Here is a 72,089-nt window from a genome sequence, read left to right as displayed (position 1 = left end):
ATTGTAAATACATGCTAATTTAATGAATAAGTAGGTAAAGATTTGATAAAACCACACAATTAAACACAATATAAATTATAAAATAATGGTTTATCAACGACCCGCTACTTAAAACTCCCGGTTATTATGTGTTGATTGTGATATCTTTAGGATTATAATTTGATTGATGATCAATGGTTGGGTTTGGACAATACTTGCAACGTCAACCCTATTTTTAGTGTGAAAATCCAAACCTATGCTTTTGGTCATCGTCACAGAGACATGTGTTACACGTATCAGAAAATGCTGGGGGCGATTTCTGGGCTGTTTTTGGCCCAGTTCCAAGCCCGAAAACACGGATTAGAGGCTGCAGAGTGGAGGAATCATTCATACAACTTTCATTCTCATAATTTTAGGTTTTAGATGTAGTTTTCTAGAGAGAGAAGCTCTCTCCTCTGTCTAGGTTTTAAGTTTCTTAGTTTTAATTCTTCTCAATTTCAGATTTCTATCTTAGTTTAATTTAGTTTCTCTTCCACTTTTAATTGCTCTAGCATTCTAGTTTATTTATTTCCTTTGTTGATAACTTTATGTTGCTAATTTAGTTTATGAATTCTCATGTTAGATTTGATTTTCCTTTTTAATGCAATTTGAGGTATTTCATGTTTATTGCTTTTTCCTTTATTTGTTATCATTGATGCTTGCAATTGTTGGTTTTAGATTTTACATTCTCTATTATTTTTCTATGCTTTTATTTTGCGCCCACTAAGTGTTTCATGAAATGCTTGGTTGGATTTAAATTAGCTTTTTATGTTCTTAGTTAAGATTGAGTAATTAGAGACTCTTGAGTTGTCAAGGTCTCTTGTTGATTGGTGATTGAGACTTGCTAGTTAGCTTAAGCTTCACTAAATCTAGTCTTGATAGGACTTGTGAACTTAAGTTAACTTTACTCACTTGACTTTCTTTCATTGTTAGAGGTTAACTAAGTGAATGTAAAAGGCAATTACCATCACAATTGACATTGGTAATGAGGATAGGAATTCCGATTATCAATCCTTGCTAAGACTTTTCTTAATTATTATTTTATTTCCTTGTTATTTACATTACTTGTTCCTTATTTCAAACCCAAAAAAATATAATCTCATAACCAATTATAAGTACACTTCCCTGTAATTCCTTGAGAGACGACCCAAGGTTTAATACTTCGGTTTATTTTTATTGGGTTTGCTTTAGTGACAAACAAATTAAATTTGATTGAGGTTTAATTGCCGGTTTAGATCTATACTTACAACACGCTTATTTTTGTGAAATTCTTTACCGACGATTTTTCTCCCATCAATTTTTGGCGTCGTTGCCGGGGAATTGCAAATGTGTGCATTATTATTGGTTGTTGTACATACTTGCTTTTTGCTTATTTGTTAGTTTTTGTTAGTTTTAGGACTTTATTACTTATTCTTATTAGCTTTTGTTTTTACTTTTTACTAAGAATTCTCACCCTTTTGGCTATAAGTTTAGTTCAAATTGTGTTGTAGGAAGTAGAGATTACAATGAAGGCTTGCATCAAGGATGGGAGGAGCCACAAGGATTTGATCAACCCTCTTGGCAACAACCTCCACCAACATACTATGAGCGAGAGCCATTCCAAGATGCACGTCAATCCAATAACTATGGTAGAACCCCTTGTAGTTTCCAACAAGCCCCAGTCCCACCATATGCCTATGAACCCCCTCCTCAATATAGCTTTGAACCACCATACTCACAAGCCCCTTTCCTCCATTCACCTCCATATGACCCTAACCCTTATCCACCACACCAACTACCATATGAACCATATGAACCATACCCAGAACCACCACCTCAATATACACCATCTCCATACCCTTATCAAGAAGAATCACCTCCGTATTATGAGCCTTTTCTCCCAACAAATAAACCCTCTTATCCATCCCAAACTCCCATAGATGATACCTTTAGTGCCATTCGCCAAGGGCAAAGAGAGCTTCAAACCACACTTACCTCTACTCTCACCAGTCTCACCTCTAGTCTCCAAGCTCTTATATCCCATGTGGATCTATCATTTATCCCCAATACTCAACCCTTAAGCTCTGGTGCACTTACTTTTTACCCATATCCATCAATCCAAGAGCAACATGATCCCAATTACGCTATTGACATGGAACAAGAGAGAAGGGATCGTCTTGGGGATGTAATGGATCGGGTTCACGCATTCATATTTCAAGAGAAGTAAGAGGAGGCCCAAAAAGTGGAGGTAGGAGAGACCCTTGAAGATGAAGGAGTAGTTGAAGAATTAGGGGAAATTGAAGAAAGTTGTCAAGAGGTGGAAGTTATCAAGGAGGAGTTAGATTTTGTACTAGAGCAAGTGGAGAAAACCAAAATTATCGAAGAAGAGGAAGTGGTTGAGGACTTAGGAGATGCGGAACCTCCATGGGAATCTCAAGTCATAGAGCCTCCTTCCAAAACGTTTGAATTTAATGTTGAGGAGGGTGTACAACCTCCAAGGCATGTCATGGTTGAAGACTTGGATGAGGTTGATCATGAGATGGATTCAATAATTGATGAGTTTTTATCAACAATGGAATCCTCCCCCATTGGACTTAAAGAAGAGGTCAATGTTGCAAACGCTTGTCAAGAGATGGAGATCATCAAAGAGGAGCCCAAGAGAGTGAAGCATACATTGGCAAGGCCGCCACTGGAGATATCTCCCCCTAAGCTATTACCATCCAACACAACATTCAAGTGGGTAAAATTCTTATCCTTAAACTCTACTTTCCCACTTGAATATGATCTGCTTGAAACAGATAGACAACTTAGAGCTATCTGTGGTTTTAAGAGTAAAAAGGAGATGGTTAGTGGTTGGCAACACCATCCTAGGTTCGTTATGGTTGGAAGCTCAATGTCTAATTACAAGGGTTGGTATAATTCTCAATTGATTGGGTCTAGGAGGATGTTTGGGTGCTTAAATGACAATTCCAAGGCTAAACCACCCGGATGGAATCATGATGATCAACTTGAAGACGGGTGTAGGAACAAGATTTGGGATCCGGGCATACAAAAGGATCAACTTTGGGAGCTCAAAGCTTGTGGAGAACTTCATCAAGGCTTGGTGAATTTATTTGGAGATGTTAAAGCTTATTGGAAGTCCAAGCACTGGTGGGAGTTTCAAGATGAGTTCAAGCACAAGCCACCATGACAAGGAGCTCACCAAATGTCCAACTTAAGGACTTCAACTAAAAGTTCTAGGTGGGAGACACCCCACCATGGTAAATTCTTTCTAATTTCCCCTTTTATTTAGTAATAAGTTAAATTTTTATTTTTGTTTTTAGATATGTTTATTTCGTTTAATTCATGGTTTAGTTGTCTAAAAAAAATCTGCGATCGACGCGCACGCGTCACATGCAGGTTCGCAATATTAATAAAATGAACAGAGAGTTGCGATGGAGACGCGCGGGAGGGATGCATAGCGCACAAGCCGCCCCACGCGTATGCGTGCCTCCCGCGTACGCGAGCCTCCCGCGTACGCGTCCCCTGCAAAAATTTCACCCCACGCCTAAGCGTCAGCGACGCGTACGCGTGGGGATGAAAGTCGGTGTAAAGAGTGAATTGAATAGAGAGTTGTGTGGTCATGGTGCTGGAGTCGCGCAGGTAGTCATGCGTATGCGTGACCGACGCTCACGCGTCAGAATACATTTTTCGCCACCCACGCGCACGGGTGGGTGACGCTTACGCGTCGCATGGCCGTTTTCGTTTTAACACGCACGCGTGACCTGCGCACGCGCGTCGCATTCTGTTTTTCATTTCTTTCTTCTTTCTTCTCTCATTTCTTATTCTTTCTTCCTCCTTCTTACTTTCTTCTTTTTCATTTCTTTAACTTCTCATCCTTATTCTCTTTCATTCTCTTTTACATATTGCATTTGCATACTTTCCTTCATTGCATTTTAATTTTGTTCATGTTTTTATTTTCTTTTCTAAATTCACTATTTTTCATTGGTGTTGTATTTTCTACCCCACTGTTGACTATTTCTTCCATTATTCTGATGCTTAATGACTTGTTTTACATTTTTGGGTGCTATTATTTATAGGTTAATGCTAATATTTCTGCCACTTGTATTCCATTTGCATTGATATGCACTTATGTTGTCTTTCATTACCCAATCCTTCTCCCCATTGTGGCAAATTTTGCACTATTGATATGTCATCTGCTTCTATTATTTTCTCGCTTACATGTTGTAGCTACCATGTAGCTGAGAACTTTATTATTTGGCAATAGCCCAGATATATTTTAATTCTTTTCATACCTTAGTTTGCGGGTTATTTTTCTTCCCTTCCTCTTCTTTTAGGATAGCCACCGAGAAGGGAAAGGAAAAGATTCTCAAAGGGACAACCGACAAGTCCATCTGCACAATCTTTGGAGAAAAGCATCAGTGTAGCAACCCGTCCACTTGCACATCTCAGCATGCACCGAGGACGGTGCAATCTTTAAGTGTGGGGAGGTCGATACCGACTTCCGTGGGTTAGTTATTTTCTTCTCAACACCAATGTTTAATTTTATTTGTTAAATTAGTTGTTGCATTTGCATGTTTGATTGCATTTTTGTTTGATTTTGTGTATATTTTACCACTACTTGGTTTAAGTAATATTTTCTTTTCCAAGAAACTATTTTATAGCATTTCACTAATTTGAATTAAAATTTTTGTTAAACTTGTTTGAAGAATTTTATTTTGGAACATGGTTTTAGAGCTCGAACACACAAAACCTGTGAGATTTTTTTAGCTTATTTGATTGGTTGCATTTTAGCAATCAATACTTTGTTTTTGGGGTGTGTTATTCTCTCTAAAATTGTGATCTTTGTCTTGCTTAATTCTATATTTCCATTGTTTGTTGTATGCATGCACTTATATGATTGAGGCCTTGTTTCACTGAGCTTACATACCCATATGGCCTTAACCTTTTCATTATCCTTTGTAAACCAATGTTAAGCCTTTTAATCCCATTTGTTCTTTACTTTAGCACATCATTAACTCTAAGCGTAAAACAATAATTTTCTTAATTTGAATTCTTGGTTAGCTTAGACTAGTGAGAGTGTTCATGATTTAAGTGTGGGGAAGTTGGGTTTGGAAACATTTGGTTTGAGAATTGGGTGTTGTATATTCTTGTAAAAATGTGCAAAACAATAGTTAAGCATATATTCTTGCATTCAATATCTTAATCGTATGCATTGAAAAAAAATAAATAAAAAAAGAGGAGAAAAAGAAAAGAAAAAAAAGAGCAAATAATAAAAGGGGGCAAAGTGCCCCAAAGTAAATTGTGATAGCAATGCATATGTACTATACTCAAAATCGGATGCATGAATATGTAGTAAACATAGTAAATGGGTAGTTAGATTTTGTATTGTGATTACATGGATTGTCTTAAGTTAGGTGGAAAATTTAAGTTAACTAATGATTCAAATTTTAGTCCACTTGACCAAATACAATCCTACCTTGACCCTAACCCCATTACAACCCTTAAAAGACCTCTTGATATGTGTATCTGTACATTGATTCTTTGTTGATTGGTAAAAGAAGAGCAAGCTTTAGAAAGCAAGATTAGTAGAGAACCGAGAGAATCGACCCTTAGACACTAGAGTGATTAGAGTGTATATACTTCCAGTGAGGGTTCGATACTAAATTCTTTGTTCCCGGCTTTCATGAGCTACCTTCTTCTTGCAAGTCTAATTGTACTTCATTTTTATGATTTGAATTAGTGAAATTCAGTTCATATTCGTTCTTGAAAGGTTTATCTATTTTTAACCAAGTAGGTAGAATCATTTTTGCATGTAGTTGTATTCATATAGATAGGTTGCATTTAATAAGTCTTACCATTCCTCTTCACTCTTTTATAGTTTCTCTTGAGTTTAACAAGAGGACATGCTAATGTTTAAGTGTGGGGAGATTGATAAACCTTATTTTTAGGGTTTATCTTGTGCTTAATTTAGTGGATTTTATCCACTAAACTCACACTTATTCATATAATTCGTATGTTTTACATTTTCCTTCCTAATTTTGTGCTATAATTGAAAACATGCTTCTTTGGCCTTAAATTTGCTAATTTTAATCCTCTCTTATTACCATTCGATGCTGTGATATATTTGTTAAGTGTTTTCAGGATTTACAGGGCAGGAATGGCTTAGAGGATGGAAAGGAAGCATGCAAAAGTAGAAGGAATACAAGAAATTGAAGGAATTGTTAAGCTGTCAAGTCTGACCTCTTCGTACTAAATCGATCATAACTTGAGCTATAGAGGTCCGAATGAAGCAGTTCTAGTTGCATTGGAAAGCTAACATCCAGGACTTCAAAATAATAGGCAATTAGCTATAGTTTCCATGCCGTTAGGTGATGCGCATGCGTGCATCACGCGTACGCGTAACCTTGCAAAAGTTCAGCAGGCCACATGCTGCACGTATCAGAAAATGCTGCGGGCAATTTTTGGGCTGTTTTTGGCCCAGTTCCAAGCCCGAAAACACATATTAGAGGATGCAGAGTGGAGGAATCATTCATACAACTTTCATTCTCATAATTTTAGGTTTTAGATGTAGTTTTCTAGAGAGAGAGGCTCTCTCCTCTCTCTAGGTTTTAGGTTTCCTAGTTTTAATTCTTCTCAATTTTAGATTTCTATCTTAGTTTAATTTAGTTTCTCTTTCACTTTTAATTGCTCTAGCATTCTAGTTTATTTATTTCCTTTGTTGACTTTATGTTGCCAATTTAGTTTATGAATTCTCATGTTAGATTTAATTTCCCTTTTTAATGCAATTTGAGGTATTTCATGTTTATTGCTTGTTCCTTTATTTGTTATCATTGATGCTTGCAATTGTTGGTTTTAGATTTTACATTCTCTATTGTTTTTATGTGCTTTTATTTTGCGCCCACCAAGTGTTTGATGAAATGCTTGGTTGGATTTTAAATTAGATTTTTATGTTCTTAGCTAAGATTGAGTAATTAGAGACTCTTGAGTTGTCAAGATCTCTTGTTGATTGGTGATTGAGACTTGCTAGTTGGCTTAAACTTCACTAAATCTAGTCTTGATTAGGACTTGTGAACTTAAGTTAACTTTACTCACTTGACTTTCCTTCATTGTTAGAGGTTAACTAAGTGAATGTAAAAGGCAATTACCATCACAATTGACATTGGTAATGAGGATAGGAATTCCGATTATCAATCCTTGCTAAGACTTTTCTTAATTATTATTTTATTTCCTTGTTATTTACATTACTTGTTCCTTATTTCAAAACCCAAAAAGATACAATCTCATAACCAATTATAAGTACACTTCCCTGCAATTCCTTGAGAGATGACCCGAGGTTTAATACTTCGGTTTATTTTTATTGGGTTTGCTTTAGTGACAAACAACTTAAATTTGATTGAGGTTTAATTGTCAGTTTAGATCTATACTTACAACGTGCTTATTTTTGTGAAATTTTTTACCGATGATTTTTTCCCCCATCAGGCGTTCAACACCCATAAGGGAGGCAGTCCTGGCGTTCAATGCCCTTAAGAAAACTTTTTAAGTTTGATGTTGCAGAGCAAGCTTTGGGATTATATTATCATCGAAGGCACTAAAGGAAGGTGAATCATCTTCATGAAAGATCAGCAGCCACCATAACTGAGGTGGTTAAGTTTCATTATCCCTTCCTTGATCTTATTTCCTATTTTATATTCTAGCTTTTGCATGATCACTCTTAGGAATAATTTGCTTTAGTAGTTTATTTTCGAAATTTCTATGGGTATAAGATATCCTATGTATCCCTCATCAAGCTTAAAGGAAAAAAATTCTTTTTCAAAAAGAAGTAGTAAGATGCACAAGGTCTCGAGTTATATCATGAGTTATTCCAATTATTTTGATGTGGTGGCCTTGCATTTATTTTCTGAATGTATAAATTAACTATGCATAATTAAAGTTGAGCATATTGAATCTTGAAGAACAATGCATTTAGAGAAGTATTATTGATTCTCTGAAAAATAAAAAAGATTGATTCTTGAAGCAAAAGAAACAGCAGAAAAAGCATAAAAAACACAGAAAGAAAAAGAAATAAAAGAAATAAAAGAAAAAGAAAAATCAAAATAAAAAGCAAAAGAAAGAAAGAAAAAGAAAAAGGGTCCAAGACTTTGAGCATCAATGGTTAGGAGGGTCAAAATTGGCCTAAAAAAATATTAAATGAGCTGCTTCCCCTAACTATATGCTTGTGGTGTAAAGGTTTCAAGTAAAAAACTTGAGACTGAGCTTTTAAAGTCGTGATCCAAAGCAAAAAGGGTACGCTTAAGAACTCTGGGCACCACTGTCTGGGAATTCTAGCAAAGCTGAATTACAATCCTAATGGGTTCACCCAGTTAAGTGCCTATGGCGTTTATGTATCCGGTGGTAATACCGGAAAACAAAACTCTTAGAGTCACGGCTAGGATAAAAAATAAGTTGTGTTCAAGAATCAAGAAAAGCTAAACTAGGAGAATCACGAATATTATCCAGATTCTAGTTCCAAAGGATGCCAATACTTCTGAGCTTCAAGGGAAAGTAAGGTGCAAAAATTGTTTAGAAGTAAAAGGCTAAAAGTCCCATTCAGATATTTGGAACTAAGCTTCATTAACAACTTTGAGACTTAGTGTATTTTTCTCTTCTTCTTATCCTATCTTGTTTCTCTTTGGTTGCTTGGGTACAAGCAACAGTTTAAGTTTGGTGTTCTGATGAGTGGATATTTTATATGCTTTTTGGTATTGTTTTCTTAGTGTTTTTAATTACATTTCATCAATTTTTTGTATGTTTAAGTGCAAAAATCACTTTCTGGATGCTACTTTGAGTTTTAGTATTTTTCTTGTGATTTCAGATGAGTTCTGGGTGAAAACTACAAGTTTTGGCAAAGTCAGATTCAGAGGCAAAGAAAGGCTAGCAGATGCTGTCAGATCCTGACCTCCATGCACTCCAACGAGTATATCTTGAGCTACATAGGTACAAATGATGCGTTCTCAACAAAGTTGGAAAGCTAACTTCCAGGACTTTCCAGAAATATATAATAATTTATACTTTACTCTGGAAATAATCGCCCAAAATGGGCGTTGAACGCCCAAGATGGACCAAATCCGGCGTTCAACGCTGCAAGAGGAGTCCCAGCATATGAATTCACCCCAAGCTCAGCCCAAACACTCACCAGGTGGGCCCAAGAAGTGGATTTTCATACCAGGAGTCCAGTCTATCTTAGTTTTGTAATCCTTAGTTCTTAGATTAGTATATATAGACAAGAGTTCACCCTTGTTAGAGACTCTTGACCCTTTACACGTTTCATATTTTTTTCCTGTAAATCATGAGCAACTAAACCTCCTAGGTTAAGGATAGGAGCTCTGCTCATTCATATGAATTAATATCATTAATTTTCTACTTTAATACATGTCTGATTTCATTCTATGATGTATTGTCGTTCTTAATCTTTATGGATTGGGGTGGAACTAGTGTATGATCCCTGTTCTACATGAGTTCTTGCTAGTCCTTGGCGGGATAGTGTTGAGCAGCAGCTTGAGAATGCATCACAGGTTCCAACAGGTTATCTGAGCTAATTGGGATATGTGACATAAAATCTCATTAGTAGTGGGTAACTTAGGTTTCTTTGGCGCTAAGGCTAGAATCCTGAGTTTTATTCTCCGATCCGGAAGATCTGACCTTGTTTGTAGCATTTTGAATAGGATCGTCAGAGATTGAACTGCTAGAGCTTCACACTCGTTCGGATCAATTGACCATTGGCGTGGCGGTTGATGTGGATCAGAGGAGATTAATGACCATTGGCGTGGCGTTGATCACTTACAGCCTTGCCATTGAATGAATCACTCATTGTTAAAGTAGTCAGTAAGAGGTATTATTCCAGAAGAACAAGCATCTCCGAGGCCTTAACTGATTCCTCATCATTGTTTCTACATCAAGTTGGTATTATTTTCGTTCTTATTTTGTTTTATGCGTTTCTACAACAACCACTCTTTTCTGATCGCCTGACTAAAATTTACAAGATAACTTCTACTTGCCCAATCCGACAATTCTCATGGGATTCGACCCTCACTCACCTGAGGTATTACTTGGATGACCTAGTGCACTTGCCGGTTCAGTTGTGCGAAGTTCTAATTTCGCGCACCAGTTCACCAATACTATTATCTCACTATAATAGAAGTGATTCTTATAGATTTACTAATATTATATATGTTGTAGCTTATACCCATAGAAAAATAGAAAAAAAAGATAGAGTTTATATATTATTATAGTGTGTTTGTTGCCTAAGGTTTTGTCCTCTATTTATACATGCAACAAGTTTAAATATTTAAACTTCATTAAATCTCAATTTATTTTGAGGAGTTAAATTCTTTAATGTTAAAAAATTTAACCACTCATATTAATAGACATCCATTCTTATCATAACACCAATTATATTTTTAAAACAATTCATAAAATAGCTTATATCACGTCATAATTTACATTATTAAACAAAATTTTGATAACTAGCCCATTAAAAGTACGGGCTTAATCCCTATTTTCTAATAATAAATAAATTTATTACAAAAGAATTCAATTTTACTTACATCTTATCAATAGTGAAGGCCTTTGTAATTATTTTTAATAAATCGTCTATTAAAAAAATTCAATTTGCTCGAACTGTTAGTAACAAGAATTATCGATAGTAATGGTGTTGTAAAAAAAATAATTAAAAAATAATTAAAAAATAATGTATATTTACTAACGTCAGATTGCCAATAATAAAAAAATTCATTTAAAAAAATTGTATTTATAGGCGAAAGATTGTCAGTAATAATTAATTTTTTTAATAAAGCAGCATAATTATATATTAAAAAACTAGGTAACATAATTATATATGACACATCTTTAGACTAAAATAAAAAAATATATTTTTTAATCAATCATATAATTATTTTGTTAAGTAACATAATTATATATTACAAAACTTAGTAACATAATTATATATTAAAAAACTAGGTAACATAATTATATATTACACATTTTTTAGACCAAAATAAAAAAAATATTTTTTAATCAATCATATAATTATTTTGTTAAGTAACATAATTATATATTACAAAACTTATCAATATTAAATTATTTTAGAAAAAAATTTATATAACTAAAATTAAAATTTTAAAAAAAATTTATAAAAATATTTATATTTAAATAATATGTAAACAAATATAATTAAAATTAGTTCATTTACGATATTGAAAATTCTTAATATGTAAAATAATGAGAAATAATCGGTGAAGAAACTAATTAGTGTACAACATTTGATTTGAAAGACTATCACTATAAGAAAAACATTGAATATCGTCGAATTTGTCGGCAAATTTAGCGAGGGACGTTATCGATAGATTTAGCGGTAGATTTTTCGATGATCCATCCCCAAAAAATTTACGGTGAGATTCTATAATCCGTCCCTAATTCTGATGGTAAAAAAGAGTGCTAAAATTTATTTTATAAGCTTTAATTTTACCGTCAAATTTACCTTAAAAAATTTCCGACGGTAATATGAATTAGTGAAACGTGGCGTTTTAGACAACGACCAGCACATTATCGTCAGATTTATCCGCCGATATATCCGACGGTAAAATTGAGCTAAATTCGAATTTAGAAACCCTCCCCCTCACTTCTGCAACTTTTCTGCCCCTCTCCTCTCTTTTTGTCCACCGGTAGCAGTGCCTCCTCTCCATAGCAAACAAGTCCTATTCCTGCATTGTCCTAGCTGAGCCACCAGAGATCTAAACGTCGCTGTTAGATTCCATCGCTGTCGCTGTTGCCTTGTGGGTCGCCGTCGTTGTTGTCCATCGTCGTTCCTCCTCCATGTTAGTGTGACTCTTTCCCATTCTTCAATTTGTCAATTTTTTGTTTAGAAAATCCTAACACTATACTACTCCATTAATGACAGAGGTGAAAGAAGCTTGATGCTGCCACCGCACCATGGGCGCTGCTACTGCACTTCTATCGCAACTCAACAACCAGATTTAGATATTTTATTATTTTTATTTTTTTATGTAATTTTATATGTATTTTATTAATTTTATATTTGATTTTTTGTTATAAAATATAATTTAGTTTGAAATATTAATTTTTTTGAAAATTTTTGTTTTAAATTTTGTGTTTAAATTCTATTTAATTTTTTTAATTTACTGATTAGAGGATGTAGCTTAAATTAATTATTAGGGTATGTAGTTTATATATATATATATATATATATATATATATATATATATACTCAAGAGTGTTTGCGTGGTTGGAAGATTTTATTTAGTGAATGAGTTTTTTTCAATATCATTAAATTTATGTCTTTTATTTTTGTTATGTCTATTGTTAATTTGGTGAAATTAGAATTAGGTTTTAATTAATTGCAATGTTGATTTTTTCTTATTTCTTCTGAATTAGATTTTGAATTAGTTTTACCTTGTGAATTTAATCAGTTATCTTTTTTATTAGGATGGTGTTATTTTCTTTGAGATCAAATGAAGTTCGCTTCTTTCGTAGTTTGTGCAGTCATATTTCAGGTTAGTTTTCTATCTCTGAATTTAATGAATTGCTTAAGTTTTATGACAGACTTACTTTTTCTAAAATAGAGTTTTAGGACGGAAGCGGGAGAAGGTTGCCTAGCGACACATTCTTGAAATCTTTGTTTGCTGAAAAATTGCGGAGTAATAAAGAGAAACTCTACCGAATTTTCGTTAACATCCTTATTTGGTTTGTAAAAAAACTGAAAATTATATTTGCAGAAAACTTCGAATTATAGATAAAATTTTGCCGAAATTTCTAAGAAATCTAAATATAATTGAATGATGAAATTAAAAACAAAAGTTTTTTGACATTAAATGATTAATAGTCATGAAATTAAAAACAAAGGTCTGACTGGTATGTAACTTGTTTTATTTTATTATTAAATTTTTTTGTCTTTGACATATAATGTCATTATTCCTTGGTTCAACATATTGTTGAATATGTTATGTGTAGTCTAAATCGTTGGATCATGATTCGACAATGACAGAGAACTTTAAGTATACTCACACCTTGAAGGAGAACAAGGAGAGATTTGTTGACAGCAGTCTACGAATTATTATATGAGTAAACGTCATGTGGTATAAAGTTTAACATGTATTCGTTTTCAATTTAATGTCATCCTAATCATACATGTGTTTCACAAGAGTTCCACACGTAGATATTAGAGGCCGCAACCCAATAATCTCAGCATACTGGAGAGGGCGGCAATAACTCCGTTGATTCAGTCGTTGATCCTGATATGATTTGGCGCGAGACCGCATCTGAATCGTACAAGAATCGCGTCTACGGGCTAGGATCGTTCTTCGCCAACAACCTCCGCACCTCCACAATGAGGGCTTTATCCACCTTTGCTACCAGCCCTGTCGATCCCAAAGACAACGTCGATCTGAGGGAGCAAGTGCAAAATCTCACCCAGAGCCTTCACCCTCAGCAGCTGCAACAGTCTGAAGAGAGGTATAACAAGACCCTCACACGGTGTTAGGCACAGATTTCCTCAGGCTGAAGCTTAGACAGGAGCTAGAGCAGATTCAGCAGATACATCAACAGATGGCGGTGTACCACGAACAAATGTGCGTTGGTGACAGCGGTGCTGCTGGAGGGACACTGACATCACTGCCTCGACGCTGCCTCAGCAGGATTAGGGGGATGACGATGACTATTAGGATCCGTATTGATTAGAGTTTTGTTATGCTCTATTTGATTGTATTTTATTTATTTGACTTTTTTTTTGTACATACAATTGATATTTAATAAAATCCTTATTTGATTTCCGTTCTTTAGAATTTGTCTATTAATTATGTTAAAAAAAATTGAATTTATTGTCAGATTTATTTGGAAAAATCCGACGATATGTTAGCGTGAAACAATATAGTATGGCCCAAAATTACCGGCAAAAAATTTCCGCCAGTAACTAAATATTCTTTGGTCAAAGAATCTACCAATAATTACCATCGGATTGAAAAATCCGACGATAGTTAATTATCAACGAGAGTTATACCCCAACGATAAATCCAATGATAACATGTTTACCGGTAGATTATTTGTATTATTCCGCTGATAAATCTGATGGGATTTACCGTTTTTCCTGTAGTGAATAAAATGAGTCACTTTGTGCAAAGTTGCCTAATTTGGTGCAAACCGCAATAATGACATGGCAAATAATACATGGACAATTAATATTACGGCATGCATGTGGTACAAACTAACACATGGATAAATAATATTGTGACACATGACATAATTGTCCACATCAACATATCATGTGTCACTAACCGACCCATTATCAAATAATTGTAAATAGTCAAATTATGATGTGACACGTGTTACTAACAGTTTAAGTCATTAAACCATATCAGTATGTCAATGACGAAAAATGAGTCAATTACTAGAGTGGTGTTGTTTTACTAATTGGTTTAATTACTCTGTTGGTTCCTACAGTTTCGCGAAATTTTCAATTAGGTCCCTATACTTTTTTTTCTTTTAATTGGATCCCTGCACTAAATTTTTTTTCAATTAGATCTCTCTTAACAGTAATTGGTTTAATTATATAGAGACCCAATTAAAAAAAAAATTAGTGCAGAGACCAAATAAAAGAAAAAAAAAGTATAGGGACCTAATTAAAAATAAAATTTGGTGCAAAGACTCAATTAAAAGGAAAAAAAGTATAAGAACCTAATTAAAAATTTCGTAAAACTATAAGGACTAATAGAGTAATTAAACCTTACTAATTTTAAAAACATAATTAATACAATTTGAATCTAAGAATTAATTTTAGTATACAATGTCAATCTCATAAACCACTTTAACACTCTACATGAACTTCATAATTTTAATAGAATACCTCACATTATAAGGAAGAGCTTTCGAAATTTTGTATATATATCTTTAGTATATTAATTACAAAAACTAATTATCTAACCATCACATATAATTAATGTTTTAAAGTACATTGTGTATATGTTGTTAGGTATCGTATCAAGATTCACAAGAACCCAAGGCAAGTTGTCTATGTCGATTGAGATCTCTAAGATATTTTGTTGAGTTGTATTCTTGTGCATCTAGTAGCTCTTCTGAGTATGTTCTCTGAAGCGACTTTCTTTGACCTTTTCTTGTAGATTCTAAGTCACACTTATCGTGACCTCTTAGTAGTGTCACAACCTATACATATACAATAACCGTCAAGTTTATAATATCTATTTATGAAACTAACATGACTTACGTAAATTAATTTCTTGCTTAATTACCTCACTCATGCAAGGCCTTAAAATAGGAGACTGATCAACACACTTCGATGCAGTGAAAACAACATGACCTACTTGGTCCTTATCATAATCATCATCAAGAGAAGGATCAACAAGTGCTTCAATATTCTTATCTTCAAGCAAAGGTTTGGCCTATAATTCATCAGATAATATCAAATTACATTGTGGTATATGTTGAATTTTGTTCTTATACTTGTAAACTTGATTTATTTTGGATTTAAAAATTTTAAGACTAATAATTTAGTTCATAAAATTGTTCTTAGTTTCTAATCATCAATCTACTAAACATTTGATCCATTTAATATTTTGCAGAAAAACAGGATTTATATTACCCACAGCACAAGGCTTTTCTGCATATCATCCAAAGCTGGACGCCCACTTATGATCTCCAGAAGTAAGACCCCAAAAGAAAATATATCAGTTTTCTCATCTACTATGCCATGCATGCAATATTCAGGTGCAAAATACCTACCAAAATTCAATGAAAAAATATATATATAAACAATATTATTAGAACATGCATGAAACTTAGCTAACTCTAATGTTACTAGCTTTTTGTTTCAGTACCCAAATGTGCCTCCAATTTTCGTTACGTTGCAGTGAGTCCACTGTTCTGGTAACCATTTTGCGAGCCCGAAATCACAAATCTGCAGAAATATTAATTAATTAGGGAGGATAGGACAAAATAATTAGACAAAGATTGCATTTGAATTTGTACCCAATTAATAAGAAATACTATATTAAAAAAATAAATACAAAATTAAAAGCCTTAAAACCCTATAGACATTCCACAACTGATCTAGCTATTTTAGAGGCAGAAATAATTAAATAATGTGCTGACAAGGTCTAGAAGTTTTAGTGCAAACTACTGTGCAATATAATTAATCTCTAGAAAAGAAGATGAAAATCCATTGGCGATTGACAAACCATGAAATGAAATTTTAATTTACCATAAATTAGTCTTTAGGTTGGTTTGATAAAATTTTATTTTTTAAAAATAGTTTATAAAAGTTAATTTTAAAAAGATAATTTTTTAAAAGTTATAACATCTATATTTGGTAAATCAAATTAAAAATGACTTTCAATAATTATAAACAACAACAAATGCATTTGGTAAATAGCTTTTAAAATTAAAAAATATTACAATAGATATTAATGTAAGAATTAGATTTAGATATTAATTAATATGTGATGTTATATTAGATTTTTAAATTTTGATAAGCATAAACTATTTTTGAAAAACTCTACGTTAGATTCTTTCAAAAATACTCCTATCTTTTAAAATATAAGCACAAATATGTGATTTTTTTTACCAAATGTAAAATGAGGAATTTATATTTTTTTTTCTAAAGGTAGTATGTTATATTTCATTAATTATTGAAAAATGAAATCCAAGAATGTCTAAAAATAGGACAACATAATAAAAGATGGAAATTTTTTAAAATAATACATTGGAGGTATTCATCCAATAGTGTATGATCAAAAGCTAAGAAGAATCTAAAAGAAGAGAGAATAATAAGTCGAATTGAATGAAAATAAGAGTTGGCTTTATGGAGACGATAACTTAAAATGGGAGTTCTTTGAATTTCACGGAGCAGCTTGACAGAGCTTGCAAGAATAGCAGACGGCGTTGAAGTAGAGCTTTCAAAGACTAATAATTGGTTGTGAACTTTCCAACAGTTCCAACATATGATGGTAAGTAATTGAGGATTTGGGTCAACATTTTTCAATGGGTTAAACATTTCCATTGCTGCAGTTCACTATGTCCAAAAATCGTGAGAACTCTTCATTAATTTCAAGGTAGTGAAATAAACAATGAGTGATTGTTTCTGTTGCTTCATGACAGCAAAGACATGTTAGCGATGTAGATGGAAAGCGGCGGTGAATCTAAACAAGCATTGGAAGACGACTATGGAGAACTTTTTAAATAAAGAGCTTAATTTTGTGAGACAAGTTCAAACTTCCATAGTTCAATCCACGATTTTTTCTGCTGCATATAAGTAGCGCAAAGTTTAAAAGGCAGATGGTGAAATAACACTTCGCAGAATTGATTGTATAGTTACACTTATTTTATGACTCTTATTTTAAGTGTTTCTATTTAGTAATAGTGACACTTATACAACTAATTTTTTAACTAAATATTTTACTGTAGTCTATATCTCTAATCCTTCTTCATTTATGTTCTATTTTTTCCCTAGACATTTGAAGATGAGAAGAGAAAAGAAGAGAAGAGAAGAGAAATGAAGCGAAACGAAGAGAAGAGAAGAGGCAAGGAAGGACCCACATTGATTTGTGGTTCTTAACATGGAGGAGGGTGATGATGCCTCCATCATTCTAGGAATGCCTTTCCTAGCCATTGGACGTGCACTCATAGATGTTCAAAAAAGATAATTAACATTAAGAGTCCATGATAAACAAATGAGCTTCAATGTCTTCAAAACCCTGCAACATCCTAGTAAGATAGATAATTGCATGAAGATTGATTTGATTGATACATTAGTGGAAGAAATCATAAAGAAGAACATCTCCTCAATAATCTTTAAGATTCTCAACCTTCGATGCCGGAAGATAATGAAGAGCCTTTAGAAGAGAAGGTCACCTTGGGTCAATCTTGGAAAGAAGTTTTCTCCTTCTCTCAAAAAGATGGTGAACGACTCCATGATGCATGGAGAAGATTCAAGGAGCTGTTAGAGAAAAATTCACAACATGATATACCCCAAGTGGATTCCAATCCTATTATTTTATGATGGAATCTCTCTAGACTACAAGGAAATGCTAGATGGATGAGATGGAGGCTCCTTAAAAAAGAGAACAATAGAGGAGGCATGGACATTAATAGAAGAGCTAGCAGTCTGCATTATGAAGAGAATTGACATGAGGCTGAAAGGCGTATGCATAAAGATGGATGGTACTGAAGTATGCTACGAAGCTTTCCAGTCTCCAACCTAGAAGCTACAACGTCAAGCTAGTAACGATAAAAGAGCGTTTTTTGTATTTGCATCCTTCTACTCCTTCCTCTCCCTCTGCATGCATATTCATCTCATTGCTCATGTTTATCTTTCTGCATCCTCTTTTATTTAAGTTTTCTTTTTTTAAAAAAAGAAGAAGTTATGCATGTATCACGTAACATAATATATGCTTAGCATTCTATGTTCCTCCATACTCTTCACCATTTTATAATATGTCTAAACCCTAAGTTTGGTGTTCACCAATCTATACATGGCCAAACTCTAAGTTTGGTATTGCATCTCAAACCAAGACTGAGGATGAAGAGAGCAACAAAGATAGATAATGAATCTGGTAGCAATTGTGTATGGTGGTTAGTACTCCTTTCTTTTAAGTTTTCTTTTGTTTTTCTTTTCCTTTCTTTTACATCATATCTATTTCTCTTACTCTGCTATCCATGCCTATTACTAAACTTGTTCTCCGAGCACTATAATCACATAAAAAAGAGTTAGTCCAATGGAGAAAATTTAAATCAGTTAAAGACCAAATCATCAGCAGTCAAGGCAAGGAGGTGTGTAACGCCTAGTAAAGGGCGTGCAATGCCCTGGGCTTTGTTGAAGAGGGCGCATAACGCCCTAATGAGGCGTGCAACGCTTGACCTAAAAATTAAAGGTGGCGTTTAACGCCACTGCTTGGCGTTAAACACCCAAGCCTAAAGATCAAGCCCAGTTACACGCCACCAAGTCCAATGCAACGTCAATGATGAATTCAACAAGACCCAACCTCAAAGATGTGATTTCCGATTGAAGATTGAAGAAAATTCTATATGATTTGATTTTGATTTGATTCTGTTTTTGAATTTGAATTATTATGAATTATCTTAATTATTCTGATTAAGATAAGATTTAGTTTTGAATTTGAATTAGAGGAAACCTTAGGATTTAAATAAGTGAAGATTCTTCACAGAGGGAACTTCCAGTTTCCTTTGCACAGTTTCTTTTCATTGTTGTTTTCCATTATCCATGGGTAACTAATCTTTTTGTCAAAGGGTTAAGAGCTCTGTTATGTTTCTATGGATTATTAATCTAAGTTTTCTTTTTATTTTATAATCAGTTTCATGATTGAGTTAGCGTTCTTTATCTTTAAAGGATTAGTAGTATCGAAAGGTATGCAAATCCTATTTTAAATATGTTTATTTTTTCGACAGAATTAACACCGAATTATGCTTGAAAACTCTTTCACATGTCTTTTTGAATTCGACTAGACATAGTGTTTCAATTAGTGTGCGATAATACATGATTTTCAATCACTCTAACTTTGAATATGTGGCATATAATTCATATTAGAACAAATTTTGAAAATTGTATTTTCTCATAAAATTCAATTAGACAGGACTAGCTTGGATACGTGACATATAATCTAATCTAAGGACTACTTTTGAATTTTATGAGAAACTGAATAGGATTTGTACTTAACCTCTTCAATTAATTGATTGACCAAGACATTGGCGGTTAGTTAATTGAGGAAAAATCGAGGAACCAAGATATTGAAAATCGGTTAATTAAGGTTGATCGTGAAAAGATCTCTGAACGCTTTAGAATAGGTAAACACAATTTGATTTTTCTAGGGCTTAAACATTTTCAAAGCCATTGGCATTCTCTATTATTATTCTCTTTCAATCAACATCACTACCTCAGAAGCACTCAACTTCTAGATTCCAAGCAATACACAACTTTGCCCTCATCAATGCTAGGTTTTATCTAATCTAATTAGAAATTTAACTCGATATTTGTGTGCTTAATCCTTTAATTCTCGTGGGAATGATATCGACTCACTGTGGTATTACTTGAATAATCTAGTGCACTTGCCAGTATCTATGAGCTTTAGTTTTTGCTCATAACATATATGAGCTCAATCTTGTATAGGACTTAATGACCGGTGTCAGCCATGAATCAGAAAGTAGAATAAGTCAAGTCGCGATCCTGCTGAAATTCAATCATTGGCACATAAGCTTGTGCTGTTAGGCAACCATGTTGAGGGATTCAGATTTATGTTTTTAATTGGTCAATCTTTCTGGATGTTATAGTATGTGATTAGGTGATAAATTAGCTCCTATATATCTCTTGGATAGACTGAAATTGTTGAGATAAAAGTTGCAATATGTTACTTGATTGATGATAAATACATGCTAAATTTTCTCCTGTGAGAGATATTATTTGATAATGAATTAATATTGTTGCTGAATTTTCTATTGTGTTGTTGACATTAACCATTGAGCTTAAAAATTAAGTTTTAGAAAGGTTGTGGGAGTTTTGAATTGCCACAAGCATTCAAAATGACAAGACTGATGCTGCTAAGATTATAACGGTTTGAAACAGTCACTAAATATAGGAAAATGTTTTTACATGAACTAGTAGCTTAGTGATGTTTTTAAACCATCACTAAAAATATTGTGACAGTTAAAAAATTCATGAAATATAAGAAAAACTGTCACAGGATTTACTAACTCAGGGACGGTTTCAAACTGTCGCGAAATACAGCATAAAAAAACACCTTGACAAGTGTTACAAATTAGTGACAATTTTTTAATTCAAAGACTGTCACGAACAATTTCCAGACACTTCTTACCAACAGTGGTCCAAAACCGTTGCTATGTCACCAGCAATGCTCAAATTCGTGATGCTTTTTTAACCGTCACAAAAAAAATTTAGCAATGGTAAAAATTGTATCATAATAGCCTATATTTAGTCTGAAGTTGTATCATAATATTTGGATTTATTCAAATCCCATTGGAATTTGTCTTTACTCCGATGGATTTTAACCGACAAAATCCTGTCTGCAACTTTTTGGAAAAATAATTCCTGAATGAGATTTTGATTCCAATTCTTGCTTTCAGTAATTAAATCTTTAACTCTTGGAACAAAATCAGAAATAGCCTGTCTGTTTGGCATTTCAGAAATCATTAAAGGATACGGAGGAGGCAGCCAAGGATCCTCAAAGGTTCAAATATTCTCTCTAGTACCCATAGCCCAATTAAGACCTTTTTCAAAAATATTTCATCCTTCCAGTATGCTCTTCCATCCCAAGAAGATAATACTCTAGTTTCTAGAGTTATAACATTACCATTTCTAAAGTACTTACCTTTTAGGATTTTGGATAATAGAAAAGTAGGATGTGTTACATGTTGCCAAAATGGTTTGCTTAATAGTGCCAAATTCTGAATTCTAAGATTTTTAAATCCAAGGTCTCCTTCTCTTCGTGGATGAGTCATAGTGTCCTAGCTAATCTAAGTCATCCACCTTTCAGAACCATTTTACCCCTACCAGAATTGAGAATGTAGATAGTGGATCTTCGAAATTAAACCATCAAGTAACTTGAAGTAAGACGATGTTTAAATAGGAACAGTTTCACTCACTGCCTTAAGCAATTGTCTACCACCCGAAGATAGAAGATTGCGCTTCCATCCTTGGATTCTTTTCCAAACCTCCTCTTTGATCATACGTAAAGAAGCCCTTTTTAATCTAGAGACTATAGAAGGCAAACTAAGATATCTGTCCTGGGCCCTAATGTGATTAATATTCACAGAGTTAGCCAGTTGTGTAGGAGTAGTAGAGGGAGTATTGTGGCTAAAAATTACAGCAAACTTATTAAGATTCACCTTCTGACCACTGATGCTTTTGTAAGAACTCAACAAATTCAGAATGTTTAAACATGTCTCAGGATTAGCCTTACAGAAAAACATTGAATCATCATTAAATAGGAGGTGATTGACCTTAGGACATTGCGTATGTACCAGAATAGCTTGAATTAATTTGTTTAATTCTGCTTTGTGCAGCAAGAAGGAGAGACCTTCTACACAGAAAATAAAAAGGTAGAGAGATAGGGGATCTTCTTATCGGATACCTCAATTTATGCTTTACAAGCATCTTTTCAAAAAGTTTTATCAAACTAAGTTTTAGTCTATTGATGAGTAAAGAGAAAAAAAATGAAATTATATATATTGTTATGGTCCAATACCCAAATTAGCTTAAAAACCTACACACCTGACCCAATATTGGGCCATACGCACTAAAATCAAGATCGTATCGCCTTTCAAAATAGGAAAGAATAAGTGGAGGTTCTTCATCAATCTATTCGCAGAAGACTATAAATATGAGGGATAGGAGTTCCCTAAGTCTTTTTGTTAACCCTAATTCTTATATCACATGAACAATTTTGACTGACTTAATTGTTAGAATACTTATATGTTCTCCCCATCCAGCTCAAAGATGATTCTTGGCCACTGGTTTCCCATTCCATTATCCATTAATGTAAATAGTTCTTGGGGTTATTAGTCAAAATCGTTCCCAAAAGATACCTCGATCTCCATTTTCGTCTCTGAAAGAATAAATTAATCAAATTCGTCCCCGAATGATTTTTTTAAAATCACGTTCGTCCCTCCATTAGTTTCTTGATGCTGTGTTTAACCTTGAATGTGAAGTGACAACTCAGCATAGTAAACGACGTCGTTTTGCATTCTTCATCTCCTGAACAAGCGTCTTCATTCATTCTTCTCGCACTTCCAGCTGATAGAGAAGCCTCACTACTATTGCACAACGATCTCGTCACCTTTATTGTCGCTGGTGAAGCCACCCCTGCACGCAATTCTTGTTGCTCCACACTCTCTCAGTCGCCTTATCCTTTTTTCACTCACACATCGAGAAAGAAGGCTGAGTCAGGAGTTGGGTTTCGTGACCCAATCTCCAGAGCTCGTTGGTTCTCTAGTCGAGGGAGCATCACTCTCCTCCCCTGCTTCTCTGCTCTGTCGTTACGTCAGTTCGGGTAGGCCTTTTTCGTTGTGATTTTTTCTGTTTCTGTTGTGTTCTAACTACAACTAAGATCATATATATAATAATTAATCTTAATAAAAAAAATTAAACTGGGAGTTTCAGGGGAGAATGACATCCATGGCTACAGGGTTAGTGGCTATGGAGTTTCAGTATTGAGGAACAGAATTAGCAAGAGAGAAGACGACTAATGAGTGCGGGTTTTTGTGTTAGAAATGTAATTCTTAGTGACGAATAGCCGACCTTGCCATTGCGGGATTGGACTTCTTACCCTCAGCAACGATTTGCAGTGAAGAAGAACGTGTGTATTCACTCTCAATGACAGCTACAGGCATCACTTATGGAAGGGATTAAGTTGTTCGTGGGTGACTAGAGTTTGATCTTGGATCAGCATCAATGGAAGAACGGCAAGCTGCAGGAGCTGATTACGAAGGATTATGGGTGTAATTAGGTTCCGGGTCGGGGGTGTTGGATGACCCATTCGCTAACAGTGTTTTGGATCCTTGTTGGCCTAGCACAGTCCAAAAAAAATAGAAATATAACTTTATTGCCACATCAGCTTCTATTAACGCTATTAGTAAGAGAAGTGACGGAAGGACTAACGTAAATAATTTTTAAATCTTTTAAGGATGATTTAGATTAATTTAATCTTTCGAAAATTAATTTGAGAATCACGTAATCTCTCAAAGACTAATTTGACCATTTACTCATAATTCTTGATGAGAATATATAATGATAATTATATGCTCAAAATATTAAAAACATATATATTGCACGGTTCAATATAACCAAAGTTTATTCAAGAAATCCATGCATACACACAAGAGAGGAGCGTACCTGTGGGTCAAAATTCTCGGTGAGCAAAATATTCTCTGCTTTAATATCTCTATGAATAATCCGTCTGTGACAATTCTCATGTAGATAGAGTAAACCATCAGCTATTCCCAAAGCAATCTTATATCTTTTACTCCAATCTAGTTTGTGTTTATTTGGACCTACAACACACAACACTTTAATTTATTTGATAAATGTCATATATAATATATATATGAGGATTAATATAAAGATAAGGAGAGATATAAACCATGAAGAAGAGATCCCAAACTTCCGAGAGGAGAAAGTGAAAAGACAAGAAGATGCATGTCTCGTTCGACACAGCATCCAATAATCTTGGCAGTATTAGGATGATCAACATGGGCAATCACACCAAGTTCTGATAGAAAACCCGCTGTCTTTTCTTCTATGCTTCCATTCGTCAATTTCTTCACTGCTATTAGTTTCCCTTCTTCAAGACAACCCTGATAAACCTCAGCAAAACCACCTCTTCCTATTAAATTTTCTACATGTATTCAAACCAAACAATAATGAAAACTTACCTACAGCCATCCCATCTGTGCATGGTTTTATGGTTATATTGCAATTAAATTTATATTATTTGAAATTATAAAAAATGTCTTTAATAAATTACTATAATTTTATTATGGGTATATACAATTAGAAAATTTTGATCAGAAATTTCTTTTCAAGGTAATACTATTTTGTAAATATTCATACTTATGATATGAAATAAGAATAGCAAAAATATTATATAATAAAATAATATTTAACTACATCAATACAAATAATAATTTTTAAATAAAGAAAAAATTTCATTTTAACATAGAAAGTATAACCTCAAGTTCAAGTTCAAAATTCAACTCATTTGGCCCAACACAAAGAAAACCTTTATTAATACTAATCAAATCCATTTATTTAATTTAAAAGAGAAAAAACAGTAAAAAGATTGACATTTTTTGCATGAATCTTGTTCCTTCGCTGTAACAATTCAAATAATGGGTCCAACAATAATGATTTGTTCATCAATGTGGGTCTCATTGTTACAGGCAACTCCAATCTCATATTTTTTATGGCATTACAGTCCCAAAAACTAAACAAATCTGGTTTTTGTAATTTCTGATTGTGAAAATAAAACTAAAGGTACAAAATAATAAATTTTTGTATCCCAATTTAAATAGATAAATAAAGAATTTTTTATTTCAGAAAACCAATGACTGGCTATATAAATGGAAGGGTAAGGATCTGAACTAACCGCTGCTAAAATTGTTGGTTGCATATTGTAATTCTGAAAGGCTAAAAGTGATCAAAGAAGACCTGAAGTTGTAGAAACCAGTATGTAGAGTAGTAGTAGTATCTTCTTTAGTGCTTTTGCTCTTCCATCGTAACTTGGAGAAACTAAGAGTGTGTAATGAAGGTAGGTGATTCTTAGTTGGTCTAATTTTCCACAATTTGAAAATTTTGCCCCATCGAGAGCGTGCTCTGCTTGAATTACTTGAACCACTTGCATTTGATTCAGATGCTTGTTGCTCTGACTCAGAGTCTAAGTCTTTAACGCCAGCTTCTAAGACACCCCTCGGAGATGTCTCATCTTCTTTCTCTTTCTCCATCTCCAATTCCCTCAAATCTAACATAATAAATCATCAGAAAACCGACTTATTATTACGTTATCACCATGAAGTAACAAGTCTATTTAATTCGAATATGAACTAGCAAGAAAATGCAATATATATAATTGACAGTCTAAACTTATCTTCTTAATTATTTTCTTAATCTTTTAATATAAAATTTTGAATCTGTATATTTTGGTGAAATAAAAAAATATATATTTAAATTTTTACTCATTTAAGTATGAAGCGAAATTTAAAGAACAAATTATTATTATTATTATTATTATTATTACTATTATTATTATATCACGTAATAAGTTATTCAATGGACGTTGTGAGTTTACAAAACTTACACATGATGTAAACAGATATCTCCTAAGAGCATGTGAAACTTTGACTCATTTGCAATTCGGTGGGATTGCATAACTAAGGTATTTTAGTAATTAAATTTAATTAAGTTGGTATAGTAATTTATTAACACAATAAAAATTAATTGACGAAAAAGGAGAAAATATACAAAAAAAATAAAAACTTAGTTAAACTTGTTTGCAAAATTAACTTGTTCCTTTAATATTATTCTTTGCAACTTTTCTTTTAACATTAATTAAAATATACAATTTGAATTTGTGAAATTATTAACTGGTATAATGTAATTATTTTTTTCGATTGATCTTACATATGATATGTTTTATTACTCTAGCTTTTTTTTTTTAAGTAATTTTAAAAATGAAAATAATAGAAGTTTTTGTGTATCCATTATTGATTACTCCATGGAATTAAAATTTTTTTTTTTTTTTTAAAAAATAGGGATCAAATTATTTCACACATATGAAGGTTTAACCAGAGAGAGAGAGAGAGAGAGAGAGAGAGAGAGAGAGAGAGAGAGAGAGAGAGAGAGAGAGAGAGAGAGAGAGAGAGAGAGAGAGAGAGAGAGAGAGAGAGAGAGAGAGAGAGAGAGAGAGAGAGAGAGAGAGAGAGAGAGAGAGAGAGAGAACCTTTAGCAGAGGTTGACCAAGATAACATTGATCCTAGCCTCCTAGGTTTAAGACTAAAAGCACCATACAATAGCATCCCCTTTCGTTTATCGGCATGGCTTTTCTTACAAGGATCCCTGCATAACACACCACAACATCAACTATTAAAAAGAGAACAACGTCCTTATCCTTGCATATATTACAATTTTGGGGATTAGATTGTGGTTTAGTAATAAATTAATTTTGTTGGAGTGCCATATTGTGCTCATAAAATAAACCCTAACATGAAATTTAAAGAAATTAGTGGAGTGAAAATTCAAAATAACTCTTGAAAAATTTACATCACATTCTAATAAAATTTCAATTAATCTAAATTTTTAAATTTTGATTTGTCATTTACATTAGTCCTTGAATTATTTCGTTAATTAATTTGTTGTAAATGGTATATTGACATAGCCTGACAAAGACCACATAGGAAGTCCCAATGAATATCTAAACCTATGGAGGAGAAGGAGAAAAAGAGTAAGTGGGTTTTGGCTTGGAATTAATGATCATGTATTTTTAGGAAGAGACTTATTTTATTAAGAGTTTAATTTTGATATACTGACACTATAAACTATTTTATATTATTGTTTAATCATATTATTTTTTTAAATAATTATTTGCATGTTGATTATTGAAAACAATTATTTTAAGATAGTGTGGTTTTGATTAATTCATTGCGCCAACTAAACATGCTATTAACAAAGATGGATCCAGGAACTAACATTGGGTTAATTGAAATTCTAAGGGATATTTTGAAATGTGACACAAGTTTTAAGGGCCATTTTTGGTTATTTGAAATGAGTGTATATTATCAATATTAAAACTCACTATAAAAATGTAGTAATTTCGAAAAAACTTTTTAGTAACAATTTTTTTATGCCAGTAGATATTATTTTGCTGCAAATTTTAAAAGATTACTACAATTGAATTGAGAGACTCAAAAATTAAAATTAAAAAAAATAAGAGTTGCTGCAATAGTTTTTTTATTTTTATTTATGACAGCAAATTATTTTGATGTGAAATCTAGATCTTTGGTAGCAAATAAAAAAAATAACCACAATGACTTTTGGTAACAAGTTCTACATGCAACAAAAAAAAAGTATTCTATTGCAGAAAAAGTGATATTTTACAGCCATTTTTTTTTCCTCAGCAAAGAGTGTTATCTTTTGTAATGACTTAAAACTAAATTGATCTAAAGTTCACTGACATAGATGCTTTAAGCATAAGCAAACAATTTAAACTTAACAAGTATAAAAACAAAGCAGGATGATCCAATTTGAGCTAGTCAATCACGCAGTAGCAAGATATTATAAATAGAAACATAGTGGAGTGAACACATATTGTAGCCCTAAGTTCGTGTTAAGAGTTAGTTAGGACAATACAACACAAAAATCCACAATGGCATACTTATATCTATTCAGGAAATTAGGAAGGAAATTTAATTGTTTAGGCATAATACTTTTGCCAACCTATAATTAATATGAACCATTTCAAGAACGTTTAGCTAGTATGAGTGTATGACCATGAATAAGTTAGTGTTTCCAGGTTATCAATTAATTAATAACATATTATAATTTTATATATTTCAAATCTGTTAAAAACTCTAAATATTAGATGTTCAAATTATATCCTTGCAAAAATCTATCAATAAGAAGAAGATGCATGCATGCAAGAACGCGATACCCCAAATAAATTAAGGAAAGAAAATATAAAAGTGTCTATACCATAAACAACAATCCGGTTGGTCATTTTCTTCCTTGTTTTCCATGAGTGCTCACAAAATTATCACAACATATGGATGGGTTTGATGCCTCCGAGAAAACAAAGATCCGTTCTTCTATGGTTTTGAATTTCAAATTGAAGTTTTGCAATTCCAAGCTCTCATTCATTATTTTGCATCCATTTCTCTCTTCTTTCTCTCTCCCTTGCATTGTTGCATGAGAGATGAGTCCATAAGGCTGAGGACAAGTGGTGAAATAAAACATGTGCAACGACTTATTCTCCAATCCATGCAATAGCAAGTTACAAATGTTTTAGATTGACGAAAAAAACTTACAACTTATCACGAATATATATTTAAGTGTCGAAATTGACCCTTGGTGTGTGTACGTGTTTTTTTCAAAAGAAAATTAGTAAGCTAAGAACAGAGACATATGACTAATAAATATGCAGAAGATTTAGCTATTAATTTTAATCACTTGAACCTTTTATTTATTTTACTTTAATTCATATGTTTCTTATTTTGTTACTCTTTATCAAAGATAATATTGCATCTAACCACTACAAGAAAAAACGTTTTTTTCGACACCAAAAATCGACGGTTATTTCTGCCGTCGATAATTTTTTCGACGGCTTGCTGTCGATATTACTAAAAAAAATAATTAAAAATAAAATATTAAAAACTGTCGATTTTTTTATGATACATTAATTTTTTTTTCTATTATCGTCATATTATAGGCGTATCAGAAGTCGAAAATAAAATCGACGAATATGGCGTCTATTTTATTATTTAAATTATCGACAAGGTTACCGTCGATAAATTTGAATGGTCTAGATCGCTCTCTAAAATGGAATAAACGGTGTAGATTTAATGTATAAAATAGACGCATCAGAAGTCGAAAATAAAATCGACGAATATGTCGTCTATTTTATTATTTAAAATATCGACAAGGTAATCGTCGATAAATTTAAACGGTCTAGATCGTTTTCTAAAATGGAATAAAAGGTGTAGATTTAATGTATAAAATAAACGCCATATGTGTTGTTTTTTTTAACTAAAATCGACAATAGTGCCGTCGATTTTTATCACTAAAAACACTTGTTCCCGCATCCACCTCCCGCGTCCAAAGTTCATAAACGCAAACTCCCCCAAATTTCCGTTCAACCCGCGTCTACCACGGTACCACCACCACCTCCTTCTCCCTCTGCCGAAGCTTCCACGGCAGGTTGTGCCCTCACCGGTGCAACTGCAGGTTCTGGTCCCTCTAGAACCCTTTCTTGCATATCTCGCACACGAAACGGTTCTTCACCACCAGCGACTTTGGCGATAAAGCTATTACTTCTGCCTCTGGATCTGCATGCTTCAATTCATCAATTCACATATATAATAACAGATTTCAAACTAGGTGTTCTTTAATTTCTTGCCTGGTCTTCTTGGTTTACTTCGCTTTCTCTTCACTACTGCTGGAATTGAATTAAGGTTTCGGTAATAGAAATATAGTTTCTGTTAATTACAAAAAGCACAACAATGTAGTTTGTATACACATATAACGTTAACATATGAATGAATTGAGAAGAAAAATTTGATATAAACTTGATCCATAGAAAGTAGAAACATTAGAACATGTGGTGAATTGTGTAGTGCCATTTCAGATGTCAAGAAGCCAAAAAGAGTCCGCCACCACTTTGAGCTAATCTCGATATCTTTTCCATCGCCTCTCATTGGCTCCCACAATTAACGGCCAGTACCTTCCTGCACAAATCAATGCACCTTATTAGTTAGCATTAGCACTAGACATGATTGATTGAGTTTATTGTTGATTTTATGGAACACTGAGATTTTGCTTGTATGGCAGATTAGTTACCATTTCCTATAGCAATTGTTGCAAATGAGGCACTTAAGTAATTTGGAGAAGTAAGCACATATTCAAATGAATAGTAATATTTTTCATCCACCGTTTTCTGTTATATATTCAGAACTCAAATTATCTTTAATTCATCATGATCATATATTTAGTTCATTCAGATAAGAAATAAAAATCAGTGAAAGAAAACCTCATGCATGTCATATATTGTTGGTCTTTGATTTGGTGCTGCATATCTATCTATGTTTGACTAAAAACAATACAACCTGCTTAAATGTACAAATTATTTTTTTGAGTGTCAAAATAAAAATAGTGTATATAAAGATTTGTAGACAATAATATGCAGCAACATCCCCTCTTCCAATGGACACACATATCTCGGATGTCTTTCTTCTCAGTTGGTATGAACCTCACCCTCACATTTTGAAACTGTAGGTATCTGTCTTTGAATGCAGAATCATGAGCCCTGAAGTCAAATTCCTACAGATTAAAGGACACTACACTATACTACAACTACTACTTTCGACAGAACAGAAAAGTACATAATATAAAAGCCTCTTGCTAGCTACTACTTTCAGGTTGATTTCTCTCCCTTTAACTATTTTGTCGGATTCAGTTGAAACTTTGCTAACTTCAATCGCTTTTCTCTTTAGATCCTTCACTTGCTCTATCACACTTCCTAGTAAAGCTGCCTTGTCCATATGCAAGATCAACTTGTTACACTTGAATTGAAATTTGAAAATTCATATATTATAAATCATATCTATAAATTTTTATAATCCGACATTGTTTAATTCACCTTCTATATACATATTCTTGATCAGAAACTTCACAAATTCATTAATTATGTTTATATTTTTCATGGTATTATTGAAACTAACTATGTCCTGTTTCAAATGGCAATACCTTATAGTTTATATAGTATTTAAGACACATTAAAATTAAAATGAGCTGTTGTACCTTATCAGATTTTGGAATTAGTTTCCTTAAACTTGTAAGCTGTGCATTGATTCGGTCCCTGCGCCGCTTCTCGGCTTGACTGTGGCTCTTGGAAGCACTAACAGCTCTGTCTCCGGCCACCATTTCGACCAGTGCCGGCCATGAATGAAACTCACCACCAAATTAATATGTCAACTGAAGGGGTAAAGGAAAAGGTTTTGTAAGAGAAAGAAAGTAGTAAATATGTCATTTGAAAATAATAAAGCAACGTGTTGTGTTGATCATGCACACCTTATATTATAAAGTGTTTTTTTGGTGCTAAGAGAGGGAAAGCTTATGAAAAAGCATAACAAAGTTGGTACCACTCCTTATTTTAGTGTAGTTCGTTGCTCTTATTTAATTTATACTCAGTATATCATCTTCATCATAATTTTCTAGTGCTGCACTTTTTGCTTTTTATGTTATTCTACTTGCTAATGCATAATTCATATCATATTAGATCAGGATAAAGAAAATATATACCAAACTAATTATTTAGTATTTATCTCTTAATATTTGGAATCTAGTTATTGAAATTTTTCTATAAGTTCTATTTTGCATTTGCAAGGACAACTTTTAAGGGTGAAAGTCAACAAAATTTACATATCTTTTGGTATACTTCTTGCTTCTACTTGTTTATATAAATTTTATACTTATAGGACATCGTTTTGATTTCCTTATTTTCAACAACATTCATTCTAATTTAATTTTGCATATATTGCTAATACATTAATTTAATTTTGAGGTATGAAACAACTCATGTTAGCACTAATCGTGCCATTGCTAATGGTCTTGCTGTGTAGTTAATTAGTTATTGTACAATAATTTTTATATTTTCATTTTTGTTTATTTAGGATGAGTTTTTAATTTCAAGTTCTTGGTTCTCTTGAAGGAACATTATGGACCCACCTCTTGCTTCTCTATGTTTATGTTCAAGTGTCGAGATGTATCGTAGTTGGTGCATTATTTTCCTTGCTAAGGTATTTTGGATATGGCTTGGATTGGAAAGAAGCTAGTATTCTAATCAGGTCAGGATTGCGAGGGACAGTTGCCTTATCACTTTCATTATCAGTCAAGGCAAGTATTCAATAACTAATGAAAGCTGCATTTTTTAGCCAAACACTTTATCTCCTTTATTGCTAATTTTCTGAATTTCTTTATGCACATACTATCTTATTATTAGCTTAATCTTTTAATTATTAAATTTTGGGTTTGTTCAGCGTTCGAGTGGCCGATCACTTGAATTGACTCCAGAGATAGGAACACTGGTATGTTCTGGGTTTAGGATTTAATTATGACTTTACAAGGACATTAGATTCATCACTCAAATACCTTTTGCTTGTGCAGTTTGTTTTCTTCACTGGTGGTATTGTATTTTTAACACTTATAGTGAATGGTTCGACAACACAGTTCGTTTTACACTGCCTTGACATGGACAAGTTAACAGTTGCAAAGGTCAGCATTCCAGATTTTCTAAGTTCAGCTTATCTTCTTGCTCTAAGGGATACAACATTCTATTATCTCATGCATTAAATGGTGCCTTAATGCTTCAATTTCTATCTTACTTGTGAAACAATATCTCCACTCTGATATAAGAATATACCTTCAGAAGTCTTGCCTAAGTTATATTTGGCCTTTGCCTAATAATTTGATTGTATAATTAGCAGAAACGTATCCTTGATTTCACAAAGTATGAAATGTTGAACAAAGCACTAGAAGCTTTTGGTGAACTTGGAGATGATGAGGAACTTGGAGAATTTTAACTGATGCAAAGTAGTCAATGCTTCTGACTTAATCTTTGTTTCAATATGAGATTTTGTTTTATTTGTAGAAGATACAAATCTAATGTCAATAGCATTAATTACCATTTTCCTATATATCTTATGGCAGTTAAGATTAATTTATACATATAATTACGTTCTTATGTTACAAATGTCTTACACCGACCGTTTTAGGGACGAGAATCTTGGATGCTATCAAGGCAATAGTGGGAGCTGAAACTAAAGCTATTTACAAGAAGGTCCCATCGAAAGACACCATAAACAGTAGTGAGTTCTCATTTGCAATTGTAGCTGTTGGTGAACCTCCTTATGTAGAGTCTTTGGGTGACAATTCTGAGCTTAAAATCCACTTTAATGGACTTGAGAATATAAATCTAAAAAGTTTAATTATTTATCTTTTCTTAAGTTTTTATGTTAGAGGATTATTTATTATTTTGATAAGTTTGTAAACCCATTATCTAATATTTAATATAATTTTATTTTTATATTTAAGAGTTTATTTGTCTTGTTATCTAATATTCTATATAAATTTTATTTCTATATTTAAAAGTTTATTTGCATTGATTGTTTATTATTTTTTAAATAGAAAAAATAATTAAAAATATAGCTATTAAAATCAACGATAGCGTTGTCACTTTTTATGTCGGTATCTAAATAATTAAATCGACGGCAGTTATGTCGATTTTATTGAATCAAATATTGACAAAAACGGTGTCGATTTTATATAATAATATCGACGGCATTGTTGTCGATTTTATTGAATCAAATATCGACAAAAATTGCGTCGATTTTATATAATAATATCGACGGCAACGTTGTCGATTTTAGTAAGAAGCTAAAAATTTCAAACTCATATGATAGATGAAAATGATGTCGATTTTATTAAATTATTATCGACGGCTAGGCAAGCCGTCGATTTCATTCGAATTCTGAAAAATCGACAAGCTTAATAGAGACCACCTCCGCCGTCCATTTTGCCATCAATTTTTAATATTATCGACAGCTTAGCCGTCGATTTTGCCGTCGATTTTAACAATGTTTCTTGTAGTGAACGAAGAAAGTTAGCATTGAGTATACATATATATGTGCGTGTGAATTTAAAAAAAAAGAAATGGTTATTATAAAATTGAGAGATAGTGCATATTTTTATATTTATTATTCGAATCAATGAGCATATTTGTATATTTATGGTATATATAATTTTCTTGTTAATTATTATAGGATATTGTATATGTTCTGTGTATGTAGACTAGTAATTCAATCGAGGTATGTAAGGTCCCACATCGATTGGGGAGGGGAACAAAACATGCCTTATAAGGATGTGGATACCTCTCCCTAGCATGACGCGTTTTGACGAGTGAGTGTGAGGGGTTTCGGCTATCATCCCTATCATCAAAGGCGAAACCGTGAGGCCTTGTGTGCCAAAGCGAATAATATCGTGCTAGTGAGTGGTCTGGACTGTTACAGATGGTATTAGAGTCGGAGCCCGGATCGATGTGCCAGCGAGGGCGCTGGGCTCCTGTAGGGGGGTGGATTGTAAGGTCCCACATCGGTTGGGCCTTGTGTGCCAAAGCGGACAATATCGTGCTAGTGGGTGGTTTGGCCTGATACAGATGTAAGACCCAGAACTTTTGAAAAGAATCCTATTTTGAGTGATTCCAAATTTATTTATTTATTAGCGATTTTATTTTAAAAAAATATTTCATTGAGAATAATTAAATCAAATTTTGGCAATTAAAATGAAAATTTTACTTAATTTTATAATTATTGAATAATTTTCTATATTTAAATTATGAGACTTAGTAGTTGTAAAAGAAAAAGAATTTTATACTATTTAGCTTAAATAATTGAGGTTTTGAAATTTAATACTTTAATTTTTATAATTAATTATATTATCTTATATTTTAAATCAGAATACTTGATTGAGAGTTAATTAGCAAATTGATAATTTAATTAATGTTTTAAAGTAATTTAAAGGGATTAAATTAGATTTTTAATGAAATACTCTATCTCCTAATTTAATTAAAATTACAACCCTAATTCCCAAATTGGGAAAAACCCTAACCCTGAAACCCTAACCTAACTACCCATTTCCCCAAACCCAGTAGCTACAGCCCCCTTTCCCAACTATGCTCGCACACCTACACGGAAGAAACAGAAGGAAAGGGAGGGGGAAAATGTTGCGAAGAGAAGGAGGAGAAGAGAAGGGGGACGGCGCCAATGGGTATCAGTGCCGCCGCGCCGTCGTTTTGTCGTTGAAGGAGAGGAAGCCTCGAACCATTGCCACGAAACGGAGGAGAGAGCGTGCGCGCAGGGGAGGAAGGAGCCGCCTAGCTCGCTGGTGTCGCGCTGCTCGGGACTGTCGCACCGCCGTCGCGAGGATGAGGGGAGGCCTCCGCTGCGAATTACAACATAGGTGAGAGAGAGGTGCCGAGAGAGAGACGCGATGGAGGTTAGAGGCCAGGGCTGCCATCACCACCGTCCTGTCCATGGAGCCTGAGCTCGCATCGCCGTCTTTGATCTTCGGCCCCGCCGCTGGAGAAGGAGGGTTCACTGGATGCTACCGTCACCAATATCGCGGAACACACACAGAGAAGAAGAAGAAATGATCCTCATCGCACTAGGTTGTTGTGTTGTGATCAGAAGCCGCTGCTGTTGCCGGCCACTGCACCTTTGGCGTTGGGAAATGCCACTACCACGGCCGAGTTCCACCGCCGGTAAGAGTTTTGAGTTTGGTTACTGGTCTTTTAATTCCGGGAAGATTATTGACACTGCATGGTTGTACAGCTGCTATTATCAGAGATTTGGGCCGCTGCCGTCACTCGTGGTAGGAGCCGGAGCTGCTGTCACTCTATTGTCTCATTCCTCTTTAGCCACAGTGAGTCATTCTAGCCTTGAAATCCTTATCGCTAGTATTCAGCTATAAGTTATTAAGAATTTTGCGATGTTCATATCTCAGGGTTGAGTTTCGGAAATGTTATGATTAAAATGAAAACTGCTGCGATGTTGTCTCGTCTCGTTTCTCGTGGTGAGACTAATTGGTTTCGTTCCTTGTTACCGTGATGCTCTATTAGCAATTATGTTCTAATTTCATTTAATATCCATTTCGCTTTAATCTCACTTTACGTCAGATAAGTCGTCGTTGCTGTGAACCTTGATTATCGCTGTTGATATTGCTTGGAATCATTGAGGTTGCTGCCGCGAGTTAGAAATAGAAAGAGGACTCTTGACGCGTTAACTTTAAAAGGGTCGACTTTGAGGTAGGGTTTTTCTAAAGAGCCATTTTATATTTTGGGATTGTTATAAATGGATACTGATGTGAGAATTATATACTTTTTAGTGATTATATAAGTCTTATGTATTGCCTGGCTGGCTTAGATGAATATAATTATATGTTTGATTGGATTATTGTTTGGTTTTGATAAATAGATTGATGTTGAACTGTTTCTTTAAAGTTTTGGAAATGAGTTTAATCGGTTGATAATGATTTGATCTTGAAATGGTTTTCTTGAGATATGAAAATGAGATGACTATTGGATTTAGCTTGTTTTTGAACTGATTTGGGCTTTGGACTGTTGAAAAGGATCGTGGAATGGTTTGGTTGGGACCCGAAGAGGTGGCAAAGTCCAAGTTTTAGGGGAGGTGCTGCCGAAATTTCTATAAAAATCATAGACTCCATTTGAAAAATTATTTAGAAAGGCTTGGATTTGAGAAATTGTATTATTTGAGTTCTTAAGAAAATAGTTATGTGTTCGAGTTTAATTTATTTAAGAAAAACTATATGTCTTGAGTTCGAATTATTAGGAAGGAATTACTTTACCATTTTGAATCACTGAAGAAAAGCATTATGTTCTAATATTGATTTTAAATATAAAAAGGGCTTATGCTTTTTGTTAGATTTAGGAATTTCGTTCAGAGGAGCTTTTAGTGATTTTAAAGGAAATTGGATTTTTGATCGAACAATTGAGTTTGTGACATTTTAGAAGAAGTCAGAGAATTGGTTTTAAGAAAGTACCTGAAAGTGGTTTTGATTTAAATGGGTTGGCTCTGTTTCAAGTGAATTGGTTTTATATTGGTTGGGACTTGTGACTTTATACGATTCGATTTTATAATAAATTCTATTTCTATTTACTTAAACCAAGAGTCTATGAATTTAAGAGTTCCAATAAATTTTTAAGAAAATGAGATATGTTGTCCTTCTCTAAAGTCTTGAGACTCTGCTGAGAAATTTCTATCACCAAACTCTATTTTTTTTGGATAACTGATTTTTGGGTCTTTCAAAAGAGATTTTTGATTTGGCCTAACTGCTGAATCGTCTGGAAATTTTAGAAGGATGTTGTGGAGATATGGCTTTTGAAAGAGGAAATTTCTTTTGAGAAAGATGGCTTATAAGTTATAAGTGATTTAAGAAATGTGGATTATTGAAGTTAAGACTGGGATGAATTGAATTCAATTTCAAAGAAAAGTGATTTGAGAAAAGTGATTTATGGCTTAAATGATGATTTTATGAGTTTTATGATGTTGGATGGTGGAAGTGCTATTATGTTATGAGCCGAAATGGCTGTATATGATAATGAATAATGGCTAACTATGAATCATGAATTTAAGTCGGATGGCTGAGATGAATGTTGATTTATGGCTGAGAATAAATGCATATATGATAAGTTATTGATATTGTGATTGTTGCACTTCACCTATCTGAGATACGAGTTTCCTTGGGCGAAAGCAGTGGCTAGCCACCACGTGCTCCAGGTGGATATTTGATACTCTGCTGACCCTATGTCGTAAGTGTGGCCGGACACTATGAAAGTTCCAGATGAGCTCGCCCCCGTGAATATACTCCAGTGAGGGTGTTGGATGTGAATTTTGATTATGATTGTGAATAACTCGAGTTGGGGATGCACGATTGATGTTTAGGCGGAAGTCAACCAATTAAGAAATCAATATAGAAATGCGTTGCGGGTATAGTTCTTAACCAGCAAAAATCCGCTCATCAATTTAGAAAGGTTGTCACAAAAATTAGAATAAAAATACTGGGAGTATGAGTCCCAGGTCGTCTCCCAATGAGTTGACAAAAAGGGTGCTATCTTATTAATCAGGAGTTTTCTAGGGAATTTTGAGTTTGGGCAATGGGCAAATAAATAGTTGTAAATTAAAGCAATGAAAATTAAAAGAGATTTATATATTCAGAAATAAAAAGCCTTAACTGGGGGAATGATTAATTGGAAGTTCTATCCTTGTTGGAATTCTCTTAAGTGTAGTATAAAGAGGTTGTTATTTTCACTTAGTTGACCCTTAATAAATAAAGAAAAGTCAAGCGATTGAGCTAACTCTTATTCGCAAATCCTAGTCCTCTCCCTTGGGAAGGTCTAGCGTTAGTAAATACAGAATTAGCCAACAACTTCCAATTTAACTAATCACTTGAGCATTCCAACTCAAGTGTCTCCTCTTAATCAACCCCCATGTCAAGTAGGGAATCTACTCCATTGACATGAATATAACGCTCATAAAAATATAAGAAAAGACATGATAAATTAAATAAAATAGGGATTGAAAATTAATTAAAGGAAAAAGTAATTCTCTGTATCAATAAATCTAGAAACAATCCAATTGTAACTCTAAACAAGAATTAAAAATGTGGAATAATAAATAGGGAGTAAGAAAACAAACTAGATTAGTAACTTCAACGGAGGTGATGACTCTTCTCAATATCCAAAAGCAAAAGCATAAAACTATAAAACTATGAATGTAAAGAAAACCTAGAGAAAGAGTAATTTCTCTCTAGATTCAGATCTAAAACTAAAAACTATGCTAATGAGAATATCTGTTGAGTCTCTACACGTTCTCTGGCTCTAGTATGTGTTTTTGGGCCAAAAACTGGGTCAAAACTCGGCCCGAAATTGCCCCCAACATTTTCTGAATTTTCTGCAGATCGCGCATGTCACGCGTACGCGTAGGTCACGCGTGCGCGTCGCTGGTCGTCTTGGCGTGTCACACGTACACGTCATCCACGCGCACGCGTCTTTGTGCAAACTCCAATTCACGCGTACGCGTCAGACATGTGCACGCGTCGGTGCAAATTTCTCCATTTCGCGCGTGCGCGTGAGCCATGCGTGCGCGTCGATGCTCGCTGGTTATCTCCTTAGTTTCTTGTGTTTCTTCGATTTTTGCAAGCTTCCTCTCCATTTTCTAAGCCATTCCTGCCCTATAAAGCCTGAAACACTTAACACACGGATCACGGCATCGAATGGTATAAAGGATAATTAAAATACACAAATTAAAGATTTATAGGAAGCAAGTTTTCAACTATAGAATAAAATTAGGAAGGAATTTGTAAAATCATTCAAATCATATGAATAAGTGAGTAAAGACTTGATAAAAACCACTCAACTGAGCACAAGATAAACCATGAAATAGTGGTTTATCAAACTCCCCACACTTAAACATTAGCATGTCCTCATGCTTAGCTTAAGGAGATAAGATAAATGAGTAGGGAAAAGTAAGACTCATGCAATGCAATGCAACCTATGTATGAATGCAACTATATGCTAAGATGATTTGGTCTACTTGGTTAAAAGTAAATAAGTTCTTCAAGACAAAAATAATTCAAATTCCACTAATTCAAATCATACAGTAAAGACAAGTAAACTTGTAAGAAGACAGCTCATGAAAGCAGGGAACATAGAATCAAGCATTGAACCCTCACTGATTGTGTATATGCACTCTAATCACTCAAGTGTATAGGGTAATCACTCTACTCTTCTCTAGTCATGCTTTCTAAACTTTGTTCTTCACCTAACCAATCAACAAATATTTAATTTACCAATACAAACATCATGAGGTCTTTTCAAGGTTGTAATGGGACTAAGGTAAAGGTGAGGGTATATATATATGGCTAAGTGAGCTATAAATTGAATCTTTGAATGGCCTAAGCTCTTATCTATACACACATACACTCTATATACTTTTAAATTCCTGCCTAGCTACCCAAAGTTCTCACTTTTTCATTTCATACTTATGCATCCACTCTTCTTTTAATTTGTATCACCTATGCATTAATCTTTTCATTAATTTAACAATTGGGATAATTTTGTCCCCTTATTTATTTATTTATTCAATATTTTTGGTTTTTTTTAAGGAAATAGAAAAAATAAAACATAACTTATCAATGCACATGGATTTTTAATTTTTTTGGTCTCACATGAGTAGGTACCCAAATTCTCAATATTTAAATGAAATAGAAACATAAGACATTCCTTATTAACCCATATTCCCACAGTTTCCCCACACTTAGTTGATACACAATCTCTATCTTAAGCTAACCAAAGATTCAATTGGGGTGTTTAATTGTTTTTCCGTTTAAGGCTAGTGATGTGGTAAATTATAGAACAAATGGGGATTAAAAGGCTCAAAGTGGCTAACAAAGGTAAATGGAAAGGTAGGCTATTTGGGATAAATGAGCTAATAATCAAATAATGGCCTCAATCATATGCATGCATATAAACACATTAAACATTGGACATATATGATAGAACAAAATAAAAATTACAATCATAGAGAAGAAAACACACAAGAATAAAATATTATGGTTAAATAATGTAACCATGTAATTAAGCTCAAATCTCACAGGTTGTGTGTTCTTAGCTATAATTCATGTTCCAAATTACAATCTTCAAACAAGTTTTAACACAAGTTTTAATTTAAATTAGTGAAAATTTTCAAAAATAGGGTCTTAAAAAGAAACTTATTATTTTTTTCAACCACATAGAACATGCATGCCAAAAATCTATTACTATGCAATATATCCTATCCTAACAAAAGAAAAAATAAACTATTGGTGTTAAGAAAAAGAAATTACCTCCGAAAGTCAGGTACTGACCGACCTCCCCACACTTAAAGCTTTGCACCGTCCTCGGTGCCATCAGTCAGGAGCAAAGGGGGGCTGGTAGCAGTATCTCCATAGTCGGGATTGTCATGGCTCCCTGTGCTAGTAGATGAAGTGGAGTCCGGAGTGTCTGAGTCTTCTTCAGGTGGGTGGTTGCCAACAATCAGCACTTTGAGGTATGTAAATCGGCGCTTGTTACGGTGCTCCCTTCATTTTGCTTGCCGGTCAAGCCGGTCCAACCTCTCTAGTATCTGAAGGAGCAGTTGATTTGTTAAAGGTGCTTGTGGTGTGGAAGGAGAAGGAATATCTCCGGCCGATTCTGCAAGCCGGCTAGTAGTTGCTGCTGGAGGTCTGATGTACTTCCCATTAGGAACAATCTGATCATCCTGTGGAATCATGGCTTTGGTGTCTCCAGCTCTATAGGAGACTCCAGCTGCTGAGACTAGATCTGAAACCAGGGCGGAGAAAGGTAGGTTACCCGCAATCTGTACGTGTCCCATGTCATGCCGGATGTGTCTTGGTAAGTTGAGGGGCTGGTCTGTAAGGATACACCAGAGGAGAACAACCATGTCTGCAGTGAAGGAGAACTCGTGAGTGCTCAGAAAGACGTAGTGGGACATAATCTATGCCCATACTCGAGCCTCCAAAGTAAGTGCTGAAGCCAATATGCCCTTAGGTTGGGATCGATGGTATCCATAGATCCATCTACTGCCAGGTTGTGCTATAACTCTGAGGACGGTGTCCCAGTAAAATTGGTATGTCTGGCGCTTGAATGAGGCTTCTTGGAATGCGTCCAATCCTTCTGGAGTAGGGGGGAGATCTAAAGCTCACTGAATGGCCTCTTCAGTTATGGGGACTTGCTTCTGACGGACATAGACAGACTGCAGGGTTGGCATGTAAAAATTGGAGTAGAATTCAACTACCCATGAGAGATTAACCTGCCGTGGCTGTCTCCGTAAGAATCCCATTGTCTACGCTCAATCCAAGTCTCTACAAAATCAACAATGTGCGTTGGGAGGATGAGAAGATGCTCATTGTTATAGTTCCGCTCAGCCAGGATGGGAAACATCTGCTCATAGTAGCGGTTAGTGAACCGCGCAGTGTCCCTTCCTGGAAAGGCTTTCTTTGTTTCATTGACCTTAATGATCCTCTTGATCCTCTTTATTGGTTGTTTGACTGCTGTTGAGGATGGTTCCGCAGCTAGTGCTCTTTTTGTTCCTTTCTTTGCCGGTGGCTTGGGAGCAGCTTTCTCTTTACCCTTCTTGGTGGCCATCCTGCAAAGGGAAAAGGAAAGTAACATGTAAAGCCAAGGTTAAAGCAAGGGAGAGCACAGTACAAGTGATAATTAATGCCAAGGTAAAGAAGGATGACGTTAACACATGGTCGCGACTACATGTGATAAGTTCATCACTGAAAATATAGCAAGTGCATATAATGGCAAGTGGATGCAAGATGTTTATTAGCATGCCGGCAAAGGCATGAGTAGCATAGATCAAGCATTAATTGCCCAATTTGATTATCAAATGTTTCAAACTAACAATCTGTTTGTATTGACAATTATATTCAATCAATAAAATATTGAAAGGGGTTGTATGAAAAATAGGCATTAGAGTAGAAGAACAGGGTAATTAAAATTGCATAATGCTATATGGGCTTTTTCACAAACACTTAGCATGCATGGTAAATATGTTATTAAAAGTATTAAATTTGAACATGCAAGCAACCCTAAGAAGTAATATTAATTGTCAAACAATGCCTCAATATATTCACAAGCAAAATATAGAGGAAAACAATCACCCAAAAAAATATCTAACACCAATTAAAAGAATTTAAAAAGAAAAAGAAAGACAAAGAAAACATAGGTAATGAAAGTAAAAAGAAAAAGAAGAAGAAAACATAAATAAAAGTAATAATTGAAAAGTAAAAAGGGAAGAAGAAAAAAACCTTGATGAAGAAGATGAAGAGGGAAAGAAGAAAGTAAAAAGTAAGAAGGAAGAAAGAAAAGAAAGAAAGAATTAAGAAGGGAGAAGAAAGAAATAGGATTGGGGAAGAAAAGATAAGAATTCCGGTGTAGATATAGTAGAACTGTGCGTCGCATACGACGCGGACGCGTGCATCACGCGTTCGCGTGAATTGCGTTATTTTCAAGCGACGCGTACGCGTGGGGGACGCGTACACGTGACCTGAATTGTGCCATTGGCACGAGAGCAGCCTCGCGCACACACAACTCTCTATTTCAATACGCACGTTGCCAAAATTTAGGGTGATGCGTGCGCGTGAGGGACGCGCACTCGTGAATGGCCTGATTTGGAAAGACGACGCGTGTGCATCAGGGATGCGTACACGTGATAGAGCTTGTGCTTCCAGCACAATTCCAGCCCCAACCATCATAACTCTCTGGCCATACACCCATTTACGTCGATTTGCAGGGGCACGCGTGCGCGTGGGTGACGCGCACGCGTGGATGGCTGATTTTTCAAGTGACGCGGACGCGTCAGGGACGCGTACACGTGGGCATGTTTGTGCCTAAGGCACGCCTCCAGCCATGCTCCCGCGTAACTCTCTATTCATTCTTCTCCTTTGTCGCATGCACATATGACGCGTACGCGTCAGCGACGCTTGCACGTCGTGTGCTTTCTCTCTTTTTTTTATGCAGAATGCAGAATGTAGCATGCAGATGAATATGCAGAAATTATGAGAAGAGTCACTAAGAAAAATAAAATAGAATAAGATAAAATAAAACTAAGACTGAAATAGAACGATCATACCATGGTGAGTTGTCTCCCACCTAGCACTTTGCTTTTACGTCCTTAAGTTGGACGGTCTTCAAGCTCATTTTGCTTCTGTTGGTGGGTCCTCCAAGAGGAAGACCTCTAGCTCTTTGTGTTCCTACATCTTCTCACCATGATAAAGCTTTAGGAAATGTCCATTGACCTTGATGAAATTAGGACTTGAAGGATGACTCAGGTGGAAGACTCCATATGGCTCTGCCTTCTCTACTCTGTAGGGTCCTTCCCATCTGGATCTCAACTTTTCTGGCATGAGTCTCAGCCTGGAGTTGTAAAGGAGAACCAGATCTCCAGGTCTGAACTCTCTTCTCTTAATATGCTTGTCATGCACAGCCTTCACCTTCTCTTTGTATAATATGGCATTGTCATAAGCTTCGAGGCGAAGGGTTTCTAGTTCTGCCAGTTGCAGCTTTCTTTCAGTGCCAGCTTTCTCAAATCCCATGTTGCACTCCTTCACAGCCCAGAAAGCTTTGTGTTCCACCTCTACTAGAAGGTGGCAAGCCTTTCCGTACACTAAGCGAAAGGGGCTCATCCCAATGGGTGTCTTGTACACTGTCCAATATGCCCAGAGCGCATCAACAAGTCTGGTGCTCCAGTCCTTCCTATGAGACTTTACTATCTTCTCCAAAATGCATTTAATCTCTCTGTTAGACACTTCTGCTTGTCCATTGGTCTAGGGATGATAAGCTGTTGCTACTTTGTAAACTATCCCATGCTTCTTCAGTAGTCTTGCTAATCTCCTGTTATAAAAGTGAGTGCCTTGATCACTCACAATTGCTCGTGGTAATCCAAAGCGACAGATAATATGATTTCTAACAAAGGGAACAACAGTGTTAGCATCATCAGTACGGGTAGAAATTGCTTCCACCCATTTAGAAACATAATCTACGGCTAACAGTATATAAAGGTAACCACTAGAGTTTGAAAATGGACCCATGAAGTCAATGCCCCAAACATAAAAAATTTCACAGAATAGCATAATCTGTTGGGGCATCTCATCCCTCTTGGATATATTACCAAACCTTTGGCATGGGGAATAAGATGTACAAAAGGCAGCAGCATCTTTAAAAAGAGTAGGCCACCAGAATCCATAGTCTAAAATTTTTCTAACTGTTCTTTGAGGACTAAAATGTCCTCCACTCTCAGAAGAGTGGCAGGCCTCTAAAATGAACTGGAATTCTGATTGGGGCACACACCTTCTAATTACCTGGTCAGCACCACACCTCCATAAATATGGATCATCCCATATATAATATTTGGACTCGCTTTTCAGCTTGTCTCTCTAATGCTTAGTAAAATTGGGAGGAAAAGTATGGCTAACTAGATAATTAGCTACATGTGCATACCAAGGAACTACTTCAGATACTGCATGCAAGCTATCAAATGGAAAAGCATCATTGATAGGAGTGGAGTCATCCTTAATGTGCTCAAGGTGACTCAAGTGGTCTGCCACTAAATTCTGGGTACCACTCCTATCCTTAATTTCTAAATCAAATTCTTGTAGCAACAGTATCCAACGTATTAGCCTTGGTTTAGACTCTTTTTTAGCTAATAAATACTTTAGAGCTGCATGGTCTGAGTACACTACCACCTTAGTACCAAGTAAATAGGCTCGGAATTTATCCAAAGCAAAAAAATAGCCAAAAGCTATTTTTCAGTGGTGGTGTAATTAGACTGAGCAGCGTCTAAGGTCTTAGATGCATAAGCAATTATGAAAGGATCCTTACCTTCGCGCTGAGCCAGCGCTGCTCCTACTACATGATTGGAGACATCACACATAATCTCAAAAGGTTGGCTCTAGTTTGGTCCTCTCACAATCGGAGCTTGAGTTAGGACAATCTTCAGCTTATCAAATGTTTGCATGCAATCTTCACTCAGCTCGAACTCAACATCTTTCTGTAGCAGTCTGGATAAAGGCAATGCTACCTTACTGAAGTCCTTAATAAATCTCCGGTAAAAACCTGCATGACCAAGGAATGAACAGACTTCCCTCACGGAGGAGGGGTAAGGTAAACTAGAAATGATATCTACCTTTGCTGGATCTACAGAAATACCAGTATTAGAGACAACATGTCCTAGAACAATCCATTGTTTTACCATAAAATGACACTTTTCAAAATTCAATACAAGGTTTGAACTAACACACCTGTCTAATACTCTATCTAAATTATCCAAGCAAAGGTTAAAGGAATCACCATATAGGTTAAAATCATCAATAAAAACTTCCATACAGCTTTCAATAAGATCTGAAAAGATACTCATCATGCATCTTTGGAAAGTAGCTGGTGCATTACATAAGCCAAAAGGCATCCTCTTATATGCATACCTTCCAAAGGGACATGCAAAAGTAGTCTTCTCCTGATCTTCAGGAGCTATATAAATTTGAAAATAGCCTGTATAACCATCTAAAAAGCAGTAATGGGATTTACCTGATAGGCGATCAAGCATCTGATCAATAAATGGCAAGGGATAATGATCCTTGCGATTAGCTTGGTTGAGACACCTGTAATCAATGCAAACTCTCCATGAATTCTGCACTCTAGTTGTCAGGAGCTCTCCATACTCATTCTTCACTGTTGTGACTCTAGACTTCTTGGGCACCACTTGTACTGGGCTAACCCATTCGCTATCTGAGATGGGATAGATGATATCAGCTTCAAGTAGCCTGGTCACTTCTTTCTTGACAACTTCTAAGATGGTGGGATTCAATCTTCTTTGGGGTTGACGGACAGGTCTTGCTCCCTCTTCTAAGAATATTCTGTGCTCACAAACTTGAGGGCTGATGCCTACTATATCCGCTAAGCTCCACCCAATTGCTTTCTTATATCTTCTCAGCACATTAAGCAGCTGCTCCTCCTATTGGGAAGTGAGTTCCCTTGCAATGATAACTGGGAGATGCTGATTATCCTCAAGGTAAGCATACTTGAGGTGGGGTGGAAGGGGTTTTAATTCCAATTTTTACTCATGGCTAGGCTCTGGATTATCTTGAGCTAATGATAATGGCAAAGTGTCCTCACTGTGTTCAGAGGGTGTCCCCACACTTGGACCTTGCTCCATGTACTTCTCTTCTACTTCCTCTTGATAAACTTCAGCTACAGTTTCATCAATGATGTCGCACTGGAAGATAGAATGATCTTTCAGAGGGTGCTTCATAGCTTCATTTAAACTGAAACTCACTGCTCTGCCATCTATCTCAAAGGAATAAGTTCCTGAGAATGCATCCAGCTTGAACTTCGAAGTCTTCAGGAATGGTCTTCCAAGCAGGATTGATGATGGTCTTCCTGAGTCAATAGGGGGCATTTCCAAGATATAGAAGTCAATGAGAAATGTGAGCCCCTTAATGCTCACTAGCACGTCTTCAGCAATTCCAACCACTCTAATAATGCTTTTATCTGCTAACACAAAACGAGCTGCCGACCTCTTTAAGGGAGGGAGCCTCAAAGCATCATATATAGACAATGGCATTATATAACACACGCTCCTAAATCACATATGCAGTCAGAAAATATTACACCTCTAATGGTACAGTTAACCATGCATGGACTTGGGTCACTACATTTTTTAGGTATACCTCCCATTAAAGCCGATATAGAACTACCTAAAGGAATAGTTTCTAATTCATTAATTTTATCTTTATGTATGTACAAATCCTTTAGAAACTTCGCATATTTAGGTACTTGTTAAATAACATCAAAAAGGAGAACAGTTACCTCAACCTTTTTGAAGATTTCTACCATTTTGGGATCGAGTTCCATCTGCTTTCTGGATTTCCTTGCAAGGTGTGGAAATGGGATAGGAATGGCACCACTTACAGCTTCTGCTTCCTTTGGTGCTCCATTCCTTTGTTGAGCTACTTCTCCTTCAACCATGTCTTGCACTTCCTCTTCCTCTTCAACATCTTCCACTTCAACTATGTCTTCAACTGGGGCGTGTTCTGGTGAGCTTGGCTCCTCATGATTCCTCTCTTGCAGTGTGGTTCCGACCTCAAAGTGATGACATTGATGCCACCCTTGGGGTTAGGTAAGGGTTGAGAAGGAATTCCACTAGAGCTTGAAGGCTGGTTGGTGGAATTAGAAAATGAATCTATCCGAGAGACGAGAGCTTGTAAAGTGGCATTCAGACCATTTAAAGTTGAGTTCAGTGTAGTCTGCATGTCTTGTCCTTGTGCAAGAGAACGAAGCATCTCATCATTTGATGAGGAAGGAGGATAAGTGATATGAGGGACCTATTGTTGGTTGTGTTGAGGTCCTTGGGACTGCCTTAGGTGAGGTGCTCTGTAAGGCTGGTTCTGATTTTGCTATTGATAGGAATGGTTCTATTGATTCCCGCTTTGCTGATTGTTATTATTATTCCACCTCTGATTTCCCTGGTTGTCTCTGCCTCCTCTGTTATAGTTGTCCCTCCAGCCATGGTTGGAATTATCTCTCCAGCCCTAGTTGGAGTTGTCCTGCCATCCTTGGTTATAGTTCCCACCTTGGTTGTAGTTGCCGCCTTGTTGATTGTATCCTTGGTTCGGGCGGTCATAGAAGTTATGAGTAGCTGTTACGGTGTTGTCCTCTTGTTGGAGCTGCGGGCATTCATCAGTGTAATGACTATAATCAGAACAATTCCACATACTCTTTCGGGGACCAACTGTTGGCTTGGTTGTGGTGGGGGAGGCTATTGTTGTTGTTGATTCAACTGTATCTGCTTCAGTAGGTTGGTCATTTCACATATAGCTTGTGTGACGGCAGTAGTCTCACTGCTAGAGGAAACCTCTGCAATAGCCTTTGAGTGGCTGTTCCTGTGCCTGTGATTCCGAGTGGACTCAGCTAAGTCGCTGATCAGTTGCCATGCTTCATCTGCGGTCTTATACTTTTTTAGGGAACCATTACTGGCACCATCCAGTGTAGTTTTATCCCTAGGCTTCATGCCTTGAGTGAAGTAACTGATCAACACCAGCTTGTCAATCATGTGGTGGGGGCATGCGTCCAGAAGATTCTTGAAATTCTCCCAGTACTCATAGAGAGTTTCAGATTCACCATGAATGATGCATGAGATCTCTTTTCTCAGTCTATCTGTAACTTCAGCTGGAAAGTATTTTTCCAAGAACTCTCTCCTGAGCATCTCCCAGTTGGTAACAGTTGCTTTAGGTTGGGAGTAGTACCACTCTCTCACCTTTCCCTCAAGAGAAAATGGGAAGGTGGTTAACAGAATAGAAGTTTCATTTGCACCATGACGCCTAATAGTAGAACAGGCTGTCTGAAAAACCCCGAGGTACTTGATAGGCTCCTGAGTAGGTAAGCCATGAAACTTGGGCATCAAATTGATTAGTTGCAGTTTTCAGTTCAAAATCTGCAGCCAGAGTTGGATGATGCACTTGATCTAGGGCTCCAGCTTCCTGGAGAGTGATCCTCCTAGGTGCTGCCATATTATCTGCACGTGAATCAACTGAATCAGTAGTAGAGGAGCTTGTTTCTCCCTCAGATGGCGGTTCAGATTTGCCCTCAGATGAGACTGGTGAATCGACAACAATCACTTCACCACCCTCAGAGGCTAACCGACGCCGAGCTCGCCTTATACGTGAAATAGTTCTTTCAATTTTAGGATCAAATGTGGCTAAGCTCAGATCAGGCAGTGAACGCGTCATTCAATGAGAGAAACATATAGCTCATGGTAATAAAAGAAAATAAAATGCACAAATAAATAAAATAAAAATATTTACACCAATTAATAATTTAGCACACAATTGCAACTCCCCGGCAACGGCACCAAAAACTGATGTTTAGGCGGAAGTCAACCAATTAAGAAATCAATATAGAAATGCGTTGTGAGTATAGTTATTAACCAGCAAAAATCCGCTCATAAATTTAGAAAGGTTTTCACAAAAATTAGAATAAAAATACTGGGAGTATGAGTCCCAAGTCGTCTCCCAACGAGTTGACAAAAAGGGTGCTATCTTATTAATCAGGAGTTTTCTGGGGAATTTTGAGTTTGGGCAATGGGCAAATAAATAGTTGTAAATTAAAGCAATGAAAATTAACAGAGATTTATATATTTAGAAATAAAAAGCCTTGACTGGGGGAATGATTAATTGGAAGTTCTATCCTTGTTGGAATTCTCTCAAGTGTAGTATAAAGAGGTTGTTATTTTCACTTAGTTAACCCTTACTAAATAAAGGAAAGTCAAGCGATTGAGCTAACTCTTATTCGCAAATCCTAGTCCTCTCCCTTGGAAAGGTCTAGTGTTAGTAAATACAGAATTAGCCAACAACTTCCAATTTAACTAATCACTTGAGCATTCCAACTCAAGTGTCTCCTCTTAATCAACCCCCCATGTCAAGTAGGGAATCTACTCCATTGACATGAATATAACGCTCATAAAAATATAAGAAGAAGACATGATAAATTAAATAAAATAGGGATTGAAAATTAATTAAAGGAAAAAGTAATTCTCTGTATCAATAAATCTAGAAACAATCCAATTGTAACTCTAAAAAAGAATTAAGAATATGGAATAATAAATAGGGAGTAAGAAAACAAACTAGATTAGTAACTTCAACGGAGGTGATGACTCTTCTCAATATCTAAAAGCAAAAGCATAAAACTATAAAACTATGAATGTAAAAAAAACATAGAGGAAGAGTAATTCTCTCTAGATTCAGATCTAAAACTAAAAACTATGCTAATGAGAATAATTGTTGAGTTTCTACATGTTTCCTGGCTCTAGTCTGTGTTTTTGGGCCGAAACTGGGTCAAAACTCGGCCCGAAATCGCCCCCAGTATTTTCTGAATTTTCTGCAGACCGCGCATGTCACGCGTACAGGTAGGTCACGTGTGCGCATCGCTAGTCGTCTTGGTGTGTCACGCGTACGCGTCATCTATGTGCACGCGTCTTTGTGCAAACTCCAATTCACGCGTACGCGTTAGGCATGCGCACGCGTCGCTGCAAATTTCTCCATATCACGCGCGCGCGTGAGCCATGCGTGCGCGTCGATGCTCGCTGGTTATCTCCTTAGTTTCTTGTGTTCCTTCCATTTTTGCAAGCTTCCTCTCCATTTTCTAAGCCATTCTTGCCCTATAAAGCCTAGAATACTTAACACACGGATCACGGCATCGAATGGTATAAAGGAGAATTAAAATACACAAATTAAAGATTTCAAGGAAGCAAGTTTTCAACCATAGAACAAAACTAGGAAGGAATTTGTAAAATCATTCAAATCATATGAATAAGTGGGTAAAGACTTGATAAAAACCACTCAAATGAGCACAAGATAAACCATGAAATAATGGTTTATCAACGATAGAGGGACAGTCCAATGGTTAGCTACCAGGACTTGTCGGGTTGGCTTTATAACTGACAGATGAGACTCATCAGCCACTAGGACAGGCATTCATCATATGCATCTATGTGATATTGTTTGAGTGTGCATATTATACTTAGTTTGCCTTTGTGATTAATTGTAGTTAACTGCTAATTATTCTACTTGAAGTAATTGTTTGTTTGTGCTTGAACCTTTCTACTTGTGTTTGCGACTGAGATTCTGTTGGACCGTGGTGATTGGTTGTTATTTGGACTGTTTGGGCCTAGGGTCGTGGTTGATCATGAGCTGGGCCGAAGGCCATGTTTGGTTGATGTTTCTGGTTTAGAAAAGTATGAAAAACTAATCTGGTTCAGCATAGATAAATCTTTTGATAGGCTTTTGAATTTTTAAGAAATGAACAGTTCCATCTTTCAGAAAAGATTTCAGATTTTTCTTTATAGTAAACCTTTGCTTTTGTAAAGATGCATAAGGCGGTTATTAATCACTGTAACAATTTTATCTCACGTATCCTATTATAGTAATTTTACAACCCTATAGTGAGAACCCTTTCGAGGATGATGTTCTCACTCCCCTACAGGTCTTTTATTTTTCAGGTTACAGATGACGAAGTTCGGAAGAGCTTATTTCTTTTCTGTTAGACGATATTTCTGTATTGTTTTAGTATTTATGTTTTCCTCGCTTTTAACTTTGCAAGTTTTGTAAGAGGGATGGGACTTTGATATGAGATGCTTGTAAATTAATATGTATATGTGTGTGTGTGTGTGTGTGTGTCTGTGTGTGTCTGTGTGTATTTCCTGTGAGTATTGTAATTTATATTGTAAGTATGAACGTATATTTTCAAAAAATTCAGTCTAAGTTTTAAACAGGCTCATATTTTAGTATTACATATTATAAGAGTCGTTGTAATACCCGAGCTATCAGAGTGGCACAACTAGAAGCGTGACATTTGATAGTTAGGGTGTTACAAGGTATAGTCCTAACTTCTTAAGTGCACTATTTGTTCGGTGTTGCTGATCTTTTTTCTTTGATCGGTGAAAATTCCAATTCGTCGGACACTACAAAATTGTTGCTTGTTTGTGGAAGTTTTTTAGTGGGAGTTATTATAAACCTCCATAATATATTTTAATGGTGACAATTTATAAAACCTCCCTAAATCATTAACAATAACCCCCACAGCCCGATCAATACTAAAAAAATTTCTACGATTGAAGCTAGTGATTGAAGAAGGCGAGCTAGATGAGGAGATCAAGAAGGCGAGCTAGCGAGTCTCTTTAAGTTTCGATTGAAGCTACGTTCAAAACTATCAGATCTCGTGGAACTGATTTTATGTTGTGTGGAGTCATTACAATGAGGATTTGTTCCTAGTTTTTTCTCGTTCTTTGATTTCTTCAATTCTTCAAATTTTTTCAAAGATATTAGATTTTGTGATAATTTGATGATATAGTTTTGGCAAAATTATACACAAATCCTTCTTCTTATATTCTAATGTACTCTTCTCTTCTGTAAATTTTTCAGGTCAAGGCAAAGGATTTGATATAGATTTAGTTAACAAGGTCTACATTCTCACTCAGTTCAACTCAGCTTCACTCAACAGGCATATTGCACGTGCTTACAACTCTAGCACTAGTGCTACCTTTGGAGATGGCTATGTTGAGGTATACTTGGCATGGATTCTGTGTTGAATAACTATACTTGTGATTACTCAAGACTAAGAATGCTTGTATTTATTTTTTCAGGTTCTTGCTGCCACTCAAACTCCAGGGGAGGCAGGTAAAAGATGGTTTCAGGGTACTGCTGATGCCGTGAGGCAGTTCCACTGGCTCTTTGAGGTATAATAATTTTATAGAAATTAGAGTAGTTACATAATCTACACTTGAACTCTTTAATCCAAGTTGTGTTGTTTAACTATGATGCTGTAGGATCCTAGAAGCAAGGATATTGAGGATGTCCTGATTCTTTCTAGGGATCATCTCTACCAAATGGACTATATGGACTTTGTTCAAGTAAGGCACCGTTTCGTCCAATCAATATTTCTTCCTTTCCTCCTTCAATACTGTTGTGCATTCAAATTTGACATGTTTTGACTCATCTTCATATCCAGAATCATCGCGAGAGTGGTGCAAATATTATTCTTTCTTGTCTCCCCATGGATGACAGGTAGGTTGGGTTAATGGTTTTCCAATCTGTTTCTAGTATACATAATCACATGATGTATATCTTGAAATCACTTTGTCATCTTTCTCTGAATGAGAAACTAGCTCTTTTATCAGTTTAAATGAATAAATGATTCAACAATGTTTGTCACATATTATTGTTTAAAACTCTCTTCATATGTGATAGCCATGCCTCTAATTTTGGTCTAATGAAGATAGATGATAAAGGCAAGATTCTCAGATTTAGTGAAAAGTCCAAAGGAGAAGACCTAAAAGCAATGATAATAACTCATGTTTGTGCTGCTTCTTACATATTAGGAGTTTCAAGAATAAGGATTACAATTAATACTGCTTCATAATATATATAGTAAGTAGATACAACTGTTCTTGGGCTTTCAAAGGAAGGGGCTGTAAAGAAACCATACATTGCTTCTATGGGTGTGTATGTATTCAAGAAGGAGATACTTCTGAATCTATTAAGGTACTGAACTATAACAACATGTGAGGCTTTTCAGAAAGCATTCAAATAAAATAATATTAACTGAAAATGAACTGACTCATCCTATTGCAAATATTGTTTTGCTAAGTGCTACAAATTTATTAAATATAGATGGCGATTTCCAACTGCAAATGACTTTGGATCAGAGGTCATCCATACCTCAGCTAGAGAATTTTACATGAAGGTAAAGGAATAATTCACATATGATATTACATGTGGTGTGATATTTATCTTTCATTTTTAGTGCACTAGATTTTAATCCACCCATGCAATCCACATATATATAACCATGAATTATTTATGAGAATCTTGCGTTTGGATCTAGTAGAAAGCCTATGTTCACCCCCATGAACTTTCATAACAAATACTTGCATGTAGGCTTATCTCTTCAATGATTACTGGGAGGACATAGGAACGATCCGATCATTCTTTGAGGTAAATCTAGCCCTCACTGAGCATGTGAGTCTCAAATTTTACTGTATTGCCACTCTTATTGAGCTTCAATATCATGAATATATCCAGATTTCTAACTAGTGGAAGGCTGTCCTACACTACAGGTAAACCTAAGACATCAATTAAACTTCAAGCTTCAAAAACTTCTACAAACATGTATAAATTAACCTTTATAATTTGTGCATTTTTCATATAACAACATGTGGTCATAATATGAAGGCCAAAGTACCAAGACTAATTTATAGGAAAAAAATAGCATATATAAGAGAATAAAATAATGAAGATTATTAGCATGTGTGGCATGCATGCATGATATGATTGTTATTTGTTTCTGAAAGAGAATATATATTACACACTGCTATAGGTGTATATCATGATTACTCTCTACCACTCTTTTATACAGTACTATCTATTCTACCATCATGCTATGCCGGTTAGCTTGTCCTTAATTATTCACTTTCTGCACAAATTTCCTAAATGAGTCAAAATGATCAAGGGATGAAGTTGACTAATATTTTTTTTCATAGGAACTATTTGAACTCATTAACACCAGACCAAAGTAAGCCTTAACTCTTAATTTTGCTTTTTATCAAGGTTCTAATTTTGTTGTGTGTAAACCAGGATGTTGTGGTCTCTCAAAATTGGCTATCTACTTTGTTTCTCTCTGAAGGTAATTAATTCTTTTGTTTCTGTTTTTTAATGATACTATTATGGCTTTTATTTTTTTTATTTGTTGCATTGATATTTACCATTATGAACATATGACCTCTTATTTTAATGTGTACTCTGCTCTTAATTTTTTGAAAAGTGAGAGAAGAATCTGCTTGCAATGAGGGGAAGAGTTTTGGTACAGGATCTCGGATTCATGACAAGGGACACAAAGATGAGGTGTGCATTTTTGTTGTTTTTATTATTCTAAATGCAATTGTTGTTCTATGATAGTTCTTACATGTTTAGCAGTATGGATTATGGAATAAGGAATATATATTGGCATGTAGTTTATTTTTCATATAATAGGAAGTGCTTCAAGATAAGTTGCAGAAGCTGTTAGCTGGTGTATGCTTTTTCTTTCTACTAAGCTTGCAATTAGAGTTATTTCTAGTTTCTGGACAATTGAGAGAATGCTTCATAGATGAAATGATTAGTGAAAAACTAAATGTGGGAAATAACAAGTAGCAATTAGTCTCATATTTGAAAACAATTGACAATAGCCAGGGTTAGGACTTCAAGCTTGCTGCTGCTTCTTTTTTTTTTTTATTTGAGAATATGTAAATGAGATGAGATTAATGAATAATTTGAAATTAAAAATAAATAAATAATTACAGGGTTTGTAGAGGTTTGAAAATCTCACAAAATAGTTAATTTTTTTTAAATTAAAAAATTAATTTATGGGAGTTTTAAATTGCCACAAACGTAATTTAAAACTGTCACAAAAGTCCAATATGAAACCTCCACTAAACACCCACAAAAACTCTACTGAATAGATTGTGGAGGTTTTTAAAAATCTCCACAAAAGACCTCATGGCACCTCAAATTTTGGAGGTTTTAGAAACCTCCACAAATCATTTAGTGGGGGTTATAAACCTCCACAAATAAGAAAAAACTGTCACAAATAACTAAAAACCTTGTAGTGGGAGTAAAAAATACTCTGACGTTTGGTGCACGAATCCCCATATTTCGTACAACTGTACCAGCAAGTGCAATGGGTCGTCCAAGTAATACCTGAGTGAGTCAGGGTTGATCCCACGAGGATTGTGGTTTGAAGCAAGCTATGATTATCTTGCAGGTCTTAATTAAGTGGATCAAGAAGTTGTTGGATTTTTTTTAAATGCAGTTTGATTATTTGGAATGATGATCTTAAAACTTAGATGGATGAGGCTTGGAGTTGGTTTGTCCTTCTAGATTAACTCTGGTCTTACTGTCTTCTTCAATTGTGAATGATTTCTTCTATGGCAAGATGTATGTGATTGATGCTAGTTTGAGCAGCCACCAATACTCCTCCAGATCTGAACCCCAGGGTTAGTGTGGATCTATTCTGATTGAGGGTGAAGCTCCTACAGTCCATTCTCCTTAATGATCCTACTCAAAATGTCACAGACAAGGTCGGATCTTCCGGATCAGAGAATGCTGCACCTTTGGGTTCTAGCCTCTACCATAGAGACTCTAATCTCCCCGTACTTCGGTTAACTGGTGTCTCGAGAAGTCCCCAACAAAGTCGTGGATTAGCCGTCTGAGAGATGTATAATCAAGCTGGTGGTTCATCATTGTCCGATCAAAGATGCACTCTGAATCCATGTAGAATCTGATAACCTTATGCCAGTTCAACGCATTCATATTGATGAAGAACGAATATACATCTTAGAATTGGATCAAACACGGATTGAAGAGAAACATTAATACTTTTATTAATTCAGAAGACTTAGCAGGCTCCTCCCCTCAACCTAGGAGGTTTAGAAACTCATACTGATGGGAAAATACAATGGTGAAAACGAAAATAATGTGTAAAGTGGCCGAAGATCCCTAACAAAGAGTGATCTTCTACTTTAAATACTAAACTAATGACTAATAAGGGTAAAACAATCTTTTTAGTGCTAAAATCTACTTCTGGGGCCCACTTGGTAAGTGTTTGGGATGAGCTTTAATGAGATCCACATGCTATGAAGCCTCTAGGGCGTTGAACGCTGGCTAGGAGGTCCTCTTTGGGCGTTTGGACGCTGGTCTCTTCTCCTTGGACGCTGGTCTCTTCTCCTTGGACGCTGGATGCCTGAAAGGGGGCAGGACACTGGCATTGAACGACAGTTTTGGGCCTTCCAATATAAAGCAAAGTATAAACTATTATACATTTCTGTAAAGCTCTGGAAGTCAGCTTTCCATACCAGTTTAGAACGCTCTATTTGGACTTCTGTAGCTCCAGAAAAGCTCTTCCGAGTGCAAGGAGGTCAGATCCAGACAGCATCTGCAGTGCTTTCTCTGTCTCTGAATCAGACTTTTGCTCCAAACTTAAAATGATGCCAAAAAGCGTATAAAATCTCCGCTCATCACAACACCAAACTTAAATTGTTGCTTGTCCCCAAGAACTAAAAACACAGTAGGATAAAAAGAAGAGTAAGATACAATAAATCTTTGAGTTTTCAATGAAGCTCAGTTTCAATTAGATGAGCGAGATTTAGTAGCTTTTTGCTTCTGAATAGTTTTGGTATCTCACTATCTGTTGAAACTCGGAATGGTTGGCATCTTTTGGAACTTAGAATCCAGATGATATTATTGATTCTCCTAGTTCAGTTCTTTTTTATTCTTGAATACAACTTTCAAAGTCTTGGCCGTGACCTTAAGCACTTTGTTTTCCAGTATTACCACTGGATACATAAATGCCACAGACACTTTAACTGGGTGAACCCTTTTGGATTGTAATTCAGCTTTTCTAGAATCCGCAGATAGAGTTGTCTAGAGTTCTTAATCACACTCTTTTTGCTTTGGATCATGACTTTAACCGCTCAGTCTCAAGCTTTTCACTTGACACCTTCACGCCACAGGTACATGGTTAGGGACAGCTTGGTTGAGCCGCTTAGGCCAAAATTTTGTTCCTTTAGGCCCTCCTATCCACTGATGCTCAAAGCCTTGGATCCTTTTACCCTTGCCTTTTGGTTTAAAGGGCTATTGGCTTTTTCAATATGTCCTCTTTTTCCTGCATTTTTGGGCAGTAATAGATTTTTCTTTTTATTTATTTATTTTTTCGCCATTTTTTCTTTCTTTTTCAGATGCATAATAATTTTTTTTCTTTTGCAACATGCTTTTTCCTTTTTTTTTTGCTGCTTTTTCTTGCTTCAAGAATCAATTTTTTTTTGGATTTTTCAGATTATCAATAATATTTCACTTTCATTATCATTCTTTCAAAAGCCAACATTCTAAAATTCCAACTTCAAATATGCATTGTTTATTCATACATTCAGAAAACAAAAGCAATGCCACCACATCAAAATAATTGAACTATTCTTATTTTAAACTTGAAATTCATGTATCTCTCAATTCTTTTCAAATAAATTTTCTTTTAAGTAAGGTGAGAGATATATTGAACATTTTATAACTTTAAGACATAAATGCAAATGATCATGCGGTAAGAACAAGAGAACAGACAGAAAAAAATATAACAGTAAACAGAAAAATAACACAAGAGAAGGAGATAAAGAGAACGTATCCACCTTTAATGGTGGCGGCTAGAGCTCTTCCTTGAGGATCCAATGTGGTGCTTTGTCTTTGTTGTTCTTCCCTCATAGCCCTTTGGTCTTCTTTAATTTTATTTGAGGATGGTGGAATGCTTTTGATGTTCCAACCTCAATTGCTCCATATTAGAGCTCAATTCTCCCATGGAAGTATTTAGTTGATCCCAAAAAAATTTGGGGGGGGGGGGGGAAATACATCCTTGAGGCATCTCTAACATGCTCCATCCTTCTTTTAGTGATGGGTTTGTCCTCCTTCTATGACAATTCCAACTGAATTGCATAGGAGACATATGAGTTCCTCTTCCATGAGGTTTTACCAGTCTTTAGTATTATACTTAAGAGTGGTAGGAGTCACAAGAGTCACAAAGCAAGGCTTTTGCAACACCAAACTTAAGAGTTTTGCTCATCCTAGAGCAAATATGACCAATGGAGAAGATGTTGTGGGACCCATTGGTCCTGAGAGGCTAGGAATTTAAGAATCCATGCTCTCTGCATTAGCATATGAATGCCCAGAGTCTGATCCCTGGCTGGCATTCAATGCCAGCACACTCCATCTAGAGTGTTCTATTTTTACTGCTTAACATTTTCGTCTCTGTTCTGACTGCTGCATATGATCATGACCCTACAAAAAATAACTAGAAAAATAAAATTAGATTAAAAAAACATAAATAATAACTATGGTTGGGTTGCCTCCCAACAAGCGCTTCTTTAATGTCTTTAGCTGGACTTCACTGTACTTAACTTAGTACCAGTGTTGAGCCTCTTAGCTTTATATCTCCTTCAAGGTAATGTTTAACTCTCTGTCCATTAACATTGAACCTATTTTTAGGATCTTTACCTTGAAGTTCTATGTGCCCATAAGGTGATACACTAGTAATCACATAGGATCCCTTCCAATGGGATTTGAGTTTCCCAAGAAATAATTTGAGTCTTGATATTGAAAAGAAGGACCTTTTGTCTTGGTTTAAAGACTCTGGAAGATATTTTCTTGTCATGCCACCTTTTTGCTTTTTGCTTTTTCCATATAGATCCTTGCATTTTCAAATGCAGCTAAGCAGAATTCATCCAACTCATTTAGTTGGAGCAGCTGTTTCTTTCCTGCTGCTTTAGCATCAAGGTTGAGGAATCTAGTAGCCCAATAGGCCTTGTGTTCTAGTTCCACTGGCAAATGACAGGATTTTTCATATACCAGCTGATATGGTGATGTTCCAATGGGGGTTTTAAAAGCTGTTCTGTATGCTCATAGAGCATCATTAAGCTTTCTAGCCCAATCCTTTCTATTGGTGCTTACTGTCTTCTCTAGGATTTGTTTTAGTTCTCTATTCGAGATTTCAGCTTGTCCATTTGTCTGGAAATGATATCATGTTGCTACTTTATGGCAAACTCCATAATGGCTTAAGACAGAATCCAGCTGTCTGTTGTATAAATGAGTACCTCCATCACTAATTAATGTCCTAGGGACACCAAATCTGCTGAAGATGTTCTTTTGGAGGAACTTCATTACTACTCTGGTGTCATTAGTGGGTTTTTCTATTGCTTCAACCCATTTAGACACATAGTCTACTGCCACAAGGATGTAGGTGTTTGAGTATGAAGGTGGAAAGGGTCCCATGAAGTCTATACCCCATACATCAAACAGCTCAATCTCTAGGATTCCTTACTGAGGCATGCCGTGACCATGAGGGAGATTTCCAGCTCTCTAGCAACTGTCATAGTTATGGATAAAATCTCCGGAGTCCTTAAAGAGTGTGGGCCAGTAGAAGCCACTTTGGAGAACCTTGGTGGCTATCCACTCACCTCCAAAATGTCCTCCATAGTTCGAGCCATGGCAATGCCATAGGATTCTCTATGCCTCTTATTCAGACACACACTATTGGATTATTCCATCCGAGCATCTCTTAAAGAGATATGGCTCATCCCACAAGTAGTATTTTGCATCATGCATGAGTTTTCGGGCTTGCTGCTTGTTAAACTCCTTGGGAATAAACTTTATGGCGTTGTAGTTTGTAATGTCTGCAAACCAAGATGCTGTCCGGATCGCATAGAGTTGCTCATCTAGAAAGAATTCAGATATGTCAGTCGAGGGAGAAGAAGTCCCTGCTACTGGTTCAATCCGGGACAAGTGGTTAGCCGCTTGATTTTCTATCCCTTTTTTGCCTCTAATTTCTATATCAAACTCTTGCAAGAGTAATACCCATCTTATAAGTCTAGGTTTAGAATCCTGCTTAGTGAGTAGATACTTTAAAGCGGCATGGTCAGTATAAATGATGACCTTAGATCCTACTAGGTAGGATCTAAACTTGTTAATGGCATAAACCACTGCAAGTAGCTCCTTTTCTATAGTAGTGTAGTTTTTCTGCGCATCATTTAGTACACGACTAGCATAGTAAATGACATGCAGGAGCTTGTCATCTCTCTGTCCCAGAACTGCACCAATGGCATGATCACTAGCATCACATATTAGTTCGAATGGCAAGTCCTAATTGGGTACAAAGATGATAGGAGCAGTGACAAGCTTGGCTTTCAGGGTTTCAAAGGCATGCAGACATTCTTGGTCAAGGATAAATGGGACGTCAGTGGCCAAGAGATTACACAGGGGTTTTGTAATTTTCAAAAAATCTTTTATGAACCTCCTGTAGAATCCTGCATGTCCCAGGAAACTTTTGATCTCCTTGACATTAGCAGGTGGTGGCAATTTTTCAATCACTTCCACCTTGGCTTAATCTACTTCTATTCCCTTGCTTGAAATCCGATGCCCAAGAACAATGCCTTCAGTCACCATGAAGTGGCATTTTTTCCAATTTAGAACTAGGTTTGTCTCTTGGCATCTTTTCAGAACAAGGGCCAAATGATCAAGGCAGGAGTCAAATGAGTCTTCAAAAACAGAGAAGTCATCCATGAACACTTCAAGGAACTTTTCTACCATATCAGAGAAGATGGATATCATACATCTATGAAAGGTGGCAGGTGCATTGCACAGGCCAAATGGCATTCGCCTGTAGGTGAACACGCCAGATGGGCATGTGAATTTTGTCTTCTCTTGATCCTATGGATCCACTGCTATTTGATTGTACCCGGAATATCCATCTAGGAAACAATAAAAAGCATGCCATGCTTGTCTTTCTAGCATTTGGTCAATAAATGGTAAGGGAAAGTGATCCTTCCTGGTGGCGTCATTGAGTCTTCTGTAGTCAATATACATACGCCACCCTGTAACTGTCCTTGTAAGAATCAGTTCATTCTTTTTATTATGAACTACCGTCATGCCTCCCTTCTTGGGAACAACTTGGACAGGGCTCACCCAGGGGCTATCAGAAATGGGATAAATAATCCCAGCCTCCCAGAGCTTAGTGACTTCCTTCTGCACTACTTCCTTCATAGCCGGATTCAGTCGCCTTTGTGGTTGCACCACTGGTTTGGTGTTATCCTCCAATACGATTTTGTGCATGCATCGGGTCGGACTGATGCCTTTAAGGTCACTTATAGTCTAGCCAAGGGCGGTCCTATATGTCTTAAGCACTTGAATTAGTGCTTCTTCTTCTTGTGACTCCTAGGTAGAGCTTATGATCACAAGATAAGTATCTCCATCTCCCAGAAATGCATATTTTAGGGAGGATGGTAATGGCTTGAGATCAAGCTTTGGAGGTTTCTCCTTTTCCTCAGGGGTTTCCAGAGGTTCCTCTGAATTAGGCTGGGCATCTGTAAGGATGTCATTTAACCCTTCCTTGAGACTTTTGGCCATATTTACTTCTTCCACCAGGGAATCAATGAGGTCAATACTTATGCATTCCTCAGGGGTGTCTGGATGCTGCATAGCCTTGACAGCATTCAGTATGAACTTTTTCTCATTGACTCTCAGGGTTACTTCTCCTTTTTCAACATCAATGAGGGTCCGTCCTGAAAAGATCACAATATACTCAGGGAATTGAACTTGAATAGATCAAACAAAAAATTCATTACAATTAACTACTAAATTCATTACTCGTAAATATATAGTGGCCAAATATATAGTATAGTTACTGCCACTTGCAGCATGACACAAAATAGGGAAAATGCTATTATTAGGAGAGTCTAATCTATGATATGATCAGATTTAATTTACAGTGAGCAAATAAGACACAATATCGGTTCACTGAACAAGAATTAATACAATGATTAAGAGAATAAACAATTCCTCAAACACTTGGAGTGATGACAAATTTGAAACAATGTTCATCAATTAAGAGATAATAAAACTCATTGAATGTTATATCATATAACAAAGCATTCTGAATCTGAAAATGAAAAACAAAGAAAATGAATAAAAAGGTGAAAGAGAAAGAGAACCGAAAATTGAGAATGAGTGGAACAAAGAAGAGTATGCAGAAGCGAGAGAATACCGATGGAGAACACGAGAGTCATTGGCAGAGGAGAGTTGACAAAAGAAGTACTTTCTCTTGGTCTCAGAGGCTTGGGCATGTGACAAGATCTAGAAACGTGTTGATAAAGGAGGCGTCCTGGCTCGATCTCAGTAGTTTTCTAGCAACAGCATAAAGGAGATGAACTTTAGTAGTGACGACGACGGCAATGGTGGAGGAGGCGACGACGGCGGCGGAGATGGCGGTGGAGATGGCTATCACAATCTTAGGATTTCAATGAGCTTTCATCCTCTGTTCTTTGTCTTCAAGTGTTTTCTTGAATTTTGAAACGAGTTTCAATTATTTGGTAATTTAAGTGGTAACAATGGGTTATATTGTTAGTTATCTTGTGGGGGTTTATCAAAATGTCACAGATAAAATATATTATGGAGGTTTTTAAAAACTCTCACTAAAATCCACCCATAAATATATATAAATTTTGTAGTGGCACAACCCTTCCTTGGCGTAGTATGTGAAAGCTTTCAGGTTGTACGCTGGGGTTTCAATAGCTCCTGGGACTGAATAATTCAACCACGTTGTACGTGGTGATTTCACGTACAACGTGAGGGTTTTCACAACACCAAACTTTGAGTGTAATCATGTGTCCACATTCAAATCTCTTGCCCTAACTTTTTGTGAATATTCATGCCTGTTATGAAATATGATAATAACTAAAAACTAAATAATGAAATAACGCAAATTTAAAGGATACTAAGCATTGGGTTGCCTCCCAACAAGTGCTTCTTTAACGTCACTAGCTTGACAGTTGTTCCTTGCTAAGGTTGAGGTTGATAGTACTTCACCTCTTCTTCTCTCACCTTGAATTTCCTCCCCTTGTCTTTATATGTTAACTGAAGATGCTCAAAGGAAAGAACTCTACTTACTGTATATGGCAACAGTGGGTGGTGAGATGACACTACTTTGTTCTCTGGTAAAAAATCTTCAGTAGAAATTTTTTTGTTTCTTCACCCTCTAGGTACTTTCTTCTTTAGAACCTCCTCCTTGTTTGATGCACACCCAACACCAAACTTAGGGTTGATGTTAGGAGGTTTATTGATTTCAAAGGGAGGCTTTGCTTGCAAAATCTTTGAGGCTTCAATTGAGTGGTCAGCTTATTGCACCTTCTCTGTCTCTTCCTTTCTACTCAAGCATGAAAAAGGGACCTCTAGGAGTGATTCATTAGGTTCTTCCTTCATATTCAGGTCCTTGGCTTCAACCTTATTGCAATCCTTTTGATCACTTGAATGATGCATGGTCTTGAAAACATGAAAGACTTGATGCTCATCATGTACCCTCAACATTAATTCACCCTTTTCAACATCAATAAGGGTTCTTCCAGTGACTAGGAAAGGTCTCCCTAGAATGATGGAGGCATGTTCATCTTGCTCTATGTCAAGAATAATAAAATTCACTGGGAAAAAGAATTTTTCCACTTTGATCTGGACATTTTCAACCACTCCATGTACAAGCTTCATTGATTTGTTTGCAAGTTGTAGAGCTATTTTGTGGGCTTCAACTCTTGAATTTACAACCTCTTCATCACGAACAAAGCATTAGATTAATACTTGCTCTCAAATCACATAAAGCTCTTTCAAAGGTAGTGTTACCAATAGTGCAAGGAATTTGAAAACTCTCTGGATCTTTCTTCTTTGTTGGCAAGTTCCTTTGAATAATTGTACAAACACTCCTTGGTCATCGCCACTGTTTGGCCTCCCTTCAAGGATTTTTTCTTGGACAACAATCCCTTCATGAATTTTGCATACAAGGGCATTTGTTCAAGAGCTTCTATGAATGGAATGTTGATGTGCAAAGTCTTGAATATCTCCAAGAATTTGGAATGTTGCTTCTCTTTGTTTTCCCCTTGGAGCCTTTGAAGATATGAAATTTGTTGGCTTGTATTCAAGAAATAGAATTGTATCTTTTGGTGGAGCTTTTGTAACTTGAATTGGTTGTTGGAGGGCGGGCTGCACGTGCTCCTCTTAATGAATGTCATCTAGGGCTTCCTTTCTTGCCCTGACAGTGAACTCCTGCTTCTTGGTTTCTTCTTTCTCTTCTTTGCCTACCACCTTCCACTTCTCAAGTAAATAACCTTGCACTGCTCCCTTGGGTTTGGAATTGTGTCACTAGGAAGAATATTTGTGGCTTTTTTCAATGGTTGAGCAATTTGGCCTACTTGTATCTCAAAATTTCTCATTGAAGCTTCTTGGTTCTTGAAGCTAATCCTTGTACTTTTCATGAATTTTTCTAAGGCCAATTTAAGGTTAGAAAGCCTCTAAGAGTCTTGTTGTGTGGAGTGTGAGGGGGGTGGCTGTTGGTGGGAGTGATTCTTTTGTTATGGTGATGGTTATTAAAAGTGCTCTGTTGGGGGTTATTAAAGTGATTAGGCTGTTGGGTGTTGTTAAATTGGTTGGGCTTCTAGTTTTGGTTTCTCCACCAAAATTTGGGTGATTTCTCCATCCAGAATTGTAGGTTTTAAAAAAGGAATCATTCTGAGGAGGTCTAAAAGGATTTCCCATGTAATTCACTTGCTCTAGAAAAGATTGTCCATACTCTATGCCTTCACCTTGAGAAAATCCATTACTTACACCATAAGGGTTGTCTTGAGAGCTCACTGTCGACACTTGCATTTCTTCTAGGTGTTGAGTAATTGCAATGAATTGTTGAGACATAACTCTATTCTGAGCCAAAATGGTGTCCAATGCATCTAACTCCATGACTGCTTTCCTCATTGATCTTTCAGAGGAATAGAGATATTGATTATTAGCTACCATTTCAATCAACTCCAATGCTTCATCAGTGGTCTTCTTCATATGCAAAGATCCTCCAGCCGAGTTATCCAAAGAAACCCGAGAGGCGGGAATGATCTCATCATAGAATATCTGAAGCTGGACCCAGTCAGCAAATATATCCGGAGGGCACTTTCTGAGCATCTCTTTGTGCCTCTCCCAAGCTTCATAGAAGGACTCTCCTTCATACTGTCTGAAGGTCTGAACATTGGTTCTGAGCTTAGTCAACCTCTAACGTGGGAAAAACTTGTTTAGGAACTTAGTGACCAAGTCCTCCTATGTAGCTATGCTCTCCTTGCGCTGATTATCTAGCCACTGCTTATCCTAGTCTCGCACAGCAAAAAAAAGAGCAATAGTCGGTAAACTTCAGCCGGGATACCATTTGTCTTAACTGTGTCACAAATTTGCAAAAAACTAGAAAAAAACTGATTCAGATCTTCCTGTGGGCTCCCACTAAACTGATAATTTTGCTGAACTAATGTAACAAGCTGTGGCTTCAGTTCAAAATTGTTGGCATTGACAGTAGGTGTCACAATGCTACTTCCACAAATCCCTGGATAAGGATTAGTAAAAGAACCGAGAGTCTTCCTAGGTGGAGAAACATTAGCATTGTTGTTTTCTACCAGTTTTCTCTAGAAAAGTCTTTTTCAACAACTTCTTCAATCTCTTCTTTAACTCTTTGATTTCTGGCTTGTTTCTTCTATCACCAAAGAGTTCTTTTGATCTCAGGATCGTACTAGAGCAGTTCTTTATCCCTGTTATTCTGCATAGACAAAACAACAAGAATATTAAGTTGGAACTCCCTTCACTATGTAAAGAGAATTCCTAAACGGGATTAAAATGACAACAGTAAATAAACAAAAAAAGGTCTAATCTATGTAATCAATTGATCAGTAGTTTTTTAACTACAATTAATCCCCGAAAACGACACCAAAAACTTGATATGGATTTTACAAACCACAGAATACCGGCAAGTGCACCGGGTCATATCATGTAATAACTCACAGTGAGTGAGTATCGATCCCACAAGGATTGACGGATTAAGTAAGCAAAATCAACCGATTAGTCTAGTTACACAATCAATTTAGGGTTTTGAAAAGCTTTAGGCATAAATAAACACCAAACAAAAGCAAAAATAGAGCGATAGTGAGTGTGAAATGATGTATGATTAAGAAAATTAAGGTTTCAGAGATATTAGGACATCCAAATTAATACTTTTCACTTTCTACCTTAATCATGCAATGATTCTTTTATGGCAAATCATTAGTAATTAAACCCCAATCCCTTGGTGATTCAATTTCTCTTTTACCTAATTAAACGATAATCCCTTCATCACATAATGAAGAAAAGAGTTACGCACATTAGTGCACGAAATTGTGATTATCAACAATGGCGCCAAAGGACTTGGAGCTCTCAAACGTGAATCACACTTTGTCACAATTCCGCACAACTAACCAGCAAGTGCACTGGGTCGTCCAAGTAATAAACCTTACGTGAGTAAGGGTCGATCCCACGGAAATTGTCGGCTTGAAGCAAGCTATGGTCATCTTGCAAATCTAAGTCAGGCGGATTCAAATGGTTATGGAGTTTAAGGTGATGAAAATAAACATAAAATAAAGATAGAGATACTTATGTAATTCATTGGTGGATTTCAGATAAGCGTATGAAGATGCTTTGTTCCCCTTGAACCTCTGCTTTCCTATTGCCTTCTTCCAATCATTCATACTCCTTTCCATGGCAAGCTTTATGTTGGGCATCACCATTGTCAATGGCTACATCCCGTCCTCTCAGTGAAAATGGTTCTGATGCTCTGTCACAACATCGGCTAATCAGCTGTCGGTTCTCGATCATGTCGGAATAGGATCTATTGATCCTTTTGCGTCTGTCACACGCCCCACAATCGCGAGTTTGAAGCTCGTCACAGTCATCCCTTCTCAGATCCTACTCGGAATACCACAGACAAGGTTTAGACTTTCCGGATCTCAGGAATGGCCGCCAATAATTCTAGCCTATACCACGAAGGTTCCAATCTTAGATTAGAAACCCAAGAGATACACATTCAAGCCATTGCTAGTAGAACAGAGGTGGTTGTCAGGCACATGTTCATAGGTGAAAATGATGATGAGTGTCATGGATCATCACATTCATCAAGTTGAAGAACGAATGAATATCTTGGAGAAGAAATAGACTTGAGTTGAATAGAAAAACAATAGTACTTTGTATTAATTCATGAAGAACAGCAGAGCTCCACACCTTAATCTATGGTGTGTAGAAACTCCACCATTAAAAATACATAAGAACAATTAGTGTAAGCATGGCCGAATGGCCAGCCTCAAAGGTATAAGGACTAAACGTCCCAAGATGTTAAATACAATAGCAAAAGGTCCTATTTATAGAAAACTAGTAGCCTAGGGTTACAGAAATCAGTAATTAATGCAGAAATCTTCTTCCGATCCCACTTAGTGTATGCTTGGGCTGAGCATTGAAGCTTCTATGTGTAGAGACTTTTCTTGGAGTTAAAAGCCAGCTTTTGTGCCAGTTTGGGCGTTTAACTCCAGCTTTTGTGCCAATTTTGGAGTTAAACGCCAGAATTCTTGAGCTGACTTGGAATGCCGATTTGGGCCATCAAATCTCGGGCAAAGTATGGACTATTATATATTTCTGGAAAGCCCAGGATGTCTACTTTCCAACGCAATTGAGAGCGCGCCAATTGGGTTTTTGTAGCTCCAAAAAATCCACTTGAGTGCAGGGAGGTCAGAATCCAACAGCATCTGCAATCCTTTTTCAGCCTCTGAATCAGATTTTTGCTCAGGTCCCTCAATTTCAGCCATAAAATACCTGAAATCACAGAAAAATAGACAAACTCATAGTAAAGTCCAGAAGAGTGATTTTTATTTAAAAACTAATAAAAATATAATAAAAACTAATTAAAACATACTAAAAATATACTAAAAACAATGCCAAAAAGCGTATGAATTATCCGCTCATCACACATCTCTGATTTATAAAGCCACACAATTCATAAGAATTTAACCTAGTTGATTTTATGTCACTTATCAGTCCCGTTTCAAAGCTTAAGAATTATGAGAAACGGTTTTCAAGCTTAATTCAATTAATCAACTTTTCCAAGAGATTAAGAAATTTCAAGTCAGAGAAGAATTGTTTCCCAACACATTCAAATCCATTAAGATGAGAAACAAAAACTTTTTCTTAAGAAGAAATCAATTGCATCAATTAGAGGTAGAAACATTATTACATTAATACATAGAACTAACAGAGCTCCTAACCTTAATCGAGGAGAATTAGAAACTTATGTTCATCCATCAAATCCTTAAGAAATTAAAACTGCAAAATGCTGAAGAAGAGAGCCCCTTTCGGAAAGTCTCACTCTACCTTAAATACTAACCCTAGTTTAAAATTCAAATTCAAATTTAAACAGAATCAAAATTAAAATGAAATCAAATCTTTTTCCTAGTTGTTTTCCTCAGAAAAGACCTCTTCCTTAACTGCTAGTGATCTTCAATTAATGTCCTCATCAAGGGGCTTGTGATTGATCATTCAGAAGGTTGAAAAATTAGAGAATAGTTGATCTTGAATTAAAATCCTAGGAGGAGTTACAAAGCCCACGTAGTGCGTGGCTTGTGTCACGTTATACGTGAAGCAATTTTTGGTTTGGGAGTGTTCTTTGTTGGGTTCACGTACAACGTGAACTAGGCTACGTTGTACATAAGCCAATTCCTTTAATTTTGGACTTGCCACTTGCCCTAATGTTGTATGTGGTGAATTTCACGTACTATGTAAAAATCAACTTGCGCATACGCATGCATCATGCGTACGCGCGTTCCCTGAAAGTACTTCTAGAGGCTTCGCATGCTTTGGTTGCATGAGAAGCTATGTGAGACTCATGTCAACTATAAATTATTATATATCGTTGGAAAGCTCTTGAAGTTAGCTTTCTAACGCTGCTAAAACCAAGTCATTTGAAATTTTGTAGCTCAAGTTATGCTCCTTTGAAAGTGAAAAGGTCAGGCTGTCAACAGCTCACGTACTACGTGACTTTCTTCACGTTGTACGCGAACTAGGAGTCATGTGTACAAATGAGACATGCGTACGCATGACATATCTTTTTCCTCCTTTTTGTACTTGGCTTAGAATGATGATTTTCATCCTCAGATTCAGTGTTTACTATAGACTATTAAATATCGTTGGAAAGCTCTGAAAGTTAGCTATTCAATGGCACTAAAATCACCTCATTTGAAAGTTTGTAGCTCAAGGTATTTTTGTTGGAATATGAAGAGGTCAAGGTTGATAGCATCTACTAATTCTCTTTGTACTTGTTTTCAATTTTTGATTCCTCTCTGTGCTTTTGCTTCTCTTTTTCTAACATTTCCCTATAAGAGTCATGAAATCAAGAAAATCAAAGTACTAATAGAATAGTCTTAAAAATCATATAATTATCAAGCAAAAGTCACAACATTTTATTAACAAATGCTAATAAAAAGTGCTTAAGATGCGGATGCATCAATGTTACTTAGTAAGGTCATTCCCATGTTGCGGTGAGCTTGCCATGAGTTGATGGCTTCCATGCTTCTTCTGTGCATTTGAGGACAAGATCTCCTTCGAGGAATGTTCGGAGATGGACCTTCTTATTATATTTCCTTCGGATTATGGTTTGCATGGCCCGGTGCCTTATTGCTACTTTCTCCCTCTCTTCGTCTATTGTGTCTAATTACAATTGTCGTGTGTTGTCGTTCTCAGCTGAAGTAGTGTGCTTAGCTCGTCTTGAGTTCTGGGCGATCTCCACAAGGATCATTGCATCGACACTATAAACGAGTTAGAAAGGTGTTTCTTGTATGGTGGTTTGTATGTAGTATTGTAACTCCAAATGATTTCTGGGATGAGCTCTGCCCATTGGCCTTTGGCGTCTCCTAGTTTTTTCTTAAAGACTAGAGAATTACCTTGTTTGTAACTTCAGCCAACCTGTTTATTTATGGATGTTCGAAAAAATAGAAGTGATGTTTTATATGAAATCCCTGTAAAAATGTTGCCAAGGTTTGGTCTATAAATTGCCGATCATTGTCAGTGATGATAGCATGAGGTAATCCAAAACAACATATAATATTTTTCCAAAAAAATGTCTTAATTTTGTCGGCACCTATTTTCGCCAATGGTTTTGCTCCTATCCATTTTAGGAAGTAATCAATTGTAACTTGTAAGAATTTTACCTGAGTAGGGTTTTGGGAAATGGTCCAAGGATGTCTAGCCCCCACTTGTAAAAAGGCCAACTTACCTCCGAGGTGTGCAATAACTTGGCTGGGTTGTGAATGATTGAGGAATGTTTTTGACAGCTATCGCAGCATTTGACTTTGTTGATGCAGTCTTGTTTCATTGTTGGCTAGTAATACCCTGACCTTGCTATCTTTGATATTAGAATCATGCCGCCGATGTGATTGCCACACACCCTGTCATGGACTTCTGTCATGACGAGGTTGCTTTCATCTTTCCCTAAACAACACGGAAGTGGTTGTGAGAATCCTCTTTTGTATAGTTCGTCTCCCACCATCGTAAGTGAACTTGTCCGTCTTTTGAATATTGTCGGGTTTGTTGTTCAAGCTAGTATATCTCCTGTTCGTATATATTACTTGTATGGTTCTCTCCAATACTGGACCTATGAAACAGACAAAACAGCTTTCTTGCTGACACTGGGCTTAGTAAGTGTGAGCCGACAAAAAATAGATTCATTTATGTATTTTTTGGTTGTTGCCAATTTTGATAATGCATAAGCTCAGGTGTTATATTCCTGAGTTATGTATGTAATTTTAAATGAAATGAATTGAGAGATGAGGTCTTTTATCATTGTGAATTATTTATCAAGTAACTGGTCTCAGACTTGAAAATGACCTGTTATTTGTTGGATGGCCAGTAATGAGTCAAAATATACCTGTACATGAGTGATGTTAAAAGACTAAGCCAGTCGGAGTCCAGCGAGTAATAATTCATACTCTGCCTAGTTATTACTTATTGGAAAAGAGAACTGAATTGATTGTTTGATATGCAAATCATGTTGGTTGGTGAGCAGTACCCCTGCTGCTGATCCCTTTGTGTTGGCGGCATCGTCAACATACAGATTCCAGACGTCAACTATTCTGCTTGTGTGGCAAATTCGACTATAAAGGCGGCCAAGAATTGTGCTTTCATGGTGGTCCAAGGTTCGTATTTAATGTCAAACTCAGATAGCTCGATTGACCATTTTACCAATCGTCTAGATACCTTGGGTCTTGTTAGAATTTTCCTCAAAGGTTGGTTTGTTCTAACAAGGATGGCGTTGTTGTGGAAGTAATGTCTTAACCTTGGTGCTATGATAACTAATGCATATGCTAATTTTTCCATGGGTGAATATCTTAGTCTGGCATTTTGCTATGATAACTAATGCATAATGCTTGTGTGTTTACTTTCACTTGACAAGAAGCATGTGTTGTCCCCTGCATCTTTAAGTTCAATAAAAGAAAAGTTTGAATGTGAAGCAAGATGATCTCTGTTAGATAGAAGTAGAATAAAAGTAAGTGGTGGTATGTGTGTGGTTGTATAATAGCTCACTTTTAGTGAATAAAGAGCTAGGATATCTCTTTCTAAGTAAAGAGTGGCCTACTGTCTATGAATCTCAATTAAATAAAAAAATTCCTTGGTTAGAAAGAAAAACAAAAAGAAGGAA

General features: G+C 35.9%; 2 protein-coding genes, 1 non-coding gene and 2 pseudogenes across 3 annotated transcripts; 3 read left to right on the top strand and 2 right to left on the bottom strand.

Annotated features, from left to right (window-relative positions):
• Nucleotides 1–15,027: 15,027 nt before the first annotated feature.
• Nucleotides 15,028–26,583, bottom strand: LOC107615479 (receptor-like cytosolic serine/threonine-protein kinase RBK2). The gene is made up of 8 exons (XM_088499705.1): nt 26,526–26,583; nt 25,176–25,547; nt 24,171–24,425; nt 23,924–24,081; nt 15,882–15,961; nt 15,647–15,782; nt 15,297–15,446; nt 15,028–15,210 (listed from the first exon to the last, which is right to left on the bottom strand). Exons 1-8 carry the CDS (start codon nt 26,551–26,553, stop codon nt 15,028–15,030), a joined length of 1,362 nt encoding a protein of 453 aa, XP_088355831.1. The 5' UTR covers nt 26,554–26,583.
• A 3,334-nt stretch (nt 26,584–29,917) lies between these two features.
• LOC110266838 (photosynthetic NDH subunit of lumenal location 1, chloroplastic-like) lies at nt 29,918–31,216 on the bottom strand (annotated as a pseudogene).
• Nucleotides 31,217–31,408: 192 nt separating this feature from the next.
• On the top strand, nt 31,409–32,874 carry LOC107615480 (sodium/hydrogen exchanger 8-like). The gene is made up of 5 exons (XM_088498963.1): nt 31,409–31,430; nt 31,986–32,188; nt 32,332–32,379; nt 32,459–32,566; nt 32,779–32,874. The coding sequence occupies exons 1-5, from the start codon at nt 31,409–31,411 to the stop codon at nt 32,872–32,874; spliced, it is 477 nt and encodes a 158-aa protein (XP_088355089.1).
• A 2,195-nt stretch (nt 32,875–35,069) lies between these two features.
• On the top strand, nt 35,070–54,103 carry LOC107615481 (glucose-1-phosphate adenylyltransferase large subunit 1, chloroplastic-like; annotated as a pseudogene).
• Nucleotides 48,514–48,621, top strand: LOC148544594 (small nucleolar RNA R71). The gene has a single exon (XR_015901167.1). It is a non-coding gene; the product is annotated as a small nucleolar RNA R71 (small nucleolar RNA).
• Nucleotides 54,104–72,089: the final 17,986 nt, after the last annotated feature.

The sequence above is a fragment of the Arachis ipaensis genome, chromosome B9, assembly GCF_059453495.1.
Source record: "Arachis ipaensis isolate K30076 ecotype BB chromosome B9, ASM5945349v1, whole genome shotgun sequence".
Classification (NCBI taxonomy): domain Eukaryota; kingdom Viridiplantae; phylum Streptophyta; class Magnoliopsida; order Fabales; family Fabaceae; genus Arachis; species Arachis ipaensis.
Note: the sequence above shows the minus strand (reverse complement) of the source record. Positions and strands in the feature narration are given on the sequence as shown.

Coding starts and splice junctions, on each gene's coding strand:
- LOC107615480 (XM_088498963.1), top strand. CDS start 31,409: ATGAAAAAGCATAACAAAGTTG. Junction 32,189..32,331: donor CACTTTCATTATCAGTCAAG/GCAAGTATTCAA, acceptor GGGTTTGTTCAG/CGTTCGAGTGGCCGATCACT. Junction 32,380..32,458: donor CTCCAGAGATAGGAACACTG/GTATGTTCTGGG, acceptor TTGCTTGTGCAG/TTTGTTTTCTTCACTGGTGG.
- LOC107615479 (XM_088499705.1), bottom strand. CDS start 26,553: ATGTTATCTTGGTCAACCTCTGCTAAAG. Junction 25,548..26,525: donor TTGGTCAACCTCTGCTAAAG/GTTCTCTCTCTC, acceptor TTATTATGTTAG/ATTTGAGGGAATTGGAGATG. Junction 15,211..15,296: donor TAAGGCCTTGCATGAGTGAG/GTAATTAAGCAA, acceptor GTATATGTATAG/GTTGTGACACTACTAAGAGG.